The sequence below is a fragment of the Rhynchophorus ferrugineus genome, unplaced genomic scaffold (genome assembly GCF_030347505.1).
Source record: "Rhynchophorus ferrugineus isolate W39M unplaced genomic scaffold, kcgeb_rfMv2 rfM9, whole genome shotgun sequence".
Taxonomy (NCBI): domain Eukaryota; kingdom Metazoa; phylum Arthropoda; class Insecta; order Coleoptera; family Curculionidae; genus Rhynchophorus; species Rhynchophorus ferrugineus.
In genome coordinates, this window is record NW_027472588.1 from 25,344,931 (window position 1) to 25,417,019 (window position 72,089).

General features: G+C 32.6%; 4 protein-coding genes across 5 annotated transcripts in view; 3 read left to right on the forward strand and 1 right to left on the reverse strand.

Annotated features, from left to right (window-relative positions):
- Window positions 1-353, forward strand: part of LOC143202016 (uncharacterized) — an 18,843-nt gene extending 18,490 nt beyond the window's left edge. The window contains exon 6 of the mRNA XM_076413285.1: window positions 1-353. This exon is cut by the window's left edge and continues 23 nt beyond it. Coding sequence (XP_076269400.1) covers window positions 1-116 — 116 coding nt within the window. The 3' untranslated portion in view covers window positions 117-353.
- A 9,382-nt stretch (window positions 354-9,735) lies between these two features.
- LOC143202649 (uncharacterized) lies at window positions 9,736-52,361 on the reverse strand. Of its 2 annotated transcripts, none has more exons than XM_076414304.1 (5): window positions 52,235-52,361; window positions 43,636-43,741; window positions 15,976-16,127; window positions 11,907-12,229; window positions 9,736-10,324 (listed from the first exon to the last, which is right to left on the reverse strand). In XM_076414304.1, the coding sequence occupies exons 2-5, from the start codon at window positions 43,735-43,737 to the stop codon at window positions 10,020-10,022; spliced, it is 882 nt and encodes a 293-aa protein (XP_076270419.1). In that variant the 5' UTR covers window positions 43,738-43,741; window positions 52,235-52,361; the 3' UTR covers window positions 9,736-10,019. The 2 variants fall into 2 exon arrangements, with proteins under 2 accessions (XP_076270419.1, XP_076270420.1); XM_076414305.1 differs by having other exon boundaries at window positions 43,636-43,738; window positions 52,235-52,358.
- LOC143202647 (uncharacterized) lies at window positions 33,117-37,787 on the forward strand. The gene is made up of 5 exons (XM_076414302.1): window positions 33,117-33,621; window positions 33,682-33,800; window positions 34,085-34,580; window positions 34,670-37,436; window positions 37,670-37,787. The coding sequence occupies exons 1-4, from the start codon at window positions 33,300-33,302 to the stop codon at window positions 35,533-35,535; spliced, it is 1,803 nt and encodes a 600-aa protein (XP_076270417.1). The 5' UTR covers window positions 33,117-33,299; the 3' UTR covers window positions 35,536-37,436; window positions 37,670-37,787.
- LOC143202648 (uncharacterized) lies at window positions 38,078-42,514 on the forward strand. Its single transcript, XM_076414303.1, has 3 exons — window positions 38,078-38,761; window positions 39,046-39,541; window positions 39,644-42,514. Exons 1-3 carry the CDS (start codon window positions 38,261-38,263, stop codon window positions 40,507-40,509), a joined length of 1,863 nt encoding a protein of 620 aa, XP_076270418.1. The 5' UTR covers window positions 38,078-38,260; the 3' UTR covers window positions 40,510-42,514.
- Window positions 52,362-72,089: the final 19,728 nt, after the last annotated feature.

Consider the following 72,089-nt stretch of genomic DNA (forward strand, 5'->3'; position numbering starts at 1 on the left):
ATGCTAACGGTGATCTCAACTATACTGCCTGTATTTACAAAGACGACAATATCGACGAATCTGAAGCTGAAATAGACTCTGATTCCGAGTTACTCCCTGCCAAATTTTTTGAGTAACTGCATAGAATAATTTGTTTCTGTTAGAAAAGAAAGTATTTTTCATTTCGTCAATTATTCTTCTTTAGTGTAAAACTGAAATTAACTTTAAATCGGACATGTTGTTAATATTTATTGTTAATTTTTTTTGTATTGATATATTATTTGTTAATTATGCCGATTTTGTATCAGAGAGAACAGTCTGAATTTTGTGATTTGTTATTGAAGAATTTTTATGGAAATAAAATGTCAATGTAATTTACTATTTTATTTATTTTCATCACATGGTTTTTATATAATTGTATGTATAATATTCCTGTACGTGTGTATGTACTGTGAACTGTGTATGTACTATTGGACCAATTTAGAAATTTTTGTTTATTTCAGTTGATTTGATCCGAAGACGTTTTAGATTCATAACTAAACACGGAAGGAAATATATTTTATTTTATGGTCGTTTTTTTTTTATATCTATATCAACGCCTTTACCGTAATACTATACAGAGTAATTTACGACTCTGATTTGGTGCTGATTGACTTTCATGCCATAACAATATAGCTATTCCGTCGAAGTAATACTATCCCGTAATAACAATGCTGCTTCGGAGACTATAATTATTTATCCATAAATATTGTGACTAAATTTTTCTAAGTGCCCTAGATACAGTAACGAAGTTCTCTCGAGCTTTACCTACCGATTTTTTATGTACAATATAATCAATTATTGCCTGGTTAAGTTCCTAGACCCTGGAGAAAGGCTCCTTCAAGACACATTTAACAGTCTCCCTCCTGGTCCTCTCCCACCAGCTTTTTGAGCTCTTGTTCCAAGTTTTCTGTAATCCATTTCTGTCGTAGGCTAACTGTACCTGCGTCCATTTCCATCCCTCTCTCTGAATCGGATTCCTATCAAAACTGTTGACAGTATAAATTTCTTATTTTCAGCTGCTCTCTTGGAAGCATCACATCAATCTTAAGTTTACAAATTAGAACTCACTGATCCAGAGTCCTGTAAATGCTACTTTAGTCGTTTAAACGACACACAGGCGCCGACCGGAAAACCATAAAAAGTATATTCCTCTCTATTCCGCCCTAATCTAAACTATGGCTCGCTTCTTGTAGGCTGTTGTGGCCTAAATCCACCTCAAATCCGTTGATGGTATTCAGAATACTGCTCTTATATCGCCGGGTGCCTTCCGATACTCCACAATAATTAGCTTGTCCGGTTTTATATTCATCTCTCTCCTTACTTATCACAGGTACTTTCTTTTATTGATACGATTACGCTTGCTCTGTTATCCTCCTTAGACTTGACCTCCTTTCTGAAGTCAGTCACCTGTCCTGAGTCATCATATGCCTAACAACTCCATTCGAAACATATTATTGCGAGCCTTATTTGAAAAACAGGAATTAACCCTTTATAATTACATCCGTACGTTAATTCTCTAAGAGAATTCACTGTCCTTCTCTTGTCCAGTCTAATTTCTTGGAGCTTCTCTCCTGTTAAGGGTAACAACGGCCAGGGGGCCGCCAGCATATTTTATACGAATAGCTCTAAATCTCATAGCGGGCATTCCAATTCAAGCTCCCATGAAATTTCAAGCAAGTCCAACAGTGCCCTGTAGTAATCGCGATTTGCAATTTTCATAGACTGATCCCACATTTCAACCAAATCTTCCGGATAACCGCTCGTCCTTACCGACTTCCAAAATTCTCTTAAATGTCTCCTGGAGCATTCAATCATCCCCTATAACCATTAGTCACCGACTAACTATGAATGTTTCGCATTCTCTTCACATGGCTACAAGAGGACTTTAGTTTTTAATTTATGGATTCATTCTAATATTGGAATATGAGGAAACGGGCTAGTAGACAGTGGTGCAACCAAGGAGTGCTTTAAAGATAAGTATTAGAGGAAGAGTATTGTTGGTCTCAGAAGGACAACGACAATAAACTCCGACAATAAATGGAATTAGAACTGAATTTTTCTCCCCCTTTTGTTTTTTTCCTTCATCCTCAAACTCTCAATCGATTGATACTGCATGGTTTCTCGTACCTTGTCCTTTTGATCTTGGTCTACCGCATACTGGGCAACTGTCCACATCTCACCCAGGTCCTTGAATTTCTGGGAGAGATCAACTATCTTTAGGTTATAATATATGAAAGGGATTAGGAAACAAAAACTCTTAATTTACTGGAAAATATTATTTAATTGAATGGAAAGTAGAAGCGACTATGACGCTATGTGATCTTTTAATTTTCCTTGTTAGTCTTATTCATTTCATATTTCGAGTGGCAAGTAAAAAAATAAGGTTTCACAAATGTTTTTTCAATAATTTTTTCCTGATATATTTTTTATTGCAATAATTAAGTATACCATTTGAAAGCTTGTGCTTTAAACTATTTATCTAGTCACCAGTTTTTTCTATGCATTTTTCCTGACAAGTTATCTACTTCTGAAAATCCGCTTCGAAGAACCGCGCCGCTAGGCCGCCGATGCACTTGGCGACCGCATCCTTCACCTCTTCATCTTTACTGAATTGTAGTCCAACCAACCAAGTTCAATTTTGGAAACAAGTGGATGTCGCTGGGAGCAGAATCAGGGCATGATCAAGCAATTTCCAGACGAATTTGTTTAGTAGGGCGGTGGTCTGTCGAGAGACATGCGGGCGCGCGTTGTCGTGGTGGAACCTAAGGCCCTTGTTCAGTCTTCCTCTCCACCGATTTTGGATGGCTCTTTTGAGTTTCTCTCCATCGCGTTAATTTCTAGCAGTCTCTGTCCGATTTTATTGTGGTTCTTTTAGGCATAAATTCTGTAAGCAAAACGTCTTCTCGGTCCCAAAACACCGTAGCCATCACTTTTCCTGCGGACAGCGTTTTGTTCAATCTTCATCTCTCGTCCATTCATTTCATCAATTCATTTCATCTCCAGTAATAATGGAGTCCAAGAACTCTTCAGTATTCTCGGCGCATTCTCGAAGAAACCTCTCGGCACACTTGACGCGATAGTCTTTGTGGATTTTTGAAAGCATCTACGGAACCTACTGCGTACATACCTTGCGATAACCAAGTTTTTTTTCCGTCAAAATGTCCATGGTTGCTCCCGAAGCCTTACTCTTCGATCCTCGAGGAGAATCTTCGCCACGATTTTGGCGCCCTCCTGCACCTTTGCTGTTAGTGGACGTCTGTGTGTCCCTCAGAGAACTTCTTGCACAATTTGCGGACGTGTTGGACGCTGATGTAAGCTTTGCCATAAACTTCTTCCAACTGTCTATGAATTTCAATAGGTTTAAGATTCTTTGCGTTTAAAAATCACTAATCTTTGAACGAATTACGTACTTGGCGATGACGGCGATAGCGCTCTCTACTGCGAATGGCTGCTAGGCCGGCACTGGGCGAGACGACAATAAATAACCTATACATCCATGACTATACAAATTTCGATTGGCTGGAACTGCACATACGCACTTGATATAATTTAACCTGAGAGTTTTCACAACTACGCGTCCTTTTCTATATACTTCTTGTTGTTTACCACAGTTGTGGTTAGACGTCATTTTTAGGTTATCTTTGTATTTACATTTTGTTGAGGTAATATAATTATTTCATACGCAAAATTAGTAGATCGTACTAATTGTGTAGATTGTTATGGAACAAAGGATATATTTTTCTTTTAAATAATATGGAAACCCAACTTATTTCAAGATAATTGTAAAGGTAAGAATGAAATATGGTCACGTTTGTATACCTATAGGTATAGGTAAGAATGAAATATCATGTTTGTAAACGTTTTCTATCTATTTGCTATTATACTTGTATCTTTATATTTTACAGATATTTTAAGAGGAGAGAGAAGACACTTATTAAATTGCAACACAAGAAATTAGAAAATTCATACCAAAAAAACACAGTGTGAGAAGCAAGAACAAATAAGAAAAACGACATCGATAACAGAATAAACAATATATCTACACATTCGAAATCAGTCAATGAAGAATCTCAAATCGAAATTGTTAATAACATAGAGGTTGTGCTTATAAATTATACAATTTTAATAATATAGTGCTTATTATTTATATGGTGTGTGCGTGTGTGTGCCTCTAAATGTGTATTGTTTAGATTACATTTTCTTTGTTTATTTTATTCCATTTATTGCAATAAAATTTGTTAAATGATGTAATATTTCGTTATTATTTAGCTGCTCCGAAGAGTTATATAAACCGAAAGAAATAACAAATCACAAAGCTTCAAATATTACGTTATCAATTTATTCCAACCACTTTCTATTGAGCACATCTTATATTTACACTATGCTGAAAATTCATGACATTCGTTTAAACATTTAGCTTTTTTCTTTTGAAATACCTGTAAAGTCAGAAAGGTATAAGTATAATAACAAATAAGCAGAAAAGGTATACAAACGTGACTATATTTCATTTTTACCTTTACTATAATCTTCAAATAACTTCTGTTTCTATATCATTTAACATAAAAATATATCACTTGTTCCATAACAATCTACAAAATTAGCGCTATAAAATGATAATAGTTCACTAATAATTCATACCATATTTTCGCATTACCTGCCGCTAACATTGGCTATGAAATAATTATATTACCTCAACAAAATGTAAATACAAAGTTAACCTAAAAATATCTTCTAACCATAACTGTGGTAAACAACAAGGCGTATATAGAAAAGGGCGCGTAGTTGTAAGAACTCTCAGGTTAGATTAGATCAAGTGCTCATATGCAGTTCTAGTCAATCGAAACTTCTATAGGCATGGATGAATAGGTTTTTTAATGTCGTGGCACTGGGCGTCGCGGCTATCGCTCCCAGTAGTGGGAATGGAGTGGTAGAGACCAACAATCAAGGCGGTGTTGCCAGATTTCGCCTAACATCGAGGGGCGAGAGTACAGCGTTAGAAACCTTATTTTTGACCTGCCCTTCATATTTATGATTATACATGCAGTATAAGGTTTGTTCGCGTTTTTTTTTATATCAACACTAGTGCTAGTTCTATCAACACTTACGACGAAATGGGAGGGAATATATTTTTTGAACATATATTTTTCATTATCATCATCATCATCAGATAATTGTATAGTCAGACCGGAGTTATTGGTGAAACAATATCCGCATACACGTTTTTTTTTAAATTTTTTTAATCATACACTTCTCATATTTTAATGTAAAAATCTGTTAATAAAATACTGCTAAAACAGATGAACAATCAGGCTCACTATTTACTGCATAATTATCGCCAGTGTATTATTGTGCCAGTGTAATACTAGTACTACTGTTTCACTAGATTTAGCAACTCCTCCAATAATTGGTTTATCAGAAACTTCTGTGATTACACATCAGCAGTCCAATCTAAGGTAAGCACTAAGTATATCTGATGAGTAATAATAATAAAAGCAGGTGGCTAAACATTATTTTAACAGCAGCATAAAAAAGGCGAAAATTATTTTAATACTGAATATGTGGGTCAATAAATTTGGAAATATAACATGTTGAAAATGGTCGTCACATATTGAGTGCAAGTGTGTTTAAAATAACATTAAATCGATTTTTTACATTTGTACAAAGACTACAAAAGAAAAAATAGGGTCAAGTTAATACTACTAATACACTAATTTGTTACTAATACAAATAGAAAGTAGAAAGAAAATCTCCAATATCAAATAATTAAGACACGAGTAATACTTCAAGATTATCTTCAGTTTCGCCTCCGTCTGACCTCTCACACCTCAAAAATGAATCTGTAGAAAACGATTTTTATCAAGCGACGAGAAAATAGCTTCCATATGTTGAAAGACTTCTAGATTTATGGCGGATTGCTGAAATAATTGTATTGAAGTTGAAGGATATTAAGAAAATTAGTCATTTTGACAAACAAGCCAAATAAGGTTATTTTTTTAATTTCTGGAAGGTTTGCCATTAATTATCACGAACTTACGTCTTACCTCGTACAGTTTCTGCAAATTGAAATTCATAAAGATAGAATTTATCTCCAGGATTCTATGCAATAGATACTTAATATCATAGACATTTTAGTTTAAAGTGAGTAGAAATTCTTGTTTTATTTATTACGGAAACGTCCAAGTAAGAGCTCTACTTTCTAACTTGTTTGAGATCATGTCAAGTACGGTTTCTCCTTCAGACAAAGTATGATGTTTGAATATGAAAGCTTTTATTTGTTCAGTTTTTAACCGTCAATCAATCTTAGTTGGAGGAACAGTTTGTTATATTTATTTTTTACTATTATTTGTTTTCTAACATTTTGTACTTAATTTGATTGTGTACCGTAACAACGTTATAGTTTTTCTTTTTATACCATTCTTACTTTTTTATAGCGAAATAAAATATGCTTATATATTAAATAGTCAATCGATCGATATTGGTAACATTATTCTAATACACTTTTAGAAAACTTTTGTCTCGAAATGAAATATAAATTGTCTTATTGCCTATGGATAAAAAGTTTGAATTTTTATACGATCTATGATATTTGTTATTATAAGATACTTGGAGGGATGGTAATATAGGGAAGAAGACAAAAAATTATTCTTTTACCTATTTTATTTCTTTTCTATTTTTATATTTACTATCAAAATGTGTGTAAAATAGCCATTTAACATTCTATTGAATCTTCTCTGCAAACAAAACAAAAAAAAACTTAATTATTATTATTCTATCTGTTGAAATATTTTACTGAGGATGCTTTAGAAAACTGATAATGTAAAAATACTGGCATTTTCTGTTGTACATAGCTTTGGCAAAATAAAAATTAAACGCCAAAATGTATGTATACGCATAATTTCAGATCCTGTGTAGCAAATCGGATAATTATTTTTCAGTTGTGTTAGTTATTTTCAGGACAATGTTTGAACAAGAAAAAAAATTAAAAGATTTACGGAAAAGTGTGGAAAAGGTCACAAAGAAGACAGGTGACGATATATTGAAAATTAATCGTCCTAAAACGGTCACTATTTATAATATGGTATATAATATAGAATTTTCATTAAAAATTTGGTTTTTTACATTCTTTTTTCATGTCAGAACATTTATGTAATATAACATTTATATATACACTTAGTTTTTTTGATCTTATACTATCTAGTTTTTATCAAATATGAAGGCACATATTCGTCTCTTTCAAAAGCACCTGCGGAGAAACAATTTTCAGTTTTCAAACCTCGCAATTTGTATCCTTTTAAAAATATTATATTTCTACTCACATCTAATTCTTTTTAAAGATCCTGATATGGGTAGGGCAACTTCTGATTTCAATATTTAACTTCATATTTTCCTTTTTGATATCTGTATTTTCCTATGATAATTTGAAAAACAATCGAAGATTCATGTTAGAAATAGGTATTTAATTCCTGCTACTTCCAAACTTGGATTCATGATCATCTGGTTGGTCTGAAATGAAAAGAATACATCCTGTTCGGAAACTTAATGTAGGAGATCATTGAATGTTTCCTGAAGTTTATTATTGTTTATTTCTAAAAACCGTTTATGTCAGAAAGTGGAATCCTTTGATGCTGATTTTTTCTTGAACATGTTAAGGTAAAATATTTTTTAATAATATTTATATTATAAAAAATAATAAATAATTTTATAAATCTTTGTATTTAAACAGATAATATTTACCTTAACTGCTGTAAAAAAATTACAAAAATTGTACACAAAATTAGAAAATAAAAAGATATATAACTTACGATTCAAAATTTCAAATTAAAAAAAGTAATCTTTTTACCTCTGGCTCTCTGGTGACGGATGTGTCCATTCAAATTCCTAATCTACGAGCGTGGTTCAAATATGATGGAGACAAACGCTGTAGATGGCGCGCATGTATATTTTGAAGGTCGTCGATTAAGTGTGTGATAGCTGGGTCCCTTACGAACATTGTGGCATATTTTTCATCGGGAGCGCATGTTTCACGCGCGTGCTACGACCATGAGTGAACGTCAAGTGCCGACCGCCGTAGTGCGTTTTTTTTGAGTGTGGGAAGGCCCAGGAAATTTTTCTGCGTTTGCGAAATCAGCTCAGTAGTGAGTGAAGGAGTAAGGCTATCAAGCTATTCAAGGATGGCCGCGAAACCGTCAAGAATGAGCCACATGTACTGCGAACCAGCATCATAACAGACCACATTCGCCGCGTAGAACAACTGATTTTGGAGAACCGTAAGATGAATGTTCGAGACATTTCGGCTGAATTCGGCATCAGTATTGGTAGTGTAGAGTCTATCATCCACGAACACCTTCAATATCCCAAAATAACGGCGCGACGGTTTCCTGAACTGTTGAACTTCGAGCAAAAATTTACGTAGTTGGAAGTTTGTCGCCGCTTGCTGACGCGATACGAGGCGGAGGGGGAGGGTTTTTTAACGCGAATCTTCATTACAGACGAGACATGGGTACTATGCTATTACACTCCCGAAAGCAAGATGTTGTCTAAAGAGTGAAGGAAGAATTAGGAAGGGACGCCAGGCTGAGCGAAGACAACCAGGTACGAGGATAGGGTGTATGATGTTCTGGGACCGGCGGGGCGTGCTGTACGTCGATTTCCTGAGCACCCAACCTACCATTAATGTTGCATACTACACTAGCCTACTGAAAACAGCCGTGAAACCCGCTTATCGCTCGAAACGGAGGAGCATTCCAGCATGAAGTGCGATTCTTCTCCAGGATAACGCGCGCAATCATACCGCGCGTCTCACGCTCGATAGAATATCGGAATTAGCGTGGGAGGTACTGGAACACCCCCCTACAGTCCGGATTTATCACCCTGCCACTACCACATGTTTGGACCACTGAAAGGAGCCCTCGGATGTTATAGATTCAACACCGACGACGAGGTAGAGGAGTTCGTGCGCACCTGGCTGTCCGAGTTGCCCAAGGAATTCTTCGATATCGGCATAAAAAAAACTCCGAAAAAAATGGAGAAAATACGTAACTAGTGAGGGGAAATACCTAGAAAAACTGTACGTTTTTGTAATTTTTTTCAATAGTAAATAGATGTGTCAGAGTATTTGTCTCGATAATATTTAGAATACAGTAATTATAAATAGTATCACAACACAATTCTAATCATATCCCAGTTGATTCAAAATAGTAATATAAAATGCATTGTAATGAAATGCGCATAATCATTTTTAACTAATTTCAATTTAGGTCAAGTTTTTATGTTGTCTGTAAAATAGACTTAGGTCGGGATCCTGATTGGCACGTATAGTCGTTGCCTGTTTATGTGTACTTTTTATTTTATTTAATTTTATGTAATTGTGATATATACCATAGTTTTAATATTTAATGTTTAGCTCTACGCACTTCCTCTCCATATAAACTTCAAATACACTACATTTTAAACTTATTCGTAAGGGCAATATTCTTAAAAAGGAGACAAAGCCTTAAGAGCCGTAAATTATCAAATCAAAGAATAAAGAATATTATAATGACATTAATTGGGATTATTATTTGGTTGAGGATGTTAAGTACAGTTTCTCCTAGCATTTATTTATTCAAAATCTGGTGTTATTAATCGTTATTGATATATCCAAATATCAAATTTAAAAAAATTCTCAATGTAAATTACAAAGAACGAAACAGTTAAAAACAAATAGAGCACAAGTATTTTAAAAATATTTTATGAACTAAAATATAGCAATATTAAACTATTTCTGTAGGCATACTACTACAGCAAGACAAAAAAAACTATTACATTGAGAAATGTAAACCGTTATGGTATAATTAATTGTCCATTTTATCGAAATTAGCTCCAATTAGGATTAAGTTTTTAGAGAACTCCATAGAACAGTTCAGCATTGATGGTCCTCATTTTCTACTCAGCAACTGCTATGTGTATATAAAATATTTTGAAAAAATATTGATTGATGTTATTTAGAAATATTTTGTCTATACATGATCTTTAGGAGGATTACGATGTATTGAAACTGTATACGTCAGGGTATTGTTCTTCTTGGAAAAAGTGTAAAGTAGTTCCGATAAAAGAGCATTAAACTCTCTTGTTTCATTGTCAGCAATAGAGGGTATATCGCCGGCCATCCTGATTGATTTCAAACGTCTTAGACTATTGTTAGTGAATTTTACTTCGTATGTGTAGTTAGATATATCGCTCTGTCGACAGCCTAGATTTCTTATGGTGAATTTTACCACTGGTTTCAGTAAACTGTATTCCCATTTAAATCGGAATATGTTACCTGAAAATAATAATTGCAGTTGTATAACTTGTTTTACTAAAAAATCAATAAGGTTTAATTTTGTTACATTTTCTTCCAGTTGGTAATGTTTTCTAGAACAAGAACATTTTTCAACATTTACATTATTTTCAGAGATATAGTAGTTTTAGTGATATTGCATCTAAATTCTTCGCCCATCAGCGACCGTGTTGATTCGTTATATTACAAAACCGATTTTGCGAAAGGTCTGAAACCTTGCTGAGTCGATGCGTCGGTTCAGAACTCCAGAATAGTATACATAGAAGACATCTCTAAATTCATTGATATGGAACTTTGTACCTAGCACATAATGACCGGAACTAACACGGTTGAAACTGTAAAAGTGATTTTTCGAACAACTAACTTAATTTGGCGAAAAACATTTTGCTTAATATTTTTTTGCCTACAGAATTTCTCTAGATTAAACATTCTTTATTTAATTGGGTTTGAGGTTACTAGACACCACTATACTATAATTTAACTTATTATTGTTAGTTTTTTTCTTTAAATATTTAGAAATACCTGGATGATAAAGAGGTTGTTTGTTAATATTATTTTGCCTGAAAAACTACTTAAAATTCATGAATCTGGACTAGAACACACCCTTAAGATTTTATTTGAAAGAGAATTATTTCTCATTTGTCTTTTGGAATTTTGAAAGCAATTTATTTGTAATATTCTTGAAGTTACATATAACATCTTACGTAGGATTATTGACAAAAATGCTATAGAGAGGACGGCTTCGAATAGTATCCAATCGTGTCTTGAATAGCCTGAAAGTTTGAAGATGATAAGCTGCAAGTTTTTCTTTTTTTTTCTTATTTTGGTTTTTATTTTCAATAAAGACTTAACAAGAGGGCAAAAAGAATTTGTATTTCAACTAGGAGTCACCTTAGGTAAGTGCAATATATGTTGATTGACCATATCATCATAATCAATTAATAACCAGTATTCAGGGAGAGTCAACAAAGACACTGCTATGGATACGGCATAAATTCAAATATTATTTGGCAGATCTAACAACAGTTGGAGATTGATAGCAGTCATTCTAGTCTTGGTCAATGTTTTGGCTAACACGTACTATTTTTCAGATCGATTTCCATTTGCTTCTAACCTTCTGCATCCAAAAGGTCGGCCTTCCTAGAGAACTCAAACCGTTCGTTTGATAAATATATGCAAACAATGTTAAACGGCCTCCTTAGACTAAAAATATAGCTTTATTATATAATATTTCTTTGTATTCTTGTCATAGGCGCTGATGAAGTTGTGCGATGATGGTCGAATTTTAGAAGCATGCATTCGTTTACTTCAACCAGATATTACCATTTTGGCAGACATACATAGAAAATTATACAAGACAATGTTTTGTTTTAAATTATACTAATTATCCTCAACAAATAGCCTTCTGGTGTGAAAAAAATACCTAATACAAGGAGGATTCGCGTTCTTTAAATCCAACAAGGATGTAATAGAAACAATGGCGCCGCAGCCAACTATTACTATTTATTATTGTTTCTGTTGTATCAGTGTATAGTTTCTTTCCATTTCAGCAAAACATACTAACCGTAAGCGTAAAAAACCATCAAGAATCTGTTTTCTACCGATTCTCTGAAACGTCGATTGACCAAAGTAGCCGAACTGTCGAAGTACACGTTATCGGAATGATGCTTGGCCAAGTGGTCTTTCGCTTCTCTGTACGGCCCTAACCAGTGACAGTTAAAGTTCTCATCGAACGGACATCTCAACGGCATGTAGTCGCAGTTTAGTTGGTGTTCAACCGTAGTACCATCCTTGCCGACGAACGGGCAGCTGTTGTACTTACAGGGGAATGTCAGCAGCGGGTAGATTTTCTCCAAAGCAAAAGCCCGCGAAGGCGACTTTTCAGTCCTGAAAGAGATATAATTTGTATGAGAAAAAAATAGATTTGACTAATGATATCGATTTCAGAGTTTTTACAATTGCCCTAGGCTAGATTTACTTTTAGATCAACCATGCAATTTAAAAATTAAAGAAGAATCTTATTTCTAATATATCTTAGAATCTCTGTTTTCCTAACGAAATTTTATCTGGAGTAAACCTATAGTCTAACGTGAGCTCTGAACCACAGTGTCAGTATTAAGCCTGCCGACTGGCCAGCGACCAATTTAGAGATTATCCCAGAAGACATCCGGACTTTCCCAGTATGATAGTAATCGCCAGTAGCGTGACTGGAATCGTTATTCCTTTTCAGATTTTGCACTGTTGTCTATTAGGCCATTTAGAATTACAATTATAAACAGAAATTACCATCCATGACCTAAGAGCAAGCGACACTAATCGCCTTGACCACCGCACCAACCAAGTCACAGCAAGAGTCTTAACAATTTTAGTATCATATGTTGTACGAAACTAATATTAAATATTGTGTAAAGATTGGGTGTAAAGACTTTCTTATTATTTATAATGAATGCATCCATCGATTGATTATATTTCTATCTCTCATGGTTTTAAATTAGTTCAAAGCTTTTGATATAATTGTTAGTGAGATTTGACATGTTTTTAAAAAAGAGGTTAGATTAAAACAAAATCAAGAAATATATGAAGGTACAGGCAGCGTGTACAGATATAAGACATCTAGTATAGTGTATCGTTTTAAATTAATGTAAATGAAATCCGTAAACACTTAAAACATTCTTTAACATTTTGTGACCCAATATCGCGAATTAAAAGCTCCAACATATATCGTAGCGATTATATGTTATGAATCATATGTTAAATGAAACTGATAGGTTAATATTTTTTGGCTCCATAATTTTAATATAGTGAAATGTGTTCTCATAAAGAACTTACAATATAGAAATTTAACGAGTTGAATATATTCTAGTTCAACGTTCTATTCAATACTAGAATAATGAAAATTGGACAGACCTGTTAAACCTCAAAGTATACTAAATTAATTTAATTATTAGACTTAGACTAAGTTTGTCGAAGTACTCATTGCCATTATAAATTGTATTTTATAAACGGCGAAGTTCAGTAAATCAGATTCTAGCTTGTATAATATAAAATTGAAGCATAGACGGTGTTTCTGGCTAAAATTTCTTAAATAAATAACATTGTGGTTATTTGCCTCTTCTTTTAGTTCACCAACTAAAAGAAGGAGTAGAACTATCAATAAATATTGGCTAAAATATACATTAAAAAAAAGAACTAAAATTGGTACCCCTAGCCTAGAAGTCACTTCCAAATTAATTTACGTTTAAGTGACATTGAAGTCACAAAGAAATGCTTCGTGGGTATGAGTGTATTTAACAAAACTTATTTGTGTCTAATTTTCTTAGTTCTCTTAATTTTTCGTATATCTAATAGAAGTGAGTTAAGTTTTTACAAGTGAAACTTGAGTGAATCAATTCCTATAATAATAATAATAAATTACTCACTATTTATCATTTCTATAATTTGAGATATAATAAGTCAAATGAAAAGTCCCCGGCCTTACATATAGATGGCGCGACTAGAATTAAATCCAAATGTTTTTTAGTTAGCCCTAACCCTCAAAGATGCGTGTATAAATTTCACAGCTGTGGGATCATTAGTTTCTGAGTTATAGCATTTTGAGTGAAGCAACTATTGTTATTGTGATAATTGGATAAAAAGGAATTTCGCGTGTTGATAAAATATTGCCTTTTGAAAGAAAAAAATACAGTTGTAGCAAAACCTTGGCTAGGTGCCAAGTTTCTGGACACAGGACAAGGATTAGTACGCTAAGTTTAGATGTGGTGAAATGAGCACCGGATATGGTGAACGCAGTGGACGCCGAAAAGAGGTTGTTACAAACCAGAAGAATATAAAAAGTCTTTTAATATAAAAATACAAAATAAGAATTAAAAAAATTATATTCTTATCCAAAATATTCTTGTCTAGCTCAGAAATGGCTTTTGACTGATTTAATGATAAAATTGTTGACATCAAGCTCCCCGACAAAAAGATTTATTATTTGCATTTCAGATTAGATCATTTTACATATAAGTGCCGGAGGATTGCTTAATCAAGATGCAATTCATAATTGTAAATATTATCGTTAATTAAATTGAAATACATATTCACATATATTTTGCCTCAATCTATCGAAAAGAAAAATTTCGTTGATTTTAGAATCTTCCAAAAGAATTGGAATTATAATCAAATATAACAAATAAAATGTATTTATCAAAGGAAGTAAATGGCATAATCTTTAGAAACAGACGAATTTATACTATAACTTCATGCAGATAGCAATCAGACAGCATTTAGCAAAACAGGTTCGCAAACCTTGGTTACAACTTTTCGTATGAGAGATCGCATTCTATGCCTCTTCATTTTATGGGTTCAACTTACGTCAAGAATGTACATCAACAAGGAAAAAATACGCAACGATTTACTATTATACTTGTATAAAGATTAAAACGTAAATGCAACAACTAACAGGATAATTGAAAAGTCCCCGGCCTAGCACATAGATGGCACTAATAGAATTAAAAAAAAGATTAAAAGGAATTTCGCGTGTTTATAAAATATTTGCTTTTTGAAATTATATTTTATTGGGAAAAACATAGTTGAAGCAAAAACTTGGCTTGATGCCGAGTTTTCGGATACTGCCCCAGGAAAATCAACCATCAAGTATTGGTATGCTAAGTTTAGACGTGGTGAAATGAACACCGAAGAGGAATAACGCAGTGGACGCCCAAAAGAGGTTGTTACCGACCAAAACATTTACAATATTCACAAAATGATTTTGAATGACCTTAAATTGAAATTGAATGAAATTGCAGACCCTCTAAAAATATTAACTGAACGTGTACATTATATAATTTACAAATATTTAGGTATGAGAAAGCTCGGTGCAAAGTGGGTGCTGCTTGAGCTCACTTTTAACCAAAAACAACGACGAGTTGATGATTCGGATCAGTGTTTGAAGATGATCAAGCGTAATAAACCCGAGCTTTTGCGTCTATATATGACAATGGATTCCATTATTTCACTTCGAAGTCCACTCGACAGTCATCCGAGTGAACTGCACACGACGAACCCGCTCCAAAACGTGGGAAAACGCAACACTACGTTGGTAAGCTCATGACCTCTGTATTTAGGCATGGAATAATTTTCATTGACTACCTTGAAAAAGGGAGGACCATCAACAGTGACTATTACATAGCGTTATTGAACCGTTTGAAGGACGAAATCGACGAAAAACGACCGCATTTGAAGTAAAAGAAAGTGCTGCTTCAACAAGACACTGCACCGTATCACAAGTCAGTGCATGGCATCGTGCAAACGATGGCAAGAATCCGTCAGTTGCAATTTTAGAGAAATACCATTATTTTATTGTACAATAGCTTATAAAAATTGTGTTGAAAAATGTTATTTTTCAAGTACTTTTGAATCATTTTTAATATAATAAAATATAAGCTATATGTTGTAAACAAGACTTTAATATCAGGATATAATAGCCCTTGAAAAAATGTATATTATTTTCGAACGCTATACTTTAGAACTTTTATATCCATATATTAAATATTTGTAATATGTTTATATTAAGATCCATTTTTAACTAAATATAAGGATTTTATAAGTAATCTAAATATTAATCAATAATAAATAAGCAGAATATTTACCTGCAAGTTGGACAAGTTGGGCATTTTTGCCAGCAAGTGACACATATGATGTGACTGCATATACACATGAATATTGGAGGCACTGCATAATTTATGCAAACGGGACATTCGTATTCTCTCAATAAGAACTGTTCGAAATCGTCTGCATCCACCTTAAAATTGTAATGAAAAATTGTTAAAATATAGACTAAAATAAGTAATATAGTGTCCATGTTAAAGACATCCACAAATCAACTGGAATTTCTAAGGGTTATTTCAAGCCCTAATCTATTTAAAAAACAAGGAACTGTTATGATATTTACATGATACAAGTCTAATAAATTAAAACTTAATAATAAATTCTAATTTATCTTAATCATTGGAATTACATATACGTTGTTCTAAGCAATTATAATATATTATCTATAACCCTGTACATAACAGGTCAATTGAAAAGTCCCCGGCCTGACACATAGATGACACTATGTGAATAGCATTAGATCAATATTTATGAACCCGCTCCAAAGCGTGGGAAAACGCAACAGTCGGTTGGCATGTTTATGGCATCTGTATTTTGGGATGCGCATGGAATAATAATCATTAACTACCTTGAAAAAGAAGGACCATTAACAGCGACTATTACAAATTATTATAGGGTAGTTTGAAGGACGAAATCGCCGAAAAACGGCCACATTTGAAGAAAAAGAAAGTGCCGCTTCACCAAGACAATGCATCGTGTTAAAAATCCGCGAAAAGGGCTTCGAATTGCTTCCTCATCAACCGTATTCTCCAGATCTGGCTCCCAGCGACTATTTCCTGATCTCAAAACTGCCAGCTGGGTAGAAATTTTCGTCGAATGAAGACGTGATCACCGAAAGTGAGGTCCATTTTGAAGCAAAGGACAAATCGTAGTACAAAAATGGTATCGAAAAGTTGGAGGGTCGCTATAATCAGAATATCACACTTGATGGATATTTTCTTGAATAAAAAAATAATTTTGCCAAGAAAATTTGTTTTATTATGATAGGCCGGGGACTTTTCAATTGACCTGTTATATATGCTTCGTTATGAGGTTATAACATTATTTTCGCATTTGAAAAATGCGTTTACTGAGATACAGATTTATTGAGGTACAAAATTCAAATTATCATCATAAAAATTTTCGGTAACTTAGCTACTGATTCTATTTTATTTTTTGTTGGCCAATATAGGGCACTTTCTTTCAATAATACCACTCGCACTGTCTACCAAACAATTGCGGTACTAGAGGATACTCCTGTTATTACTGAGTTATTACATGCACTTATTAGTTTTCTTGTCAAGTTTTATACGGATGGTATTTTTACTTTAATTATGGTTACTATGTCTAAAATACTAACTCATTTCAATTCTATAAAATTCGTGTTATTCTTTCCAAAATTATTATTTCTGTTACAGTTACCATTGACGAATCGATTAATGTGGCTATATTTAGGTTATTTGCCACATTAAATCCTATACATTTTTTTTTCGTTTATCCTATATATCGGTTGGTAGCATAAAACCAAATCCTTAAAAGCTGAAACGTTGGAATGCGGATGTGACGATTAGAAAACAGCAAGTGACGTCATTGTTTCGTAGCGCTTGACTAATATTTAGCTTAACATGGCGAATCTTGAATTTTGTGTTTTAATTTCTGTTAAAAACTTAGTAAACCCTTTTTTAATTTTATAATATATGTTTTTTAAAAATCCCTCTATAGATATTATTATTTATTATATGTTATTCCTTATTACAGATATCTATCCTATTCCGAATAATGAGTTTAAGCAAAGTTCTGACAATAATATCACTGCTCGAATAAGTTTATTATTTCAAAAGTGATCTATTATGATGCGTATATAATAATTTTTTTGACCATTTTGAATGTTGTTAACCAATTCTAGATAAATTTGCCAGAATGTACTATTATGTAATGTAAAATATTTATAGGAGGTTCATGTAAATATGCAGATTTGTTGCTAGTGAAGTGCAACTAATTTAAAACGCAATCATCAAAAACTTTTCAAGCAGTCTTTGCAAATGATCGGCACCGTTACATATTAACACAATATTTTCTACTGCTAATTGAAATTATTTAATTAGTTTATGTATTTAGTATAATTTTTTAATACGATACGGTGAAGAATTAGTATGCAGCCAGAAAATGAATCGTGGGTTAACCGCATATCCAACGATATTGCGGTCTGTACAGGTATGGTGGCGATTCTAATTCAATTTTCTGCTATTTGGCGACAAAACCATTGCAGTTAGATGTAATATAATTCAAGGGTTATGATTTCCAACGTCAAATTAAGCAGTTTCTGTCATGTAAGAATAATGCTCGAAACCCAATACAACGATTAAGCAAAAAATATATTGGAAATAACTAAATATAGGAAATGATTATACAGCACCTTATTTAATATTATCAATTAAGGACAATTATGAATAAAACGAGTGATATAATATTGGATGTCAATAATCTAATATCAATTTTCGCTAACCTATATAGTCCATTCAAAATAAGAATGAACTCATGCCATTAAGATATTTAATGTATTGCCTGTCGCAATTTGTAAATTCGTTTTACGATCAGATAATATTTTCTTTCTCACTTTATTCCAGTTATAAATGCTATCTGATAAGTTTGAAGATGTAACCGAGATAGCCTACAAAAAATAACTTTTGATAATTTTGAAATTGTTGTTTATTAATCTGGTTGAAAATGTCGAAACCATTAGTTATCAGACTCAGAAATACATTACGTCTTTAATCAGTTACTTTGAACAGGAACAAGGTAGTGGCGGTATCTCTTGCCAACATAATGCGTTAGAAGGTTAAGCATTCATGCTGTTAAGTACTAAGTTGCTGCGGTTTTTATTAAAAATAATATTAGCGTTCTGCAGCTCCTCTGTATATTAGTATGGTCACAGTCACTAAAATATCCCTAAAATGAAAAACAATATAATCTTCGATTCACTGAAAAGAAGTCGTCCTCGTACGAGGCGGTGGACGGATTAAGATCACCTTAATATTAGCAACATCAGATATAAAATATATGAAATGTATATAAACAGTGAGCAGTTTTCCAACATACATTATTTAGCACAGTTATTTCTTTACTGTTATTCAGGGAAGTATCCATAGAAAACTTTGATATATGCAGCTCGTTAGACTTGTAGAACATCTCATAATACAGTGTTGGATAACATAGGTTTTAGATACTGTAAAGAAAACTCATCATAATAAAATAAGCATATAGTAAAATCAAAGAAGACTTGCTTCGAATTTATGTACTTAGATGAGATATGTTTATTTTAGAAAGTGACATTGGTCACTCACGGTATTATGATGCATTCATGAAATGATAAATGATGAATTCCTTGCAGATATATTGTTCTGAATTCTGGCAACAGGAATTATTTAATACCTGGCACACTTTATTTCTCTAAGTTCAAGGGTAACTACCATGGAGATATGAACCTTAATATGTTCTGCGGTTGTTTGAAAACATAGTACATTAGTACAATATTATAGGGCTACTAGAATTGCTTGTAATACATAAAGTTGTTTTGCAGTAGATTGAACTATCGTTAATTGTTACTCGATAAATATAAATGTTTAGTTGAGTTTTATGTTATTTGCTTTTTTAGAAATAGACCTAAAAAAATATATGTGGTAGATCAGATGGCTGAACAATATAATAGTCAGGTTAGTATTATCAGAGTCTTACGTCTTTTTCCGTATCACTGTATATTAAATCCAATTGAATTAATATGGGATGTACTCTCTCCTATACTACTAGTAGTACTGCAACACTTTGGGTTTGGATGAGCTCGATCAGACAAACTGAAGAAGAAATTGACAAATGATGGAATCGTGAACTAATGTTAGATTTAAAATTAACAGCTTATTTATTCACTTAAGTAACTATTCCGAAAGTGTCAGTAATTTAATGAAATTCTCCGTATTCGAGATTATGATCTAATTATTACAGTTACTGAGTCGCTCTAATTACGGGTGAAGAGAGTAGAAACAAATAAAGGTAATCATTATTATAAAAATATATAATTTATACAGGATAACTTTATGATAACCGTGGGCATAGATATATATGCAATATTGCATTAGATCAAAATATATGAGGAGAGAAGGAATGCTAAGTAATTTGCAATTGTTTTATTAAGAAATATGTATACAGGTAGTGATAGAACAAACTAAGAAAAATATACTGATATCAATGATTGACCTTGAAACAAGATGTAAATGTAAAAGGGAAATATACTAAATAATGAAATTAACATAAATCACTTTGATGTACAATTGTTAGTGGATTAACCCTCCAGCAGATACTACTACATAATAAAATGCGCCCATAATTCTTTAAGGTGTTGTATAAGATAGTTCAATATAAATATAATAAAATATAACCCTAACCTACAAACAATTATGATTGTAAAATTAATTGTAGTTTAAATCCATTGATACAATATGCATTAGATTTAAACATATAAACTATATTTGATGATATTATCTTTGTTTTATTATTTTATTTAGATTAGAATTTAGTTATGTTGTATGTATGTTAACTAGTCATACAACGCTGTCAAAACAACGTTCTTCGATTGATTACCAATGCCTATCGCTATGTAACCAATGAAGAACTGCACGATGACCTGGAAATCAAATGGATTTGCGAAGTTATCCAAGGTTTCGCCTTGAAACATGAAAGAAGATTACTAAATCATACTAACGTGGAAGCAATACAACTGCTGGATAGCGCGCAGGATATCAGGAGATTGAAGCGAACAAAACCATACGAACTTATATAAAGTGTAAACATTTAGTGTAAACTATAGCTATAAGTTAATAGTTAATAAATAATTATAATTTTATAATTGGGGAATACATACTGATGTATTTTCTCGTACTCGTCTTGCTTGTTAATTTATCCAAGTACATAGGAAAAGTAGTAATAAATTAATTGTAAATTAAGATTGTACTAAGCGTATCTAATCAACTAACTATAACTAATGTTATAAAAAAATGTAACATATTTATGCCGGCTTAGAACATCTCGTCCAAGCAGATTATGTGAGTGTAGGGAAGCCATTACACCCAGTAGATTTAAATCAGATGGTTGTGGAGTAATATAAAGCTGAATTTGAGATGAAAATGTTCTGAAGAATGATTTTTTGTAGATGATATATTATTGCAAATAAAACCAAGAGCTCGTGACAAAAGGTTCCTGTTCCTTGAGTTGAATTAATGGTTTAACGTGTTATAAGAATAGTTAGTGTTGAGGAATAGTTTAATGACGCAAAACATTTAAATATTATTCATTCTTTGATGGTTTAAGCCGACAGCAGATATACAATACTACTTCAGAGTGTTTAAAATAACGTTTTTATTTTTTCAATTTGGTTTATATTAGCTTAGCGTTATGTGGACGCACCAAATCCAATTGGAATAGCGGGCTTTCAATTGGTAACAAGTCAATTGAAGTCCTTCCGTTGTTCATTCAACAGTTTTAACAAATGAAGATTCTGCAATATTTCATGCTTTCCTAAAAAGTAAAGTAAAAGGCCAGTTATTTCTATTATTTCAAAATAAATTAAAACATTTGAAGTTATTTCGGAATATTGATAAAATTTTTTAATTTAATATTTTTAATAATAATCTAATTTTTTGCACTTTGCGGAAATAATTAAAACTTAAAAACATTTACTTAATGGACGATTTTAATATTATAGATATTTTGAGTGATTATCAACCTCGTTTTTCTTCGTATGAAAGTCATTTCTATCTTAGTACATAGGTACATAATCTGAGCCAGCGTGGAAGTAGCTTAAAGGAGCAGTATATGTCAGCGATATCATTTATGAACCATTGGATGATATTATTTACAAACAAATTCGTAAATTATATTCTCTTTATAAGTAGTAAATATTTTATTGATAAGTGGCTATTAAAATGAGATATTTACATTATTGGTTGAATTTTACAATGAAGTGATAAGGTTATGATAAATAGGGCTCTTGAAAAGCTAAGTTTAGAACTAAAACAATCGAAACGGAAGATTAACACGTCCATGAAGAGTTTTTCTTTTTTTGGCTTTGATCTTTCTATTTTGGGTCTTAAAAATCCATTGAAAATACGAATATTTTCGAGATACACTGTAGTTTTAAACCAATCACATAATAACAAGTCTATGCGAGTTAAATAAGTTCTCGTAGTAGAAGATTTTTTCTATTTCTTATTATTAGATGAACCGTAATTGGTAAAATTGTGACTAAACAAACAAAATTACTTTTCTAAAGGATTCATTTTGTCATTTATTTTATATATGGTATAATTTGGCTGAGATAAACGTGACAGTTTATAACATGTAAAATAATTGATTTAATAGTGTTTATTAATATTTTATTAAACAATTTAAGAGTTACACAATCGTGAAAATTTAGTGCTGGAATATTTTGAATAGTTTATATTAGTGCTAACACAATAATACGTTGAAAATTATTCTGCTGCTGTTTTTCTATATTCATCAAAATGAAAACCTTTTGTTCTCGAAGGTTTTTATATTTCAGCGGCTGGCAGGATGGGGGACGAGTGGGGCGGAGGGAAATTTGAGATGAGAGAGTTGGTATCCTCGGACGGACCATTTCAGGATTAATTACGTTCAACTGTTTTAACAGAATTAATTTCGCAGATACAATACGAAATTTCCACGGGACAATGGAGGCGAATCCATTTTTTCTGTCGTCTGATGATGAATGCAGTATGAGGACGTCGCACGAACCCTGCGATATAATTATGAATTTCGTCGGTGTTGGATTTATTCCGTCTGCAGAAGCATATTTTACTGAGGCGTTTTGATTCGTTCGTCGGTGATTAGAATGGATTCGTTCGTTTTTATGTTGGCTCATTCTTGTTTCGAGCTCTTTCCTTTTCTCTTTCAGCAGAGTTTATTGTTTTAATGAGTTATTATTCCATATTACATTTTATTTATAGTTCCTGTTATATAGCTTATTTCAATAGAGTTGGGTCAATGTTGAAATGGAAGGAACTTGGTGTGAGATATTACCAAAATTATTTTATTATATATAACATATAACATATAATGTATATTCAACAACAATATGTTGTTTTAACGGTTTGTTTTAATAAATTTCAAATCGCGGCGGTTTTTATTGAAAATATTTTTTGCGCGTTGCAGCTGCACTGAGTATTAATACGGGCGCTGTCACTAAAATATCTCAAAACATAAAAAACAATATAAGTTTAAATTGATCAAAAAGAAACCGTCTTGATGCGAAACGGATGACGAATCAATATCAGCTTGATGCTAGCTGTATCAGAGATAAAATATACGAAATGTATAAAATTATTTATTTAATACAATTATTTTAGAGAAAATTATTAGTCTGCAATCTATCCATACAAGTCTGAAAGATATGCAGCTATTTGAGAGATGTAGAACATCCCGTCTTACACCGTTGGGTAATATAGAATTTAAGTGGAGTAAAGATAACCCAATAAAGGGTTTAATGGAAGTCTCGAACATTGTTTTTAAAATAATACAATTTTTAAAAACATACAACAAAATCAAGTAATTAATCATTAAATTATTATATCAATTTGTATATTTAGAGGAGATATAGATATTTTAGAATTGTACATTGGATCACTCACGGCAAGATGATAATAAATATATTGTAAAGACGACAAAAGTTGATGGAAAACGATAAATGTTGAAATAACTATCGAGTAGGTTTGGTAGGTCATCACATTTATTAATAAATCATCGCAGATATATTGTTCCTCATGCTGGGCACAGGAATGGTTTTATTCTTGGAGCAGAATTAATGATTTCCTCTAAGTCTAAAAGTGAATACCATGGAGTGATACCATGAACCATAACTTATATTTTCAGTGTTTTTAAAATCGGTTTTTAATGCACTTGTACGAACCATCAGTTAGTCCTATGGACTATTCACCCTATCATAGTGCACTGATAGAGAAGATCCCAACAAGTGCATCAACAAAGGCTGTAATTAAGGAAATACCTAAAGTACATAAAATAATTTTTGGAGAAATCACGTAAAGAATGAGCTATTTCAAATTGTTACTCGGTAAATATAAATGACATATTTAATTGCATTTTATGTAATTTACTTTTTTAAAAATAAGCCTGAGGAAAGATGCGGGGTAGATCAGATTGCTGAAAGTTATGACCACAGAGTCTTCCTCCCTATCGCCGCATAATTAATATTTAATTCAATTGAATTGGTATGGGGTATTGCAAAGATTTATTACAATAGACGTTCAGGTCGAGAAGAATATTCAAACCAGAACTGTTTGGATATATGGCAATAAGCATTGTCGACAATAACACCTTCGATTTGGATGACAAATGATGAACGTGAGCAAGTTTTTGATAGTTTGGAAATAAACGGCTTAGTTATTCACTAGAGTAGTGATTCTGAAAGTGACATTGATTGAATAAAACATTATGAATATTGATTTAGGATTCAATACTGACAATTACCAAGACAGGGTGATGAAAAAGGACAGAACTAAAGATCACTATATAATTAATATACTTTAACTGTAGGCAATTATATTATAAAATGTCAAAGCTTTATATGTATGTGTGCTATTGTTCAGAATATACATGAACATTTGGTTAAAATGTATGAGGAGGGAAATAATACTAACTTTTTGCAGATAGGGCAAATGCATCAAGGAGAATACTGTGATTAAATCTTGTATTATCAAGAAAGATAGTAGTAATAGAGCAAACTGAGGAAAAATACAGCAATACAGGAAACATTGTATCGAAGGAAACAAGTAACAACAAAATAAATTATATTAGATAATATTTTTTTGAACTATTTTATTTAGATTAGAATTTTGTTATATGTCAAAGTCAAAATGTGTTAAAACTCAATGTTAGTGCGGCAACATTGCGTCATCAATTGAGATGATGTGGGTTCACTGCTGTTTTGAATAAACTATAGATACAAGGTTGGTACATATTTGTACAGGGGATAGACAATAGATACTAGTATCATGCTAGTATCATATTATTATCTTGTTGCATGCGACATATATATGTTGTTCAGTTTACATGCCAAGTTTTGCAAGTTGTATTGCATAAAACACATAAAACTACGTCGACATAGGTAACAGCACGATGCAACACTTACTTGGGTAATACCATTTTAAGAAAAAGAGTATCGCAGGAGCTACATAAAGCTAACATTTATAGAAGGACTGCTATTGGTAAACGACCAGTTTTAGTTCAAGAAACATTATAATATCGTCAAACATCTTTCTTGGCCAGCAAAATCGCTAGACTTCAACATAATAGAAACGTATTGGGAGTTTCACATCATAGAATGAGGAGCAGATTATTATCTGCAATATCACGGAAGCAATTGGCAGATGTTTCGGAACAAGAATGAGATAACATACTGTTGAAAACTAATTGAACACTACAAATTTATTTCGCGAAAATTATCTTTATACGTCAGGTGGTCATCCCCTATATATTCAATGTGTGGAGATACCTGCTGTGGATTATTACTGTGGTGAGGATATTGTTAGCTTAAATTTCAGAGACTTTGACACGTAGATTCGAATAATTTTGAATTAGAGACAGTATTGCGTTCAACACAAAGATACGTGTGCATATCTTTGCTAGGTTGTATTCGATACAGATGAAACCATCAATCGCAGATATGAATATACCATGTTTTATTTTTATTATTTAATTAATACATTGTTACTAATCGTTTCCGTCTAATCTACAATTTGTCTTTATGATAACTTAAAACTAGGAACATAACTAGGAGGATCCATCGGCCCTACCAGTCTCTGGTGAAATAATGTTTATACATGTCACTGCAGTATTTTTTAATATATGCACCTTACTATACAACACTATACAATATCAGATGGTTTGATTCTTTTTAGTATGTGACCTGTTCTAGTGGTATCCAAAAGCTGCAATATTTCAACATTATCATGAGAATGGAGTCTTTCCTCATGCCCCCTTGCAATTCTCTTGATTTCTTGACTGATTGTGGGTATCTGAAGGTCTCGATGTAGGTAATCAGTCCTATAGTATTTAGATGCACGCACAATACTTCTCAGGGCCTTGTTCTGGGAAAATTTGTATTTTATTTATGTTACTCTTTACAGAACATCCCCATAATTGAACACGGTATGTCCATATAGGTTTCAATATTTGCTTATATAATAGCACTTTATCATGTACTGATAATTGTGATTTTCTTCCAATTAGCCAGTACATTTTCCTATATTTCAATTCCAGTTATTTTCTCTATAGGTTCCTTCCAGCGAAGCTTTGCATCGAGATTTATTCCGAGATATTTAGCGTTGTTGCTATATGGAATGATAATATTATTTAATGTTGTTGGTGCTTGAACAGTCTGCTTATAAGTGAACTCCACATATGCAGATTTACTTTCATTAATTCTTATTTTCCAAGCTTGTGTCCAATTATTAATATTATCACTTGCCTGTTGTAATTTTCGTGAGGCTTCTTCACTATTGTCTCCGACAGCTATTATCGCAGTATCATCAGCAAATGTAGCCATTGTGATATTTTCCATTTCTATATATATCACAATTGCAATGTAGATAAAGCATTGATCCCATTACACTTCCTTGTCGTACACCTGCTTTATCTTCTTTTATTGTAGAGTAAGCTTCTTCTTATTTAACTCTAATCATTCTGGTTGAAATGTATGATTTCAATAGTTCGGTGTGTTGTTTTGGTAGCATTTTTTATAGTTTATGAACAAGGCCTTCATGCCAAAGCTTATTGAAAGCTTGTGCTACATCTATGAATATAGCTGAGCATATTTTTTTTTACTTTCGTTGGCATTTTCAATAACATCTGTTGTTGACCTGATCAATTGTTGAGTGCTTGTTAATAAAGCCAAACTGGTGTGTTGGTATTAGGTTTTTTCTCTCTATGATCGGTATTATTTTTTTCAACAGGAATTTTTTAAAAATCTTAGATATTACTGGCAGCAGTTATATAGGTCTATAAGCTTTTAATTCGTTTGGTGACTTCCCAGGTTTGGGGATCAATATAATTTCCGCCATCTTCTAAATGTCTGGAACCTGTTTTAATCTAAATGCTGTATTGATCAAATTAATGAGTTTTATAATTCCCTTTCTTGGTAGCTTTTGCAGTAATTCTCCAGTTATTAAATCGTAGCCTGGTGATTTGCTGGGGTTAATGTCAGTTTTAATAACTTTGGTTAACTCTTTCTGGGTGAGATTCAGTCATCGAATTTTCAGCTTCTATGGCCGGCAAACTATGTTCAATATCAGTTTCGTTTGGTTTGAAAGTTTCTTCTAGATATTCAGCAAATGCTTCTGTTTTTTGGTGATTGTCACGTGCCCAATTCACACACAGGTCTCTTATAGGTGGACTGTGTAGACATGAGCGCTTTAGATATTTTGTGGTTTTCCAGAATGAGCAATCAATTTCTTTATAATTTGTTAAAATTCTCAGATAGTCATTTATGGTTTTATTTTTAATATCCAGTATTTCCCTTTTCAGGCTTTGTCTTATATTGTTTAGATTATTTTTATTTACAGGTGTTCTGTTTTGTTGCCACTTTTTTCGTAATTTACTATTTTCAGCTACCTTCAGCTTCCTTCACTTCTTTGGGATAATTAATTCCTTTAGTTGTACTCTTAATTTCTGGAGTATTATTCCAGGCAGCTTGTTGAATATCTACTACGAATTTTTCTGCTTCAAAATTTAATTGTTCTGTTGTCTTGGTACGTACATTTAGTTGAATTCTTTTGTTCAATTCTTCAGCAAATCCTTCCCAGTCTGTTCTTTTGTTTGTTAACGTTGGGTTTCTTTCTTTTCTTGTTATATTTTCGCTCAACATCAGAATTACTGGCGTATGATCTCTACTTGGTTTTCGAGTTGACATGTAACTACATCTTAGTTCAGCAGCTGCTTTGTGCAGTTCATTGCCTTTAGTTGTTGTCATTCTGGACCCCATCTTTTATTTTTTTCATTGTAATCACCTCCAATTATAAATTTTTCTCCGAGGTTGCTTAGGACATCAAATAATTTTCCTTTTTTTGATTGTATATTGGGGTACAATATATTGCGGCTATTGTAACCTTGTATCTTGATTTAATAGTTACTGCTGTTACCTGATTTTCTGCTGTACTAAGCCCTGATTCTTGATAGTGAGAAATGTTCTTTATTATTATTATTGTATTTCCTCCTCTTGCAGTGGATATATAGTATGATAGAATGTATATCCTCTAAATTTAATAAAGGATTATTTTGTTAAATGGGTTTCTGATATTAGGCAAATATCTATTTTTTGTATATCTAGTAATACTTGTAGGGTAGCGTGATGTTGCTGGCTTCCATTAGCTTTCCAAATGGTTTTTGAGTCCGTATCATTTTCAAAGGCTAACATAAATAGAGGTAATGACTTCTTGTGGACTAAAATGTCTCCTTTTTTATTTTTGGTCTTTTCTTTTTTCAAAATATTTATCGCCTTTAAGCCCATTTTGGTTGAGTTCTGCGATAATTTTTGCACTTTTAGCTGTTGATAGAAGCCCTTTTGCCATAATTTTGATGTCTCTGGTTTATTTATCTTCATAAGTGTGCCATTGCAGTTTAAGCAATTCTAAGCAATTTATTTTTGTGAATTTTGTACGACATTCGGCGTTCAATTTTATTTTTGTTTAGTATCGTTGCTTTGAATATTATATAGTTGGACCTCAGTGTTTCGTAAAGCAAGTCAAAGTTGAAAACATTACCTACGATAATTGTAGGTGGCCTGGCCATTCGAATTTCTTTATTCTGTTCATTGTTTTGTTTCATTTTTATTTGCTCTGGTGAAGATCCTGGGGAATGATATGCTTTTCTTTTTTTATTTTGAAACGTTATCCAGCCTACTTCTTTCTGCAATGCTTCTTCATCTGTGTCATAAACATTGTAACAATAATTGAAGGAATTGGACTTTATTTGTTGGCTTGGTGGTTTATCGTTATTTTGTTCTTGCCCTCAAAGCTCTGTTTATTTAGTTGCAGCTGGAGGGCATTTATTTGTTTTTGCATATTGGCTAGTGCAATTTCAAAACTCTCCCGCGCCGACTTTTCGTTCATCCACGCATTGTAGAGTTCTGGTTTCTAGTTATGTTCTCTAAATTCAAAACTGCAGTATGTGATACGCCTGATGTCGATATTTCCATTTTATCTGTTATTTGTGCAGTGTTTTTCTCCATATTTATTTATGTATGGTTGAAATAATACTGTTATTTTTATGTTTCAAGTTATCCTACGCTGTATTTGTGGTCCAGATGTTGAGTTTTCGACCCTTAACATTTTATAGCATTTTTCATTTATTTTCTACTGTACTGACCTTTTTCCGATCGCACTTTCACTTTTTCACCAGTATTTAAAATGTTATTGTTAGAATTTTTTTAATGCCGCATTTGTGACACTTTTGTTTCATTTCACTGACCGTCTCTCCGAACTCATCTTTACTCTGGGAAAGTCCAACGTCGACTATGCCATGTTTGATGTTAAAATTTGGTTGGTCTTTGTGGTTTGGTTAATTTTGTGGTTTCTCTGATTGTTTAGAGCTGCAAGAGAATGGGGAAATATATTTACTTTATAAATAATTTTAAGCAGTCGTATGTACAAAAAGTGAACGTCCCCGTCGGGAACCGTACCTGAGACCTCCGTTTGGGACCTAAAATTTTTAACCATTACAACATATAAACAGTTATCTAGAACATTTCTAAGAGGTCTAATATGCTATAATTCGTACTTAAAAAGTAAACTGAATTGCTTTTGCACTGAGCTAATTCCGATTTTCCAATACCTCAACTCAGCAATATCATTATATAGAAATATCTGATTATTTCAGATAATAAATATGTGAAAACTTTTTACGCGCCTTCTAAGTTTGAACTTTTCCTTCGATTTAAAGATCCTGATTTAGTTTCAATGAGACCACCTGGAAGTGTACGGTTTCGAATAATTTTTTTTTAAATTGGCATATAATTAACGGAGAAATCGACAAACATACTTAAAAATATATATACACCCGAAAATAGAACTTCCTCCTTTTTCTAAGTCGGTTAAAATGTCGTTATATCTGATTCGTATGCTTCGTGCGGCAGAAACTGCCATTCGAGCTGGAACAGCGTAGCCCTCACAAGTGTAGCAACGCAGGTTCGAACGTTGTCATTAATGACGACGACTTTGCCTCATGTGAAGAACAATACCTCCTTCATTTGTCCAACTGGCCTTTTTAGATATATGCAGTAATAGATTCGGTGGATTTTAGCAGATTGTAATACACGATATTTTGTTGATCCCACAATATGAAAGCTCTTCTTTCCCTAATCAGCAAGCAGTATGACCACTATGTTGAAACGGTTCGAAAAAGAATTTTCACTCAATTCGTGTGGTGGCCATTTTTCCTCATTTAGCTCTTTATGATCGCATTTCACATGTGAAACAGTTGTATCGTTAACAGCTAACTTACCCTGTCTCAGTGCTAAGTTAAAACAATTTTCAAATAATGGAAATTAATATTAGCAGTTTTAATATGACGGCATAGCGTTGCGTTAAGATTCTGAAAGTTTTCGAGCGATTTCTCTAGCAGGAATTTTCACATAAAATAACATAAGTAGTGAATGACAAAAATTAATTTTTGAGCATTTGGAGAGATTAGCCTAGTAGCCAAAAATTCTAATAATATATTTTTGTTACGTAAAAATTCAAAGAGAGTACATACATTTCCAGGAGTTTGCTCTAGCCTAGAAATAAAATAAATGGACCGTCTTATGAGCTCCTACACCTAGTTTCCAGTTAGGAAGTTTTGTTATTTCTATTTTTACTTATAGGTTCATGTATGGAAAAAAATGCTTAACGAAGTTGCAATTCCTAACTGTATTTAAATAGTAAGTTGCTTAGTAGTAGTACTAAATTTTCAGGTTAGATAAAGTTTATGTTATATTTTTAAAAATTTATTATTTAAGTGCCAATTAATATTCAAACAAATCATTTTATAAAAATCCTTTTATTTAATTCTAGCTATAAATATTCAAGTTTGGCCGAGCCTCTGGTGACTTAGACGCGCAAAACTTTTATATATGCGTAATTTCATTTTATGTTTCGTTATTTTATTCTTTCGCACTTTTACCAGTAGATACCGCTGATCAAAATACCTGCAAATCCCTTATAAATCACCCATTATAAAGTATGTTTATGTCGTTATATGACCATCAAAAATTATGATAAGAGAACAGATCAGAAGGGTTGTTGGTTAGAGATGTATGCATAATTTCGGGTACATCTGCATTAAACCCTTTATTAGACATTTGAGAAAGGATTATATTTAATGATACCGTTTTGAAACCACTGAGCGCCATTAAAATTAATCTTATAAAAATTATCATGAAAATACACTTTAAGAATTTTTACCGTTATGATACCATTGTTAAATTGATTACAATTAATATTAACATGTGGAGTTTTTGATATAAAGATCGTATCCAATGACTCATCGTTCAGGGGACTTGTTTCATTCATTCATTAAAACCTCCAGGGTAATTTTAATTATAAAAGGCAATTTGGATATGTACTTTTAACACATCCATTCATTGCTATTTAAGTTCGTTAAATTTTCGCTTATCATCTCGTTTCAATTCAATATAATTCTGACAAATTTTCTTTTAGTCGACAGTAACCAGAACCCTCCGATTCGCCACAAGAATAGATTCAAAAGTGGCAAATATCCAGCAGAATCCGGACTATTTGCCGCCCCTGATAAGTACGCCCAAACTATATTTTCTCTTTTTTGAAAATAGCGAGGCTTCAGCTTCTTTAATGAAATTCTGCGGTTTCGGTAATTCTGTTGCATCAGAGATTTTGGAATAAAATAGGTTTAAAATGGCTTGTTTGCAGTGATAATAGCTGATTTATTTACTATCGATCTTCGAGTACCGATATGATAATAAACTAGTAATTTAATCGTATATAAAGTGTGCTACTAAATTGTCGTATATATTCCCCAGCATATTTCATGCATGTAAAAATACAATAGCTAAGCTAATCTAGGAAACATTGTATTTTATTTTCCATTTCGTTATCTTCCATTATTTGAAAGTAGCGTACGAGTCATATTGTCCAGCTATAACGTTACGTTGACCACAACAAATAGTAATATGCTAAGATTGAACCAACTATTGTGAATATATTGCTGATGAGATAATTTCCTATCTCAGGGTTATGTTATAAGAGGAATTCCTGAGTCACAAGAGCAACTTGAGGTCAGTGGTTATCATTCAGCATTTTGTGCTTCGTAGTATTTCGCAGTTTTCTTCGCCCAGGTTGATCATTTATTGGTTTCAGTATTCAGGAGATAATATGACTAGTTTCCAGAAGATAATGAACTCAGTTTATGAAGGTTAACATAAATCATCATCATCATCAGAATTTTAGAGTATATGTTCGTCGGTGTTTTATATTATTATGAAATTAAGCGTGAAATGATAGATATTTCTAACATATATAAGCTGTCTAAAACAAGATGTAACAATGAATAACCCTATGGCATTTTCTTCAGAAGGATGGTAATTTAGTGGTGCGACGGGTACGCCCTATTAAGTGTAGTTTTTAGGTTGCGACATATGCTTATATATCATGATTTAGAACGTTAATCTTATATATAAAAATGAATCGCAAAATATGTTCCTAAGCGCATAACTCAACAACGCCTGGACCAATTTGGCCAAATCTTTTTTTAAAATGTTCGTTGAAGTTCAGGGATGGTTTTTACGGCGAGAAAAATTAGAATTATTGCTGGAAAAACCCTAAAAATAGCCCTTTTTGTTTGAATTTGTTTCGTGTATCAGTTGACAATTCATCTGTCATCTGTCAAAAGTCATCTGTAACAGACAACTTTTTTTTTTTAAATTTGATATGACTTGAACTCAAATCCTTTTAATCCGTACGAATTGTTTTATTTATTTAAAATTTTTTATTTGTTTAAAATTTAATTCAAATTTTAAATAAATAAAACAATTCGTACGGCTTAAAAGGATTTGAGTTCAAGTCATATCAAATTTAAAAAAAAAAGTTGTCTGTTACAGATGACTTTTGACAGATGACAGATGAATTGTCAAGTGATACACGAAACAAATTCGTATATCGTGTTTTGTGCAGAGTGTTTAGTTAGTTAGTGTTTGTTTAGTTCGTGATTAGTGAAAAAATAATTTATATTTGATATGCCTCCTATAAGACGAAGCAATTTAGGTAGAAGAACCAGAAATGCTATAAACCAAGCTAATTACCGATCTAATCGTACTGCACAAGAACGTGACGACGGAAATGAACGTGAAAGAATTCGGATATCACAAACGCGTGAAGCGCGAGCGCGACATTCAACTAATAATCGCGCAAGTTTGAATCCAGCTGCTTTCAGTTACGATGTGTCAATTGACTACAGTAACTACCAATGTGTTGTTATTGGTTCTATGAACTTGGTTTGCTCACACTGTAAGGCATTAAAATACAAAAACGATGCCAATGGATTGTGTTGCGCAAATGGTAAAGTGAAATTGATACAATTGGATCCACCACCAGAACCATTGTACTCATTGGTTTCAGGAATAGGAACAGATTCTATACACTTTTTGACACATATTCAACAATATAACAATTGCTTTCAAATGACTTCATTTGGGGCAACAAATGCAGTTCGGGAAAATTTTATGCCAACTTTCAAGGTATGTATTATAGCAGTTACTCATAATTATTTTAGCGAACAAAATTTTCTGTCACCAAAGTTAAGATGTGTTACTAATCTTCAATTTCTTAATCATTACGAAATATATCACTTAGTCATCATATTATATGGTGATTCAGTTTCAGTGACACTTTTATTATATTTTATATTTGATAGATATTAGTTAAAACTAAATATATACTTTTTAAGATCAAATATTATTTAAGTTTGATCATTGACAATCCATTAATTTATAACACACCATAATATTTTTTTTATTTACAGATACAAGGGCAAATATATCACAGAGCAGGTTCACTGTTACCAGTGTCAGATAGCGACAACAAATTCCTGCAAATTTATTTTATGGGCAATTCACCACAAGAAATTGATCTGCGTTGTGCACATAACAATTTAGTAAAAAGGTCTATTGTAGAACAATTACAAACTTTATTTCATCAACACAATCAATTGATTATATTGTTTAAAACTGCCCTGGATCTGATGCCATCCGATAATCACAAAATTGTAATCAGAGCTGATAAAACACCTGCAGGTCAACATACAAGATGTTTTAATGCACCAACTATTGATGAAGTTGCTATCGTTGTAGTTGGAGAAAACTTGGAATCCCGTGATATTGTTTTACATCGTCGGAATTTTCAATTACAACCTATAAAGGAAACACACCGCTCATATGATGCACTGCAATATCCCATTATATTTTGGCAAGGTGAAGATGGCTACGATTTATCAATAAAAATGATAAATCCCATTACAGGTAACTAAAATATTAGTTTAGCTATGGCGATAATATCTCAGTCACTATATTATGTATTTGAATGTTATTAAAACAAAATCTGTTTACAGGTTCTGAAACCAACAAAAAAGTCAGTTCAATGAACTATTATTCATACCGCCTAATGATTCGGGAAAATGCAGATAATCACATATTGAAATGTCGGCGATTATATCACAAATATGTTGATGACATGTATGTTAAAATTGAAACGGAGAGATTAACATTCATCAGGTTGAATCAAACCAAACTCCGATCTGAAGAGTATATTCACCTTCGAGATGCGATTAATACTGATGGAAATGCACAGAATGTCGGTCGGATGACTATTCTTCCAGCAACATACATCGGAAGCCCTCGGCATATGCACGAATATGCTCAAGATGCCATGTCGTATGTTCGTCATTATGGTACAGCAGATTTGTTCATCACATTTACATTCAATCCGCAATGGATAGAAATTAAGCAGGAGTTATTACCTGGGAAATCATCCATTGATCGTCATGATATTACAGCCAGAGTCTTTAGACAAAAGTTGAAATCTTTAATGAATTTCATCGTAAAACATAATGTGTTTGGTGAGACACGCTGCTGGATGTATTCTGTGGAGTGGCAGAAACGAGGATTGCCACATGCACACATTTTGATTTGGTTGGTTGAAAAGATAAGGCCAAATGAAGTTGATGCAGTGATATCAGCTGAAATCCCTAATGTACAAGTAGATCCTGGATTGCATGAGGTAGTTATCAAAAACATGATACATGGTCCCTGTGGAACTCTTAATCAAAATTCACCGTGTATGATGGATGGTAAATGTTCAAAACGATATCCACGGACATTAATATCGGAAACAATTACTGGTAATGACGGTTATCCATTGTATCGTCGCAGATCGACAGCAGACAATGGAAAATCAACAATTGTCAAATTAAATTAACAAGATATTGAAATAGATAATCGTTGGATTGTTCCATATTCACCCATTTTATCAAAGACATTCAAAGCACACATCAACGTTGAATCTTGCCATTCAGTGAAATCGATTAAATACATTTGCAAATATGTAACCAAAGGGAGTGATATGGCTGTGATTGGAATTGGTGCAGAGAATTCTAATGATGAAGTTACCCAATACCAAATGGGCCGCTATGTCAGTAGTAATGAAGCAGTTTGGCGAATATTTTCTTTTCCTATTCATGAGAGACACCCTTCTGTTGTTCACTTAGCTGTGCATTTAGAAAATGGACAAAGAGTGTATTTTACAGCACAGAACGCAGTACAAAGAGCTGCTCAGCCACCATCTACTACATTAACCAGTTTTTTTGAGACATGCCAAAACGATGATTTCGCACAAACATTGCTATATTCTGAAATGCCAAAATATTATACCTGGAATCAATCCTCAAGGAGATTTATACGACGGAAACAAGGAAAACCAGTTCCAGGATATACAGATGTATATTCCACCGATGCGATTGGCCGGATTTATTCAGTACATCCAAGCAATGATGAATGTTTTTATTTACGACTGCTATTAGTCAATGTACGTGGCCCAACATCATTCCAACAGTTACGAACTGTTGATGGTGAATTGTGTGGATCCTACAGAGAAGCCTGTCAACGTTTGCAATTGCTTGAAAATGACGCTCATTGGGATCAAACTCTCAATGATGCTGTAATATCATCACACACTCATCAAATACGAACATTGTTTTCTATAATCATATCTACATGCTTCCCATCAAACCCAATTGATTTGTGGATGAAGTACAAAGATTATATGTGTGATGATATTTTGTATCAAATACGGAATAGAATGGGAAATCCAAATATACAAATCAGTGAAGAAATTTACAATGAAGCATTGATTTCAATTGAGGACATGTGCTTGATAATGTCAAACAAACTATTAATTCAATTAGGCCTGACCGCGCCCAATCGTCCAATGCATGACGCTTTTAACCAAGAGTTGCATCGAGAAAGACTGTATGATCTCAACGCTTTGAAAGAATAAATTCAAACAAATCTTCCACTGTTAAATGAACAACAGAAGTATGTATTTGAAACTCTTATGAAAGTAACAAATGATGAAACTGGAGGGATTTATTTCTTAGATGCACCTGGTGGTACAGGAAAAACTTTTTTTATTTCATTAATATTAGCAACAATTCGCTCACAAAATAAAATTGCACTTGCACTCGCTTCGTCGGGAATCGCAGCAACTTTGCTTGAAGGTGGTCGAACAGCCCATTCAGCACTAAAATTGCCATTAAATATGCAAAGCAATGAAACTCCAACCTGCAACGTTTCGAAGAACTCTGCAATGGCAAAGGTTTTGCAGCAATGTAAATTGATTGTTTGGGATGAATGCACGATGGCACATAAAAAATCTTTGGAGGCTTTAGACAGAACCTTAAAAGATCTACGTAGCAATAATAACCGATTTGGTGGTGCAATGATTTTATTAGCAGGAGATTTTCGTCAAACATTGCCAGTGATTCCACGATCAACGCCAGCTGATGAACTCAATGCATGTCTAAAGTCCTCCAATTTGTGGAAACATGTTAAAGTACTTCATTTAAGCAAGAATATGCGTGTCGAGTTGCAAAATGACCAATCTGGAAACATATTCTCTAAACAACTCATTGACATTGGTAATGGCAAATTTCCTATAGACATGTTGACGGCTTGCTTTTGCTATGACTATAAACAAGTCCCAGGGGCAATCATTAAGTGTTTGTGGTACTAATCTAGAAAACCCATGTTTCTCACATGGTCAATTGTATGTTGCCTGTTCCCGTGTTGGAAAACCATCAGATTTGTTTATCTATGCGCCAGGTAATCAAACAAAAAACATCGTATACCACAAAGCAATATAATGATAATAATAATAATAATTATGATTCACATGATTAACAATAAAGCGATTACTTACTTTTCAATCCTTATATATGTTTTATTTAATTATTTTTTATTCACAACGCCCTATCACCAGGGTGATGGTTCTGTTCAGGAGAATTTTTTAAAATACGTAGGCACAAAAACTGCCACATTACAAATCTTTTTGACAGGACGAAGTCTGTCGGGTCAGCTAGTCTTATATATAAAAATGAATCGCAAAATATGTTCCTAAGCGCATAACTCAACAACGCCTGGACCAATTTGGCCAAATCTTTTTTTAAAATGTTCTTTGAAGTTCAGGGATGGTTTCTACGGCGAGAAAAATTAGAATTATTGCTGGAAAAACCCTAAAAATAGCCCTATTTGTTTGAATTTGTTTCGTGTATCAGTTGACAATTCATCTGTCATCTGTCAAAAGTCATCTGTAACAGACAACTTTTTTTTTTTAAATTTGATATGACTTGAACTCAAATCCTTTTAATCCGTACGAATTGTTTTATTTATTTAAAATTTTTTATTTGTTTAAAATTTAATTCAAATTTTAAATAAATAAAACAATTCGTACGGCTTAAAAGGATTTGAGTTCAAGTCATATCAAATTTAAAAAAAAAAGTTGTCTGTTACAGATGACTTTTGACAGATGACAGATGAATTGTCAAGTGATACACGAAACAAATTCGTATATCGTGTTTTGTGCAGAGTGTTTAGTTAGTTAGTGTTTGTTTAGTTCGTGATTAGTGAAAAAATAATTTATATTTGATATGCCTCCTATAAGACGAAGCAATTTAGGTAGAAGAACCAGAAATGCTATAAACCAAGCTAATTACCGATCTAATCGTACTGCACAAGAACGTGACGACGGAAATGAACGTGAAAGAATTCGGATATCACAAACGCGTGAAGCGCGAGCGCGACATTCAACTAATAATCGCGCAAGTTTGAATCCAGCTGCTTTCAGTTACGATGTGTCAATTGACTACAGTAACTACCAATGTGTTGTTATTGGTTCTATGAACTTGGTTTGCTCACACTGTAAGGCATTAAAATACAAAAACGATGCCAATGGATTGTGTTGCGCAAATGGTAAAGTGAAATTGATACAATTGGATCCACCACCAGAACCATTGTACTCATTGGTTTCAGGAATAGGAACAGATTCTATACACTTTTTGACACATATTCAACAATATAACAATTGCTTTCAAATGACTTCATTTGGGGCAACAAATGCAGTTCGGGAAAATTTTATGCCAACTTTCAAGGTATGTATTATAGCAGTTACTCATAATTATTTTAGCGAACAAAATTTTCTGTCACCAAAGTTAAGATGTGTTACTAATCTTCAATTTCTTAATCATTACGAAATATATCACTTAGTCATCATATTATATGGTGATTCAGTTTCAGTGACACTTTTATTATATTTTATATTTGATAGATATTAGTTAAAACTAAATATATACTTTTTAAGATCAAATATTATTTAAGTTTGATCATTGACAATCCATTAATTTATACCACACCATAATATTTTTTTTATTTACAGATACAAGGGCAAATATATCACAGAGCAGGTTCACTGTTACCAGTGTCAGATAGCGACAACAAATTCCTGCAAATTTATTTTATGGGCAATTCAACACAAGAAATTGATCTGCGTTGTGCACATAACAATTTAGTAAAAAGGTCTATTGTAGAACAATTACAAACTTTATTTCATCAACACAATCAATTGATTATATTGTTTAAAACTGCCCTGGATCTGATGCCATCCGATAATCACAAAATTGTAATCAGAGCTGATAAAACACCTGCAGGTCAACATACAAGACGTTTTAATGCACCAACTATTGATGAAGTTGCTATCGTTGTAGTTGGAGAAAACTTGGAATCCCGTGATATTGTTTTACATCGTCGGAATTTTCAATTACAACCTATAAAGGAAACACACCGCTCATATGATGCACTGCAATATCCCATTATATTTTGGCAAGGTGAAGATGGCTACGATTTATCAATAAAAATGATAAATCCCATTACAGGTAACTAAAATATTAGTTTAGCTATGGCGATAATATCTCAGTCACTATATTATGTATTTTAATTTTATATTTGAATGTTATTAAAACAAAATCTGTTTACAGGTTCTGAAACCAACAAAAAAGTCAGTTCAATGAACTATTATTCATACCGCCTAATGATTCGGGAAAATGCAGATAATCACATATTGAAATGTCGGCGATTATATCACAAATATGTTGATGACATGTATGTTAAAATTGAAACGGAGAGATTAACATTCATCAGGTTGAATCAAACCAAACTCCGATCTGAAGAGTATATTCACCTTCGAGATGCGATTAATACTGATGGAAATGCACAGAATGTCGGTCGGATGACTATTCTTCCAGCAACATACATCGGAAGCCCTCGGCATATGCACGAATATGCTCAAGATGCCATGTCGTATGTTCGTCATTATGGTACAGCAGATTTGTTCATCACATTTACATTCAATCCGCAATGGATAGAAATTAAGCAGGAGTTATTACCTGGGAAATCATCCATTGATCGTCATGATATTACAGCCAGAGTCTTTAGACAAAAGTTGAAATCTTTAATGAATTTCATCGTAAAACATAATGTGTTTGGTGAGACACGCTGCTGGATGTATTCTGTGGAGTGGCAGAAACGAGGATTGCCACATGCACACATTTTGATTTGGTTGGTTGAAAAGATAAGGCCAAATGAAGTTGATGCAGTGATATCAGCTGAAATCCCTAATGTACAAGTAGATCCTGGATTGCATGAGGTAGTTATCAAAAACATGATACATGGTCCCTGTGGAACTCTTAATCAAAATTCACCGTGTATGATGGATGGTAAATGTTCAAAACGATATCCACGGACATTAATATCGGAAACAATTACTGGTAATGACGGTTATCCATTGTATCGTCGCAGATCGACAGCAGACAATGGAAAATCAACAATTGTCAAATTAAATTAACAAGATATTGAAATAGATAATCGTTGGATTGTTCCATATTCACCCATTTTATCAAAGACATTCAAAGCACACATCAACGTTGAATCTTGCCATTCAGTGAAATCGATTAAATACATTTGCAAATATGTAACCAAAGGGAGTGATATGGCTGTGATTGGAATTGGTGCAGAGAATTCTAATGATGAAGTTACCCAATACCAAATGGGCCGCTATGTCAGTAGTAATGAAGCAGTTTGGCGAATATTTTCTTTTCCTATTCATGAGAGACACCCTTCTGTTGTTCACTTAGCTGTGCATTTAGAAAATGGACAAAGAGTGTATTTTACAGCACAGAACGCAGTACAAAGAGCTGCTCAGCCACCATCTACTACATTAACCAGTTTTTTTGAGACATGCCAAAACGATGATTTCGCACAAACATTGCTATATTCTGAAATGCCAAAATATTATACCTGGAATCAATCCTCAAGGAGATTTATACGACGGAAACAAGGAAAACCAGTTCCAGGATATACAGATGTATATTCCACCGATGCGATTGGCCGGATTTATTCAGTACATCCAAGCAATGATGAATGTTTTTATTTACGACTGCTATTAGTCAATGTACGTGGCCCAACATCATTCTAATAGTTACGAACTGTTGATGGTGAATTGTGTGGATCCTACAGAGAAGCCTGTCAACGTTTGCAATTGCTTGAAAATGACGCTCATTGGGATCAAACTCTCAATGATGCTGTAATATCATCACACACTCATCAAATACGAACATTGTTTTCTATAATCATATCTACATGCTTCCCATCAAACCCAATTGATTTGTGGATCAAGTACAAAGATTATATGTATGATGATATTTTGTATCAAATACGGAATAGAATGGGAAATCCAAATATACAAATCAGTGAAGAAATTTACAATGAAGCATTGATTTCAATTGAGGACATGTGCTTGATAATGTCAAACAAACTATTAATTCAATTAGGCCTGACCGCGCCCAATCGTCCAATGCATGACGCTTTTAACCAAGAGTTGCATCGAGAAAGACTGTATGATCTCAACGCTTTGAAAGAATAAATTCAAACAAATCTTCCACTGTTAAATGAACAACAGAAGTATGTATTTGAAACTCTTATGAAAGTAACAAATGATGAAACTGGAGGGATTTATTTCTTAGATGCACCTGGTGGTACAGGAAAAACTTTTTTTATTTCATTAATATTAGCAACAATTCGCTCACAAAATAAAATTGCACTTGCACTCGCTTCGTCGGGAATCGCAGCAACTTTGCTTGAAGGTGGTCGAACAGCCCATTCAGCACTAAAATTGCCATTAAATATGCAAAGCAATGAAACTCCAACCTGCAACGTTTCGAAGAACTCTGCAATGGCAAAGGTTTTGCAGCAATGTAAATTGATTGTTTGGGATGAATGCACGATGGCACATAAAAAATCTTTGGAGGCTTTAGACAGAACCTTAAAAGATCTACGTAGCAATAATAACCGATTTGGTGGTGCAATGATTTTATTAGCAGGAGATTTTCGTCAAACATTGCCAGTGATTCCACGATCAACGCCAGCTGATGAACTCAATGCATGTCTAAAGTCCTCCAATTTGTGGAAACATGTTAAAGTACTTCATTTAAGCAAGAATATGCGTGTCGAGTTGCAAAATGACCAATCTGGAAACATATTCTCTAAACAACTCATTGACATTGGTAATGGCAAATTTCCTATAGACATGTTGACGGCTTGCTTTTGCTATGACTATAAACAAGTCCCAGGGGCAATCATTAAGTGTTTGTGGTACTAATCTAGAAAACCCATGTTTCTCACATGGTCAATTGTATGTTGCCTGTTCCCGTGTTGGAAAACCATCAGATTTGTTTATCTATGCGCCAGGTAATCAAACAAAAAACATCGTATACCACAAAGCAATATAATGATAATAATAATAATAATTATGATTCACATGATTAACAATAAAGCGATTACTTACTTTTCAATCCTTATATATGTTTTATTTAATTATTTTTTATTCACAACGCCCTATCACCAGGGTGATGGTTCTGTTCAGGAGAATTTTTTAAAATACGTAGGCACAAAAACTGCCACATTACAAATCTTTTTGACAGGACGAAGTCTGTCGGGTCAGCTAGTCTTAAAATAAAAAACAATTGTATTTTTATTCATCCAAAATTCAAATCTTGTGTCAACTTAAAAGTAATATTCCTTTTGAGTGGCTAACCTATAACGGTTAATTTTAACATTTGAACTGAGATTTCCGAAACTTAACATTACATTTATTCTCGGAGTGCTAATAATGAACTTAACTTTTGTATTAGCTGTAAGCAGCTGTATGTCCGCTCAGATACAGAAGAGCAGTTTCCTATTGTACCGATTTATATGGAGTCTAAACTAGGTTGTTGTTGTCGTATTTGTGGTATTCTTTTCTCTTGTTGAAAATGCTTGGAAATAGCAGAAAGTGTTGCACCTTGCTAAACTTTAGGCTCTTAAAGCATGTTTGCTAGATTTTAATTCAATACGCCTTAAAATACCATATTTACAACACTTTTAGATCGCCCCCTTCGAAAATGAGGCAACTAGTAGTATTTTAGTTAGCTAACTTAATATGTTGACACGTCAATATTGTTAATTTACAGAAGCAAGCAAATATACTAAAAAATTGAATTCAATAAAAATAGAAAAAGAACATCGTGCATTATGGATATTATACCATTTCTGACCGAAGGCGATTTTTACCATTCCAACAATAGTAGTAGTAAATAATATATTTCGCTGAAATTTATTATTTGTTCATAAATTTCAATTTTCCATTGAATATCGTGAATCCGAACAATAATAAAATTCAAATTAATCAACAGAACTGCTTGCGGCTAAATAAAATTGGTCAATATTTGAGAATTGTTTTGCTGCCGATATACGACTATCATAGATATTATTTATTCAGCTAATTTATATGTTAAATTTAGTGAATAATAGATATATTTGTTGAAATAACTTGAACTAGTTCTTTGTAATCAATTTGTTATTGTACGTACTATTTGTGAAGTCTCTTAACATGATACTAATAATTTGTTAACATTAGAAATTAATTAATACTTACACTTTTTATAGCCTGTTCATTTTGGCACTTTTTTGTTTCTTCCTTTCTATTAAAATTACAAAAGAACTTTCCAACAGTTGCTGTAAAACTGCTCTTTTCCATTCTACTTCAGGATATGAAAATAAAAAACAACTTCATTAAATATTTTGTAACATTAATACTATATATAAAAATAATTAAAAAAGCAATAAATTATTATATTACTATTTACATTTTTACTTTAATTGTTCTGTATATCCATATCTTATACCAGGAAGGTAAACTAATTATGAAAATGATTCATGCTGTTACTAAATTTATATAAAAGTTTTAACAAGATTTGTTTGTTTTTGTATGTATTTACGTTTTCTTACGGAAAGCTTGATCTGTTTAACTGAATTATTGACTGTTGATCAATGTAATAAATTGATGAAAAAAGGGTGTTCAGTACACTTAGTAATAAGTATTAAGATAGTTCGTCATTAATCTACCTTTGATGATGTAATTCCCAAACAAAAAAAAATATAGGAAGAAAAGTATTTGCAAGAGCAATTTGGATCAAATAGGTAGGGCAAACTGTTTCAAAATATTTCAAATTCAACTTGAACTACATGGAGAAATTGTTAGAAAATCCTAGTGTAAAATGAAGAGCAGACAAAAAATAAGTTTAATCTAACAGGTCAAGTTAAAAGTCCCCGGCCTGGCACGTAGATGACGCTACTATAATTAAATCCATACGTTTTTAGTTAGCCCTAACACTCAAAAGATGCGTGTATAAATTTGACAGCCGTCCGATAATTTCTTTGTGAATTATAGCATTTTTAGTGAAGCAACTTTTATTATTGTAAAAAATGGATAAAAAGGAATTTCGAGGGTTGATAAAATATTGCTTTTTGAAGGGAAAAAATACAGTTGAAGTAAAACTTGGATTGATACCGACTTTCCCGATACAGCCTCAGGAAAATCAACCATCCAGGATTGGTATGCTAAGTTTGGACGTGGTGAAATGAGCACCGAAGACGATGAACGCAGTAGATGCACAAAAGAGGTTGTTAGCGATAAAAACATTAAAAAGATACACAAAATGATTTTGAATGACCGTAAATAGAAATTGAATAAAATAGCAGACACTCCAAATATATCAACTGAACGTGTACGTCATATCATTTGAATATTTGGATATGAGAAAGCTCTGCGCAAAGTGGGTGCCGCGCGAGCTCACTTTTGAACAAAACAATGACGAGTTGATGATTCGGAGCAGAGTTTGAAGATTATCAAACGTAATAAACCCGAGTTTTTGCGTCGATATGTGACAATGGATAAAACATGGCTCCATTGTTTCACTCCGACAAGTCCAATCAACAGTCATCCGAGTAGACTGCACCCGATGAACCCGCCTCAAAGCGTGGCAAAATGCAACAGTCGGCTGGCAAGGTTATGGCGTTTGTATTTTGGGATGCGCATGAAATAATTTTTATTAACTACCTTAAAATAGGAAGGACCATCAACAACGACTGTTGCATAGGGTTAGTGTCGCCGAAAAACGGCCATATTTGAAGAAATAGAAAGTGCTAGTTCACCAATAAAATCACCGTGTCACAAATCAGTGAAAACAATAGCAAAAATCCATGAATTGACCTTCGAGTAGCTTCCTCAGCTACCGTATTCCCCAGACCTGGCCCCCAGTGACTATTTCCTGTTCTCAGATCTCAAAAGAATGCTCGCTGGGAAGAAATTTTCGTCTAATGTGTGTGTGTAAATAAATTTGAGGTGATCGACGAGAGTGAGGCCTATTTTGAAGCAAAGGACAAATCGTACTTGATGGGTGTGACGACCCTGGGGCCCCAGTTGTGTGCTGTATTTGTGGTGCCTCCTATGTGTTCTTTGTTTCTCCTTCACAAATATGGATATACATAATTTGGAGAATGGATTTACGGTGCAAGGACTCGAAACCCAAGTACTAGTCGAGACCGTGGGTGGTCGCGCTGGACCCGCTCGACCGTTGGCCTTTGACTGCGCAGCAATTCCGGTACGTGTCCAAGCCGAGATGCAGGTAATGAATACTAGCACCTAGAACACTGGTCTGAAGAGACCCAGGAGTGTGAACGACCTAATTAATAAACAAACGCAGAATTATGATAGATATTCTGTGATATCTTCAGAAAATAACATGTTGGCGGCCCTTTCGTCATTTGTGATATACAGAGAACAATACTGGTGGTAGTGGCAGACCCTAGACAGTCGGAAAAAGTCTTGAAACTAAAAAAGATTCATAATATAGAAGTGACAGTAATCCCACATGCGACGCTAAATTTCTGTAAGGGAGTTATATCTAGCAGAGAATTGCCTGTATGCACGGAGGAGGAGACCCTTGAGAACTTGACATCGCAGGGGGTCACATCAGTTAAACGAATTAATACGAGGAAAGAAGGAGAAAGTATTGCAACCCATAGTTTTATACTATCATTAAAAAAGTAACATATCCCTGAAAGGATTAAGGCAGGATATCTCAGCCTAAAGGTGAGGCAGTATATTCCGAACCCCATGAGGTGTCACCAGTGCCAAATGTTAGGACGTGTGTCCATGAGCTGTACCTATGCGTCCGCTTGCCCATTCTGTGGAAAGACGGCACATGGAGATGCTGAATGCTCTCCACCACCTCATTGCATCAACTGCGGTCAGGGGCACTTTCCAAGATACAGTGGATGCCCTATATACAAAGAAGAATTACTAATACAAAAAGTAAAACCGATGAGAACATATCGTAGTTCATGATCAGAAATATAGCCAGATAGCAGTTGGGTAATATCTAAATAAATTATGCTAAACTTGCCAAAAAGGATTATGTCACCACAGACATTCAGTGTAACTTAGATAATCGTGAAACAAAGGAGACAATTAAATCGGCAGCATTCACATCCACTCGGAAGACTCCTCAGACTAGAAAGAAAACGACCACACCAAATCTCACCGCTACATCCCGAGGGGCGATGGTTCCTCCACCTCCACACCGAAGGTCTTCACCATCCCGAGTAATTTCGGGTGAGAGGGATGGATCCCTTCCTCGTCCTCCTCTTATTCTCCATTCCCATTCATCCCAATCTACGTCCCGGCCAAGGGGAGACGCGTCCTCCGTTTTTGCAGGAAACAATTTTATCCCTTGAAGACTCATTCCATATGCGGGGTTACAATATCATAAGAAAGGACAGGACAAACAGTGTAAGTCCATCTGAAGGCGTAGTTATTTTAATCCAAAGAGATATGCATGAAGAAAAGCTTAACATTATAACATAGCTTGAAGCAGTAGCGGTTAGAGCATATTTATTTGGCAGAAATGTCTCAATATGTAACTTGTATCTATCTCCCTTTGCGAGTATTGAAAGAACCAGTATGGAAGCTCTCTTTTCCAACACATCATCCAAATCCCAAAATCATCATGGGGGATCTCAATGCTCATGCGCCTGAATGGGGCTCGCCTAAATACAATCATATGGGTCGATGGATTGTTGAGGTGGTTGATGATAATGATCTACTTTGTCAGATACTTTATCACATTTGGACTTGAGCCTGTACTCTTCCTCATTGGTTGGACAGGCGAGATGGACAACCATAGTCGATATGCATCACAGCGATCACTTTTTTACACTGGTTGAATTCACTGTCTCATTTGGCATATCACCTACAGCGATTAGAATTAATATTGGAAGCATTGATTGGGACCAGTATAGGTCGCTGATTGAAACCACCCCAATTAGTGATGATTTGGATTCAGTTGTAAAAGAATTCACTGACTACATTCTCAGTGCAAATAGAAGATCCACTCCCATGAACACCAAAAAGATAAACAAATTACCTGTATCGCAGTAGAATGAAGACTGCGCTATGATGATAAAGGATAGGAAAAGAGCTCTCAACAGATTCAAATTAAACCCAAAAAACTATTAAAAAGCTACAAAAGATTAAAGGCAATTACGAGAAGAACTATTCGGCAAGCAAGATTAAGATCCTAGAAAAAAAATACTAGTAACCTTATCCTACAAATCTCATCACATATTATATGGAGAAAAGTAAGCATACTGAAAGGCGCCCCACAATCCAAAATACCAGTAATGGTAATGACGGAAGTCGACGTATTGAGGACCCATGTGAAATGAGTGAAATTTTCGCAGCACACTATCACTCAATACTACATAAACATAAGGAGAAAGAGATTAAAAGCAATTATGGGACAAGCAAGAATGCAGATGATTTTATGGACACTCCATTCACAATGGAAGAGCTTAATAAGGTCATGGGTAGGGACAGGAACACATCTCCCGGACAAGGCAATATTAGTTTCCCATTAATCAAAAATCTAACCCAACCACAACTTCTCCATTTGCTTGATATCTACAACAAAGTTTAGATGAAGGGATGTTTGCCTTTATCGTGGAAGCAGTCGCTATTGGTCCCTATATATAAGCCTAGTAAACCACGGCATTAGTATCCAGCTACAGACCCATTGGGTTAACCAGTCACCTATGTAAAGTATTTGAGCGCATGGTCTGCCATAGGCTAATATATGTGATCGAAAATCAGATATTACTAAATAATCATCAGAAGGGTGAAGCCCTTAGAGGATACTCTACACTTTATCACTCGATCGGGTTTCAGAAAGACCTTTGTGAGGCCTTTAATACGGGACAATATGTGACTGCAATTTTTCTTGTTTTAGAAAAGGCCTTTGATTCCATCAATACTAACAGCATCCTGAAACAACTATCTAACTGGGAAAGTAGGGGCAAAATGCTCGACTTTATAACATACTTCTTGACTAACAGAAGCTTTCAGGTCAGGGTTTATGGAGTAATATCAACATCATCAACAACATCACCAAACCAACGGTGTACCTCAGGGCTCCTGTATTAGCCCATTACTATTCATAATTGCTATGAACTCCATTAACAAAGTCATTCCCACTTATATCAACGCCCGAATCTATGCAGATTATGTGGTTATCTACCTAAAACATACTAACCATAAGTACAGCCAATCCCTATTATAGAATTGCCTCGATGAACTGCCTGCGTGGGCCGAACGGAATAGGTTGAAGTTCTCAGCAAAGATGACCGTGAGTGTTCACTTCTGTAGACGGAGAAACTGTTCACGAATAGCAACATTAGTGATGGAGGATAAGAATCTGATAAACAAATCAGAACACAAATTCCTTGGTTTGCTGTTCGATCACAAGCTCAACTGGCTCCCACACATAAATTATCTCAAGAATAAATATTTGGCAGACAGGGATTAAGGCAGGATATCTCAGAGGTCTACTGAATACCCTTTCCAACATCAATTGGGGAGCACACAGAACATCGTTGAGCAATATATATCAGGCGCTGATAAGAAGCAAATTAGATTATGGAAGCCAGTGTTATATTACAGCACCACCTTCATACGTGAAGAAATTGGATCCCATACAAAACTAGTCCAGTTGAAAGTTTACAGTGCGAAGCATAGATTTCATCACTCAAGTCACGGCGAGAGCTCCTGCTACTGAACTATGCAAGTCAAATTCCGTCTAGAGTTGGACCAGTTCAATTCAATACGAATATCCCAAGAGGCTAATGGGTTTAAATAAAATAATAATAATAATAATAATAATAAATATTGTAAAGTTAGAAAAATATCACAAGTTATGTTAAAGCATTGTACTTCTAATGCTGGTTTTAAAGACAATATTAATGTTAATTATACATATTATTAGATCAAGTGATATCCGCATTGTTGGTATCGTGCATTAAAATGAATGGATGAATCCTCTTGAATATACCGTATTGGTGCTTAAGTCTTTCAAGTGCTCAAATTATATCTACCAAATAGAATAGAGATAGCGAGAAGATGGAATTATTTAATAAGTACTTATTACTACGTACTATTTGAGAACTTATTGTTTGCATATACTTTTTAACCTCACCCTACTAATAGATTTCATATGCAAATGAGGATGAATTATAAAGCCAATAACTCTAGCAAAATTCGGAAAACTTTCTATAAAAAAAATGTCTCCAGGGTATGATCTAGTAAATGGCCAAGTATGCGCAAACTGCTAAGCACATCTGTTTTGCGCTACACCTACTCTGATATGTTCTTATGGAGTGAAAAATTGTGGAAATCATTTCGAGAGTTTTAGTGAGATAACTGTAAATAGAAGCATAATTATGTAGTATTTAAAAACCACGTGGAATGCCTTAACTGAAACCTTAGATATAGACTTTAAGAATAATATGAAAGAAATATTACTAGATAGTCCTAGTTAATAACCAGTTTTTATATACATGCCATTAGCTTTCTCTATTAAAAAAGGTGAATTATATACATGTTTCATTCTAATCTTGCTATATTTTCTTTTTATAACATTCAATAGTAACAATTAGCCCATACTTATTTCATCCATGCTCCTTCAAACCTTTGAGTTTCTTTCTAAATATACTCTTACACTCTTTTTTACAATTACCTTTCTTCTATTACCCTCAACTGATGAATGCTCTTCTTCTTTTACTGGTTTTGCAATTGTTTGAAACTACTGCTGTTATCTAGCATTTAACGTTTAATATAATTGGTATACAAAACAAGTTAATTTTACTGGAAGCATTAATATGTATTTGATATAACATATATATCTTTCAAAAGTGATAGTAGAAACCTTGAAAATCCAACACCAGAAATTGTTATTAAAATACAGTGGAGAGTTTTCGAGAGATGACGCCTGGGATTAATTTCTAACTTGGTTTAGCATTTACGAACATTTTAGCCTTACGATTGGCTAATATTCTCAAGGACATTTGTCGACATTCGCGTTTTCGACATTATATCTCATGACTGTAGGTTTTGAATCATACAAAACAAAATATATTGGAACATGCTATTTGTTCTTTAGATTACCTAACAACCTTGTCCTTGTCTCTGGTATTTCAGTTTAGTGACAATTATTTAGCAAAATACGTGTTTGGGAATAGCATGTGGGAATATGGTGCCATTATAATTTAGGCTCGATTCAAGAAAATAAATGATAAAAAGTAGTTGTTGTATGTATTTAGGGTATGTTTCAAACTCACGATCAATTTATTAAGTCAATCATACGATCAGTTATGCCTTTCTCCAAACACATATTAATGCTTCGATAAACATATATAAATTAACTTGTTTTGTATAGCAATTATATTAAACGTTAAATGCCAGATGACAGCAGTAGTTTCAAACAATTGCATAACAAATATGTAAATTACATAAGTAAAAAAAGAAGAGCGTTCATCAGGTGAGAGTAAAAAAAGAACGGCAACTAAAGAGTATGAGAATATATTTAGAAAGAAACTCAAAAGATGGAAGGAGCATGGATGAAATAAGGATGGGCTCGTTGCTGCTAGTGAATGTTATGAAAATACTATATAGCGAGAGTTTAATGAAAAAGGGGATGAACAAACATAATATAGAGAAGAGGTTATGAACAAGGTAAGAGAGAAACATAAGAATAGTAATACTAAGAATAATGAAATTAAGAATTAAATAAAGTTAATGAAAATGTATTACATGGATAGAAAAAAATTACATTGCCAAATTTAGTTACACAGGGATTTGCTACAAAACAATAATGACTTAACAAATAAAGAATAAAAAAATAAAAAATAAATAATATAAAATAATTAAAAATGGAAGGAAACTAGGAGAAAATACATGTCTAAGATAACTATAAACTAGAATAACAAGAAATCAAGAACAAACTTTTAAAATTAAAAGAACAAATAAAATAATAAATTAATTACGATAAGTCGAACGTGGATAGATAAATATGGGAAAAACAGAAGCAAATCGATGTAAGAGAGAGGAAAGGGTAAAACAGTAAAATATAATATCATAAATTAATAATTAGTAGTAAATATGGTTATGCACATTAAGAAGGTAGCACAAAAGAAAAAATAATAAAAATAAGCTGAACGGGATGAAGATAGGAAATATATGAATTTACCATACCAACCATATTTAGGCTTTATAACCGGTAAATATAGCACGTAAAAGTATAATTAAAATATTCCCTGCACTCTTATTATTATAAGTTAATTTAAACTGATATTGGACATTTAATATTCACAAGAATAGTTACCTTTAAGTAGATATTTATATACTAAACTACCATCAATATAGTTTATAACAGAACAATTTAATGGTCAATATCGTCTTGAAATCTATATAAAGTTTTATAGTTTAATAATAACAGTAAACGAAAAGTACTTTGGAAAGTATAAAACATAAATTTCACATAATTATTTAATTCTATTTCATAATTTAATTTTATTGTATAATAATCAATTACAGATATTTTTAAAATTATAAGTCAAAATAACTAATAGATTTCAATATATAAATGAGTTCTAACCTCACTTAACACTATCATTTACAAAATATATATTAGAAACAATACAAATATTCCCAATATATTTAATACAATATTTTACTTAGTGTGACTAAAGCCTAAAAATGAATGTTTAGTTCATTATGTAATTTAAATATATTTTGATCGTATTTATATAACGGGTTAAACTGGACTCGTTTTATTAGTGCATTCCAAAAATATTTTATTTACCTAATTATCAGCAATTTGAATACCTCGTCACACTATTTAAAAATATATACAGGAACAATAAAACTATGTACAAGAAAATACATATATAGACACACACACTCCTGCTTTCACACTAACGGAAACTAAATTCTGTTTATCTATATTACATTTTTTTCAAATACCGGTCCATCGGTTTTACAGTGTTTTAATAATAAAATGATATTATATTTCGTGGCGGTTCCGGCATTTTTTATTGTTTTCTTTGGTTATTTTACTGATTTTATCGATTATTATCGGTCATTAGGAACTCATTTAGAAAGTTATTCGGCTCTGTAAATAGGATGTGGTAGATAGGGAGAGAAGTAATTAATTTTATTTAACCTTGTTGAATATTTATGTATTTTTCGGTGGATTTATTGGGTTTTCTAAATCTATTAGCTTGATTTTTTCTCTAATCGCTCTGACTAAACCAGTAGTTTTAAAATTAATGGAATACCGGTCGTGATTGATGTAATGGATTTAATGGTTTAAAATATTAGGCCCCCTATTTAATTTTAAATAAATATTGTTTTAGTTTAAAAATATATATTACTGTTCTGTCGCACTAAAATAAAGTATGAAGACATAAAAATATTCGCTTCATACTTCGGCATCCTTAGAAGCCTATTTCTGCTACTTATGCAAAATTTAAAATTTAGGAGTAATATCTGATCAATAGAGTTGGTTAATTGAGACACATTTGGATTATGAATTCTTTTGGAGGTTTAAATCATCTGCGATTTTTGATATCAACATTTCATAACAGTAATAATATTTAGCATACACCCAAGTTCATATATGTATTGTATCTTAGTTTCATATATGAAATGAATGTTATATTACGAAAATTTGTTTAAATTACAGATGTCTCAAAATAACTTTGTTTTTCGATTAGCATAAAAACCCTTTTTCTTTATTATTCGACTTAAAATCGACAAAAAACTATTAACATTTACGGAATATCTACAAATATTTTTGTTTGGATTGAATTTTCAATTTATAATAATTGATAATTTAATTGACCTAAGGGCTTTAATTTTCAATCATATTTCAATTACAATTTTTAAAACAGTTACACAAAAAAAAAGGGTTTGCTATAATTTTCAAACAGTACTAAATTGTCTTTTTTCAGACGATTAATATCTATATCTACATCATCAGAACTAAGTTAAATTAAATTTTATCAAAATGATATATAATGATGAATACAAATCATAATGAAAGAAAGTTGTCACGAATATGATATATTGACAAAAATATCCGATTGAAAATAGTTCCACTGGCAACCTATTTTGAGTCTTAAATATTAATTAATTAATTAGTTAACTTAAATTAATTTCCAATTTTAGTAATATTTTTGTGAAACTTATTGTTTGGACTTCCCTCTTCTTCCTTGATGTATTTATTTTTTTCAGACATATTATGTATCTATACAGCTACTGCTGTCATCTGGCATTAAATGTTTAATGCTTAATATAATTGCTATACAAAACAAGTTAATTTTACTCGATGCATTAATATGTGTTTGGAGAGAGGCATAACTGATAGTATGAATGACTTAATAATTTTATCGTGAGTTTGGAACATACCCTAGATACATACAACAGCTACTTTTTATCATTTATGTCCTTGTATAGAGCTTAAATTATAATGGCGCCATATTCCCACATACGTTTTCTAAACACGTATTTTGCTAAATCATTGTTACTAAACTGAAATACCAGAGAAAAGGACAAGGCTATTAGGTAGGCTAAAGAAAAAATAGCATGTTCCAAGATATTTTGTTTCATAGCATTCAAAACCTGCAGTCATGAGGTACAAGGTCGAAAAGAACGCTGAACGTCCTTGAGCATATTAGTGGAAGAATTTCACAAGGTTTCTATGTCGTTAAATATTTAGATATTTAATAGAAAAGATCGTAAATGCTAAACCAAGTTAGAAATTAATTCCAGGCTTCAGTCACACTGCGCAGATAGTTCTCCATTGTATTTTGATAACAATTTCTGGTGCTGGAACTTCAGAGTTTCTACTATCACTTTTGAAAGATATATAATAATTTATATATATAATTCACCTTTCTTAATATAGGAAGCTTATGACATATATATTAAAACTTGTTATTAACTAGAACTATTTAGTAATATTTCTTTCATATTATTCTTAAAGTCTATATCTAAAGTTTTAGTTATGGGACTCCACATGGTTTTTAAATATTACATAATTATGCTCCTATTTACAGTTATCTATCTAAATCTCTCGTAATGATTTCCACAATTTTTCACGGCACAAGTACATATCAAAGTAGGTGTAGCACAAAACAGATGTGCTTAGCAGTTGTTTGCGTGCACTTGGCCATTTACTAGATCATACCCTGGAGACATTTTTTTTATAGAAAGTCTTCTGAATACTGAATACTTCTTCTTACCACTTCGGTTTGGATGCTAGTGAGTTTGGATTCGACCAACATCACTAGCATCCAAACCCAAGTGGTAATGGAGATTTGGCCATCGACATTTATTTCAGCATAGGCAGAAGTTATGTTTTTTCTTGTGTCCACTGCGTTCACCGTCTTCGGTGCTCATTTCACCACGTCTTAACTTAGCATACCAATCCTTGATGGTTGATTTTCCTGGGAAACTTGGCATCAAGCCAAGTTTATTGCTTCTACTGTATTTTTTCCCTTTAAAGAGCAATATTTTATCAACACACGAAATTGCTTTTTGTCCATTTTTGTCACAGTAACAAAAGTTGCTTAACTCAAAATGCTACTGTTCACCATAGAAAAAATAGAAATTTCACGGTATAGGCGACCTTGGGGAAATGTTTTGTTTAGTTCAATCAACTGTAGCGCTACGATCGCAAATTGTGATTGGCTAGTTTAAATTCCTGGTGCCGCCACTAACATGAAATGTGATTGGTCGATCAAATTGTGTGAAATCAGCATTTTCTATGGGCGTCCATTCTTATGTTTCTTGTTTGTAGGTTATGGTTTTTGTTTAGATCACGAAATTTTCCTTTTACGTTGTGCATATTTTCTATTTTACATTAATTATTATGGAGTAATAATATAAAAATGTATGACAATGCGTCAGTGTAGTGAAAGATGTAGTGTACCGGCGTAAAATCCTACTACGGAAATTAGACATCGTTTCCCAAAGAATGATCTCGCTCCTTTCCAAAAATGGGTTGATCAAGTAAATAGCAGTAAGTTACCTGGATAAATCACAATGCAAATAAATCAACGTCATGGTGTTTGTTATGGACATTTTAGTGAAACATTTAGAATTATCCTTCCTTCACGAACAGGTATTAGGGTAAATGCATATCCATCATTGGTTTTATCAGATACATATAAAATTATCTAACTACTACATGTCTGTTTATATATTGTTTGTTTACAGAAAATCAAAACCTTATGAAGATGTTAGTAGTAATAAAATTCAATTAATCTACCAAGTTGTTCATATGCTGTCAGTCAGTGTGATGTCTCTACATAAAAAAGTCTTACAAGAAGGTAATAATTAATATAACTGCATAATTAGTAGTAATAAATACTACTTTTAATTGTAAAATATCCCTAAAATATTTGCAATACTTTAACTTTTTAGAAGTTTAATCATTTCATAGTAGAGGAATTATATATTTAAGTTTGATTGCCTTGTTAAGAAAATATTTGTTATAGTGCCATCAATTAAAAATTTAATTTCTCCTTTTAGGGGATTTATTACCTTAAAGAAATGTATTTTGTATAAATTTACAAATAACTACATCTGTTTAACAAATCTTAACCAAGATTGCTTAAAGAATTTTGTTGGATCTATTAGAGGTCATGGAGGTAGAAACAGCATCCTTCCCCTAGTATGTTCGAAAAATTTTTAAAATGGCTCATCACTTCAAGTTTTTCACATCATTCCCGGAGAAAATTGGGAAGAAGATGAACATGTTAGATAACTTATATTCTTTTTTAACGGGAGATCTAGTACCACTTGAGGTTGTTAAATCACCAGTTGAGTCTATATTTTCAGTTCCATAGAATTTTGCTCTGAGGAAAACAAGAGTCTAATATTGTATTTTAGTCTTATTACAGGCTATTTAACAAAACTTCTGAGAAAGCGACAACATGCAATATTTGTCTATATTAAGTAGTTCCACAGATTAAATACTATAAAATCTATATATCTTTAAAAAACACATAAATTTTTAGCGTTTCAACTGTCCAATCCATAATGATTTTCAAGACCAAATTTTAAGTTATTATGAGGTGCGATTGTATTTTTGGTTTAATGAAGTTAATGCAATATCAACAGGGAAGAATTTAAAGTTTACCTTCAATATATCAAGATAAGTTAGAACTCTAATAGATCCCATAAAATTGATGGCATTAAGCATATATGGGAAGGCGTTATAGAAGAATTATAGATATTTTAATATTGCCTAGAATAGAGTTCGTAATTGTTTTTTTGCTTTTTGTTTATATATATTTATATTATTTACACTTATGTATATTTGTATAGGATTTTATTTTAATAAATTAATTTTAAAATTTAAATTTGATTTTTATTTAAATACTATTGGCCAATAAATGTGACGTCACAAAATAATGAGGGGAAATGGCAGACCAATCAAAGCAAAGTATTTTCCTTACAGGTTTCTACATAACCATTTTAAACTAACCAATCAAATTCACGTTGTCAGCGCCGCCAATGATTGGACTAAGCGAAACTTTGCCCCTCTATTTACCATTGCAGTTGCACACCCCTGCTGTTCACAAACTAATGATCCGACAGCTGTCAAATTTATACACACATTTTGTGGCGGTTAGGGCTAACTAATAAAATATGGATTTATTTTTAGTAGCGCCATCTAGTGTCAGGCCAGAGACTTTTCAATTGACCTGTTATATTAAAAGTAGTAAAAAGTAGACTTCCAAATATATCTAAAAGGTTTAATATTTGGCTATTTTCAGGCAATGTATATTATAACCTGTTAAACAACAACAAAGTTCAGAGCGTTATTTTATTATCATGGTGTGGAATAAGAAAACAAAACGAGGAATATGTCGAATAACATTACTCCAGTTTTATGACAATATTAAGCCATTAGGGAAGTTACAGCGCGTGTCAAAACCATGCTTAAATATTTTATTGCAGGCAAATGGAGTGTTTGCGGCCCCTTTTGCCAGTTCGCTTCTCCCCCGCACCATCTAGCATCGTAAATAATTAAACTCCAGAGAGTGATTTGCGTGCGTCTTTTTTTACACCTTTTAATCTTCTTGCACGGATTTATCGTTGTGCCGTTTAGGTGTCCGTTCCTGTATTTTCAGCTCCCTTGACATTTATGAGCTGTTATTTATACATATCAGTTTAGAGATATTTTAAGAATTTTTCGTGTAAAAATAACGCTATAAACGTCAACCTTACAAGCAAAAAAAAGCAAATTGCAGTATGTCAGATTTTGTTATAAGTTCACAGCTCTATCTATTCATCAATAGTTAAATCAAATTAAATAAACAAATTTATTTTTTGATCTCTCAATTGTAAATCTAAATGTAATAAATTTGATCTCAAAAATTGTAATTATGAAGTATTCATATACCGAAATGATATACAAATGTTGCGTTCAATGACGCATTATTGGTACTCAGGTAACTTCGAAAGTTCGCGTTTCGATTGTGAGATAAAATAAAATCATTTCAAGGCCTCCAATTTTGTCAAGGTGCTGAAACTGGTTAGATATCTAGTATCACTTATATTGTTATTTGTATTCTTTAGTTGAATTACATGTAATTGTCATTTATTCGTTATTTTATTTACAGGATTTTATTCGAATTTATTAACTAATTTTAATTTTTACAAGTGCATTGGACCTGTTAATGGATGGATTTGTTTATGTTGATATTTGTATTGTTTTTGTTCACTTATCCTATATATTGAGTTAGGTATTATTTTATTTTTTGTTCGTCTACTGTTCAAGTTTTAGAACCGAACAGATATTTTACCCGGAAGCTTCATCCAGGTTAATATGAGTTCTTTTATTTATTTTAATTTTGCAAATTGAATTCTATAGTAAATTAACTATATTTGAAACAATTCACAGAGATATTCCAGAATTGAGCCTGTGAAGTTTACCTGTAGATAAATATCATTCGGTGTGGTATCAAACTAAGAATAAAAAATTAACATAAAAACTATAAAATCCAACATTTGAAGTATCTTAGTAAAAATGGAGCAGAATTTTCAACTTAAATTCATTTAAATTAATATTAACAAGACTTGGGGGTTCAACAATTTCCATTCATTATCACGAACTTATTGAACACCTTAGTTAAATACTAGATAAAGTTTTAACTTAGTGTCCTTGGAGAATGATTTCCCAGACTTTAGAATTATAATGATACAGCATCGCCTTTTCAAGCCGTTTTATTGGATTGGTTGAAGCATTATGTTACGAAGGCATTTGATTGGTTAATTTCAATCCTAAGATTCTTTCGTTTGTTTATTTGGACGCTGTTTCATAAGTGCGAGATAGATAGTTTATTTACGCTAGCATTCTTCTACGTTTTGTATACTGTGTGTAACTCAAGAGCATACGAAAGAACTAAAGTACTTTACGACTTATCAGTATCTGGTTAACTGGGTGTATATCAGTATCTTATTAAATAGTAATTTATTTCGCTCGAAAATATATGTATTAGAGACATTAACCAAAAAAAATTTTTTTTAGAAGTTTAATTATTTGGGGTTCGAAATATATATCCTCAGCAAGCATGCTTCAGATAAAAGAAACTAAATACTATTTCTGTCTGCTTTCTGTTATTACGCACCTTCCAGACCAAGATAATACAGATTTTGTAGAAGTAAGGCAATATCTCAGGCCTGAATTAGCATCTCCCTGAAAATTGCTTTATTATACTGTTAGTATAATAGCTTTTTAAGATCCATATTTTTATATATTTATATATTGTAGCACACATAATTGGATAACCTTCAGTTGCCTTGTTCTTCAAGTTAAGGCACAAACGTAAAACTTCCCACAAATGCGATTTACTTGGTACAAATCCAAATATTACCAAAGCATTGAAAAAAAATTGTTGTTACATAATAACACAATCCATCAAAACAGTTATAAATAATGCAAATTTAAAGAGTTTTTCAACGTAAAGTGGATAATGGTTTTCGGGATAAAAGGTGAAAAATAATGATAAGATGCAGATTGCAAAATACATTTCCCGATTAAACAATTTAATAGAATTTTAACAAGGGAATACTCTAAGTTTGCTTTCTAAATAAAATATACATATATTTATATATTTTATTAAGTTGGCGGCACGATGACATGTTTAAAATATTTATTCTCATTTCTGTCAATAGGCAATTAGTCTACACTATATTGCCTCTAGTACAATTGCAGCTTTATCACAAACAACGAAACAAACGCAAACACAAATTTACAACAACGTCCCAGAGAGATTCAAACCCGCTGCTAATGTAAGAGCAGGAAGACCATTATAATATTAGATTTATATGCTATAGACATATATTTACATACCAATTTTTAATGTATATTTATTTATACTTTTAAAAAGCTCATTTTCTATATGTTTATTTTAGTTTTTAATGTTTCTATTTATCAGATCATATATTTCACATACAATGTTTACGTTTTTATTGAAATTTATTTAATAAATTCTAATAATTTTAATTTGGAAATTAATAAATTAGAAAACTAAATATGTTTTATTTAAATTTTATTGGTAAATAAAATGCGACGTTAGGTATTGTCACAGGCTACAGTTACATCTCTGCATGACTGACTCTGTTTAAAAACAATTAAATTCATTCATTTTCTTTTCATGTGCCTATAGTGCAAGTTTAGCCTAAATAATTAAAATGAATTAAATGGCGAGCGAAGTGCCATCTATAGTCTGTTCAAAATAGCAGTGAGATCATATCATCAATACGTGCCTGTGGAAAAGTGCATATTTGTTTTAGAGACAGACAATAATTTCGTTCTTATTTTATTCTATTTAAAAACAGATGACTTCGAACATCTAAACGAATCATCGTACCAAGGTCGTTGGTTGTCAAACGTCTGCAAAATTCATCAAAATATTAATTATAATAACCAGAACAGTTTTACTCTTAAATATTAAGTTGCTGAGGTTTTTATTGAACATATTTTTAGCGTGTTGCAGAGATCAAACATATAACATGTACAGAAACAGTGAGTAGTTTTTTGAATATAAACTTAATTTAATACAATTATTTCAGAGGAAACTGTTAACCCCAAAAGTATCCATAGAGAGCTTGCAGATATGTAGCTCTTTGAGGGATGTAGTGCATTCTTTCATGGAGTGTCAGGTAATATAGAATTTAAATTGTATAAAGTTAACATACGAAGCGGTCAAATGAAACTTCCAGACTTTTTTCAATATCTAAAAGCATATAATAAATTCAAGGCAGACTTATTATTTCAATATGTGCCTTTAGGTGAGACAAAATTTCAGAAGAGGACCAATATACCCAATGGTCACTCTACACAAGACGATAATAATAATAGTGTTAAGACAACAAAACAACAAAATTTGATGGAAAAAAGTAAACGTTGGATTAAAAATTAATTAGGTTGTATTAATGATAATATTTTTTATAAATTTTAATAAGAGAATTTCCAAGACAGGGTAATGAGAGTGGAATGAACTAAAGGTGAGATATAATTAATATAGGATAACGGTAGGAAATTTTATTGTAGAACGCGAATGTTTTGTGTGCACAGATATGTGTGTATATACATGAACATTTGCTTAAAATGTGCGAGGGGAAAAATAATACTAACTGTTTTATAGATATGGCAAAAGTATTAAAGACAATGCAGTGATTAACTTTAGTTCTATTAAGAAATACGTATACAGTTAATAACATAACAAACTAAGGAGAAATAGTATGATACCAAAGAGACTTTAGAAGAATACACTGTACCGAAGGAAATAAGAACTAAGCATAAAAAGTAAATATGCTCTCTAACGAATATAAAACATTTTACTTGAATATATAATGGTTAATTAGGTAGATTAGGCCTCCAGATGACACCACTATACAAAAAAAAATGTAATTGGAATTCTAACTCAAAGGCCGTATAGAAAAAATAATGGAAATATATTGAAGCACAAACCTTAACTCCGAGCTATTATAACTGTAACCACGTTTTAATGTCATGAATTCAGAAGAAGTGACTTCACTGCTATCTCGAACTGACTTTAATTTCTGGCCATAGGAAAGTCTTTCTCGGATACTCCTATTGAGTTGTCTTTCTTTTACCTTGTGGTTAAAATATAAATTCATATTTTTATAGTAAAACATGAGTTTTCAATGACGATATCATTACTTCATATGAAAACAATAATAGCACTGTGATAAGCAAAGATAAAAGTTATTGCGAATTAAACTATTACGACATATTGCAATATACCAGACCGTGACCGTTCACCAACGATGTCATGTGTAATAAATGACTAAAAGTATCGACTAATGCCAGAGCAATCGAAACACAAGCAACCGAAATTTCGGGTTTAAGGAAACACACACATATAATATACAGTTAAGTCTATTATATGCAGCTAAATATCCTGATTGACGGTTCGGTGAACAATCATATAAAAATAATAACCGAGCTTTTCGGGTAGCAGGAAGAAAATGAGAAGAGCATGCAGTTTAAAGCCGTGAAAGTTATGCGGCTTCATTTTGCGTCCGAACTCGAATCTCCACGTTTCGACTAAGAGCGAAACAATTTCATTCAAGTTTCGTTTAGTTTGAAAATTAACTTAGTACGTAGCCGGAGTGGCGACTATTTGAAATGTTCCATTTCGACCAACAAAACGACCGAACAACTGACCCGGATTTCTTTATATTTCAGACAGAGATTGGAAGCCGCAATGTAAAGAATTGGCTTAATATTTCTTGCAGTTTATTTTATAATAGAATTTTTTTTTAATGTTATTTAATTATTACACGGTTACTAGTCGTTTATGACTAACCTACAATTTGTCTCTATGATAACTTAAATCTAGGTATATAACTAGGAGGACCCATCTGCCCTCTGGTAAATTAATGTTTATAAATGTCACTGCTGTATATTTTGTTATATGCACCTCACTACACAATATCAGATGGTTTGATTCTTTTGAGTCTGTGTTCTTCCCTGGTGCTATCCGAAAATTGCAATACTTCAATATTATCGAAATAATGAAGTTTTTCCTCATGCCCTCTTGCAATCCTCTTAATTTCTTGACTGACTGTGGGTTTCTGAAGGTCGCGATGCAGGTAGTCCTGTAGTATTTGGGTGCGCCCACAATACTTCTCAGGACTTTGTTCTGAAAAATTTGTATTTAGTTTATGTTACTTTTTGTAGAACATCCCCATAATTGAACTCCGTGTGTCCATATAGGTTTCAGTAGTTGCTTATATAATAGCAATTATGTACTGATAATTGTGATTTTCTTCCAATTGGCAAGTAAATTTTCCTCTATTTCAATTCCAGTTGTCTTATTTTCTTCTTTATATGTTCCTTCCAGTTCAGTTCCAACCTTCGTAGGGTGAAGACGTATTTTCAATACGGTCCAAGCTATAAAAAGATACCTTTCTTTAAAAAAACCCAGTATTTTATTACGGTTATTTAATTGAGTGTTAAAAACGCATAACAGATGCGGCTATCCGTCTCTCAGTGGACCTAAAGTGTAGTGAATACATGTTTACGTGACCAGACAAAAGGACTGCATCTCATTTTTATTAGTGTTTAAAATTATTTCATCTTATTTTACAACAGTCCTTTTGAAATTCATTTATAGTATTATAGTAAAAAACTAGTGATAAAATAACGTAAGTGAAAAATGAAATGCGTGAAATAAACAATGTATTTATTTTATTTTTTTTATCCTCTGGAAGTAAATTAAATAAAATATTAAAAATTAAAAAATGGCAAACCATAGCGATTCAACCAAAACACCTGCACACTTTGATATAAGACTAGAACAAACAGCAATAACGCAAACTCCACCATCAGAATGGACTACAGTCATTAACAAAAAACGATTGAGAAGTCCAGAAGAAGAAATCGCGAGGAAACAAACAAGAATCAGTGAATATTGGTTGCAGAAACCGATAGAGACAAAAAACAGTTTTAGCAACCTGTCGGAAGAAATTGAAGAGAACATACAACCAAGCCCTGAAAAGGTTGTTCCCAAACCACCACCAATAACAGTCTATAAGGTAGGAATAATAAAAAATATCCATGACTTATTGAAAACCATTACTACGAACTACACAATTAAAACAGTGAGCTATGAAACAATTAAAATCCAATTGTTCGAAGCGGATCACTTTAAAGTTCTTATAAAAGAATTAGATGAAAGAAACACCCAATACCATACATTCAGGCCAAAATCCGAGAGAACATTTAAATTCGTATTAAAAGGATTACATCACGGGACGGACTTTAACACCATCAAGGTAGCACTAGCTGAAAAAGGCCACGAGGTCGTAAATATTCACAATATACGACATCACACGACAAAAAAACATCTGCCTATGTTTTATATAGACATAAAACCTAATGGAAATAATAAGGCGGTGTATGAAATCACCAAATTGGAAAATAATATTATTAAATGCGAACCACCACATATAAAAAGAATTATACCACAATGCACAAGGTGTCAAGCGCACGGGCACACAAAGACTTACTGTCGCAAATCATATAGATGCGTAAAATGTGCAGGAGAACATAAGACAGGAGATTGTACTCGTAAAGTTCGCGATGAAAAAGTGAAATGTGTTAACTGTAACGGAAATCATCCAGCGAACTACAAGGGTTGCGCAGTTCACAAGCAACTACAGCAGAAACTCTATCCTGCCTTAAGGGAAAAAAGGCATCAACAAAAACAATCCACTACCCACCAGAACAAGACATAACTTATGCCCAAATTGTTGAAAATGGTTCAGCACAAAAACGAGAGACAATATCTCAACCTACTGAAACTAGCAACATCTCAAGATTAGAAAATATGATGGCCAAACTAATGGATCAAATGAGTACGATGCTTGGTCTACTCACAATCGTCGTAAGCAAACTTGCCTAATGCCTGAAACCAATAGCTACAAAATCGCCGTCTGGAATGCCAATGGGCTCCAACAACACGCCAGGGAACTAAAAATGTTCGTAAATGAACAAAATATTGACGTTATGATGGTTTCCGAAACACACTTTACGGACAAGAATTATCTGAAAGTTCCTAAATATAAGATTTATCATACAAATCACCCTGATGATAAAGCACATGGAGGTACAGCCATAATAATTCGAGATGATATAAAGCATTTCGAAAAAGAAAAATTCCGCAAAGACTACCTGCAAGCCACCAGTATAACCATAGAGGAAGCCCATGGACCATTAACAATTTCTGCGATTTATTGCCCACCCAAACATAACAACAAGGCAGAACAATTTCAAGAATTCTTCAGTACGCTAGGTAATAGATTTATAGCAGGAGGAGATTATAATGCAAAACATTTAATATGGGGTTCAAGAATAATAACCTCAAAAGGTAGAGAACTGATCAAAGCCATAAGGAAAGATAACTTACAACATATCTCTACTGGTGAACCAACATATTGGCCTTCAGACAGAAATAAAAAACCAGATACAATAGATTTCTGTATTACAAAAAATATTGATCCAAAAAAGTGTCAGGCAGAATCATGCTTCGACCTGTCTTCTGATCATTCACCAATAATAGTAACAATTTCTTCAAAAATTACCATCAAAGATAAACCCCCTTCTGTGTGCAATAATAGAACTAACTGGCCCTCATTTAGAGAAAACTTAGACCAAAATATCTCTCTAAACTTACCGTTACAAACTGAAATGGATATAGAAATAGCAGCAATAAATCTTACAAAAAATATACAGGAGGCAGCATATTCCGCGACTCCCAACAGTGAAACATTTCCAAGAAAAAATACACATATATCATGTACAATACAGAAAAAGATAGCAGAAAAAAGAAATTTACGACGAAATTGGCAACAGCAAAGGACTGAAGAGAATAGAAGAAAATTTAATAGGGCCATAAAAGAGCTGAGAGATCTAATCCAAATTGAACAAAACCAAGGCATTCAAGAATACCTAGAAAACTTGACATCAACTGAGGCTACAGACTATTCGTTGTGGAAAGCAACAAAAAAGCTTAGGAGATCCCAGCAGCATAACCCACCTATTAAAACAAGCGAAAATAATTGGGCGAGAAGCAATAAAGAGAAGGCCGACATTTTCTCAAAACACTTAAAAATGTTTTTAAACCTTTCCAGTCTCAGCTACATAAAGATGACGAAAATAAAATTACTAGCTTTCTAGATTCGCCATTTCAAATGGATTTACCGCACGAGAAATTAACGGTCAAAAAAGTTAAACATACAATAATGAGAGAGATTAATATTAAAAAAGCTCCCGGTTATGACTTAATTACTGGCAAAATTTTAAAAGAACTATCAGAAAAGGGTATAAAACTATTAACATTTATATTTAATGCTATGCTACGAATTAATTACTTCCCTAGTATCTGGAAAGTAGCTAAAATATTAATGATTCTTAAACCAGGAAAAATACCAGAAGATGTGACCTCCTACCGACCTATAAGTTTATTACCGATAATCTCGAAAGTTTTCGAGAAATTATACATAAAAAAGCTAAACTATATAATAGAAAAAAGAAAAATTATTCCAGAACATCAGTTTGGCTTTCGCAATAAGCATGGGACTATAGAACAAGTGAATAGACTTGTAAACCAAATAAACGCCGACCTAAATGCCAAAAGATATTGTTCGGCTGCTTTCCTAGACATATCTCAGGCTTTTGACAAAGTATGGCATACGGGCTTGCAGGTTAAACTAAAGAAACTTCTCCCTCATCCGGACTATCAGCTACTAAAATCGTATCTCACTGACAGACATTTTATTGTAAATCAAGGCGATGAACATACCGAATTAAATCCCATATATTCAGGAGTCCCGCAAGGTAGTGTACTGGGTCCAGTACTGTATCTTCTGTATACGGCTGATCTGCCCACCACAAAAATAACTACTGTGGCAACATATGCAGACGATACAGCAATCTTAGCATCCCATGAAGATCCAGTCACAGCATCAATAAACCTACAAACCCACCTGGAGCAAATACAATTATGGTTGAAGACATGGCGCATTAAAGCCAATGAATCAAAATCCACGCATATAACGTTTACCCTGCGTAGAAGAACATGTCCACCAGTAAATATCAATCATCGTCAACTCCCCCAAGCAGAGCATGTTAAATATCTTGGTATGCATTTAGATCGACGCCTAACTTGGAAGAATCAAATGTATTGGCTCATCGGGCGCAAATCCAAGTTATCATTAGATAACAAGGTATTGCTGTATGAGTCTATACTCAAGCCCATTTGGACATATGGAATTCAACTATGGGGTACCGCTAGCAAATCTAATATATCCATCATTCAACGGTTCCAAAATAAGGTGTTGCGTGCCATTGTTGATGCTCCGTACTATATTTCAAATAAAGTGATACAACGCGATATTCCTCTAGAACCTATAACGAGTGTAATCCAACGTGTCTGTGTGAAGTACTTCGAAAGAGTGTCAGTGCATCCCAATGTACTCGCTAATCAGCTAAATATGCGACGTGATAGTGAAGTGCGTAGACTAAAACGTTTAACACCACCTGATCTGATTACTGGACATATGTAGAGTTTAGAATAAGCATTAGAATAAGACTAATTAATTAAGATAATATTTTATACAGAAGATTGCTTAATGAAGTGATTTTCTACATGCCATGTATATATAATATAGACATAAGAAATACTTATTGCCAATAGGGCAGATTGTGGACTCACGAAGAGTAATAAAAAAAAAATGTTCCTTCCAGAGAAGATTTACATCAAGATTCATTACAGCAATGTTGTTGCTATATGGACTAATAGTATTATTTAATATTATTGGTGCTTGTACGGTCTGATTGTAGCTGAACTACACATGCAAGATTTACTTTCCTTAATTTTTAATTTCCAAGCTTGTGTCCAATTATTTATATTATCACTTGCCTGTTGTAATTTTCGTGTGGGTTAAATTAGAAAATTAGTCCAAAAATACTCCCTGCTATTCATAGACCATAGACCATAGTATTTGTCGCTACTGGTTGTCTACTTTAATCTGTATTTTTATTCTGTAAATTTTGCATGTTATTTCAATTTATTTGTTAGATTATTTCTTAACAAGTTTTGAACCAATCTTGTTCATATAACAATATTATCTTGCACATAACAATATTATCTATTGTTTGAGTGTAGGATTGTATTATCGCATCTTATTTTATGATATTTTATAATACGTGCTGAAAATTTAACCAAAAATTGAACTTTTTGTTCACAACTTCACCAAAAATCCAAATTTGAGTACGAATTATGATGATATTATTATGATGATTAAGTACGGACTTTATACATCTGCTAATGAAAAATATTTTTTGTTGGGACTTTTTTTGTTGCTAGCCAAGTTGAGGGATTATTTTCTGTGTGATCAAAGGATGGATATTAAAAAAAAACTTATAATAAATTAAAAAATACATATTTAATTTCATATATTAAAGAAGGTAAATATATGTATTTTTGGTCTTTGATCTAATTCTCTAACTATTTTTAGAAATATTTTTTGAATTAAAATTCTATTAGGTCTTGCTGAAAATTATGTTTTAAATTGATTACCTGATATTTTCAGTTTTTGAATGAAAAAGAAGTTGCCTGGAACCATATCAGGTGAATACGGAGGTCGATCGCAAGTATTTGTTGATTTTTGGCTAAAATAATAGTTCCTTAGTTTATTCGTACACAAAAATAGTTCACACCTTGTTAAATAGGGCGTTGTTAAAGTTTATTTTTAGAAACATAGAAAATCTGTCTCCTACCCTAATTACATCATCTACCCTAATTACCTAAATTACCTACCCTAATTTATTATTTTTCGACTCCTCGTATATTCCCCGTAATTATTAAATTATGTCAAATCAAAGATAATAATTTTATGGTTGCAACTCTAAATATAAATTATAACTATTTTATAATCTGGAAACTGACGTCAAGAAAAGTAGCTGAAGTTACTAATGCATAGTTACGATCTATGTATAACTTAAGACATACATAAACCCAACGGAAAGTTTTTTTTGCTGGTTCTTTTTAGCAGCGTATCTAGCTTGTGGCTTTTAGCTTTATTTCTTGTACTCATTGCACGCCCATCACGGCTGGAGCTGGAGAAGTCAGTGCTCTAGTAACAGTAATATTCGTTTGTTTATTTATCTGAGAATATAGCTTAATATTAGCGAGGCCTACTAACATTAGTGGCAGAAAATTTCGCGCGTTGATTTCTTGCAAGTAATTATTGTTAGTGTTAGGACATTTTGTTGAATTATTGTTACCGTGTACACATGTCATACTTCACCCAAGCACAGTTTATCATTGCTATCAATTATCGCTATTATCGTTATTATCCATTATATGTTTTTTGTTGGCTATATGCATCCATTATATATGGTTTATTGACTATCTGAAACATATATAAACGCCCTTTAGTGGCAGCGTATTTACTGTGTTTGCTTTAGGCTTTTTACCTTGTACGCATTGCACGTGCATCATTGTCGGCGTTCAACGAAGAGAGCGCACGATAGCGACGAAGTTGCTTATTTGTTAATTTACATATATACTTATATAAATTGAACATTTTCGCTTTATCCTAGCGAGTACTACTAATGTTAATAGCGGGATCTTGTGCGAATGCTTCCCTTAATCTTATTGCACATCCATTATTATTATGTTATCTTATTTTGTTAGTGTATAAATTGGTACCTGGAGCGTTACTTTCCCTTCGTACAGTGAGCATTTACTATACTTTACCAAAGCATAGTTTATCATTGTTATCAGTTACTATTATTGTCTGTTTTATAATGATTGCCCATCAAATATTGACTACTATAGGTTAAGATTATTGCTAACTATCCTGGTTACTCTATTATTTTATTGCCTACCATTGTATTCGTCTTGTATTTAGATTGTCAATACCATCCACTACCAGTATTTGTATCAATCTGTATAAATAACTATCCACGTAATATTCCAATTTTGTTTGAATTTCATTTTTGTCATTGAAAATTGGTTGTTCAGGTACGATTTAATTATGTTTGCAGAACTATCAGCCGACCACTTCAACATCAAGATATCGCACGCTTATTTGCATTATTTATCTTGCCATTTATTGAGCAAGCAGTTGTTATATCATTTATTTTGATCTCTGCTTTTATTTATTTAAGATGTTTAAATATTTATTATTGACTTATTAAATATAATAATCTTTATTTTATGCCCTGGGTTTAAAAATAAACCTACAGTAGGTTATAGTAATTTAGTATGTAAAAAATAATTCATATTTTTGACTAAACCCGTTTACTGTTATTATTAATTAATATTTAGTAAGATTAGATATTGTAATTTAATGCCAAAGCAGAATTAACCTAGACGACTAGATCTACGTTTCGTTTTTGTTCGTTTTGCCGAATCTAGAATAATAAGGCTAGAAAAAAAGGAAACCCTGTATATCAGACCCATTTCACGTTAATCCTGGAAATATAGTTATTATTATTATTATAATGCTTATCCATATACGTTGTTCGAGCTAAAAGAGAATGTTCTACATCCCGCAACGCAGAAAGGGTCCATTGTTCTTCGACAAAAGGCCGTTTTCACACAACAGTTTAAATATCCAACCGAAATATTTCAGCTATGTCGTCCGGCCCTTCCATAAAGTGATATTTCGAACGAGTTAAAATATGTAACCAGGCTTGGCGATCTGCTTTGAAAGAATATAGATATGCGTATGAGCATGCCAACGCTAATATTTAACGATTTATCGGGATCAGACATCATATACTGTTTCCAAATTATTAATAAAAAATAATGATAAAATAATGTATGACGAGATAATTTTGTTAAAAAATGAAATAGTGTATTTTACTTTCTTTGGCTCATAATTATAATTGTAACAATATCTTGTCAATATAAGAACATTGTGAGTAGTTCACGTAACTTTAATATCAACAAATATATTATATTAATATCGCAACCAATATTTTTAAAGAACTTTTATTGCCACTGTTAATGGAGTTTTAAAGGTTAATATAACAATTTGCGCTACCAGCTGTCAGATACATTGTAAAGTTATTTTGTTTAAATTTTATTATTTAATATTGTTTTTCAAGAACACAATACATTAATTGACTCTAAAAACACTTCAAAACCTAGTTCAAGTTAAGTAAGTAGTTAAGGTAGTCAATAGTAGGTAACACATAGTCAGTAGTCAGGTGTAGATTTCGACGAAAGCGTAAGTAAAACATATTATATAGAGCGACAAACACTACTCTCGATATTATAATAAATAGTGGTGGTTTCTGTTTATATATAGTTAGTTTAGTATAAAATATAACATAATATAAAAGGTATTGTCAAGCTTAAAAATTTCAAGAGCAATATCATAGAATAGACAGGCATAGAAGGCAACCCCAATACTAAAATTATATCTTTAAAGCAAGTGTTGTTCATCTAGACCATCTCCGGAAATAGGGTCTGTACGGTGGAATTATTTACTATAGAGATAAATTAAAGATATGATAAAATATTTATATTACAGGAAAAAATTGAAATATGGATTTCTGATAAAATATTCTACTTAAATACTAGTAAACATTTATATAGAACGTCTTCAAAATACATATAAATTAATATCTAATCTGAGAACTGTTTTATTTTTCATTTTTGCCCATTGCTATCATAGTTAGTTTTTCATCCAGCAGAACACCAAACTATAACATTTCTTATTACAATGCTTTTGCTCAAGAGCCTTTACCCAATTATAAAACTATTAATTAAAAAGGATTACAATTAATAAATTAGCTAATTTGTCTAGCCTAGAAAATATTTCGCCTCGCACACACAAGAATTAAGATAGGTTTCTGGTGTCGCTAAATAATATTTACATTATATGAAACAATAACAAAATTAAAGAAATTTTTATAACATTTAATGCTTGCAATAATACCACACACATATTTGGTTTTTAGTCCTTTTGGTGTTACACTATATTGTTCTTAACACCACGAATTTAAAGGTATAGTTCTGTTTCAAAAACATCTGCTGACGCCATATAATTTTCAGTTCTCAAACCCCAACTTGCTACCTTTGAAATATATTATACTTGAACTTAGTTCTAATTCTTTCTAATGATTCTAATATTTAACTTGTTAGAATTTTATACATATTATGTATTTCAATTCAATTTTGGAAATATATTTTAATGAAAGATTTAGTATTGAAATTACATTTACTATAATTACACGTTGGCTGAGCAATGATCTTCCAGATTTGGGTCTCTGATATTCTGTGCGCTTCGATATGCAAAGAATAACATTTTCTCTCCGGGAGCTTGGAGTACATCATCAGAGCTTTCCTGAAAATTATAAGTTGTTTCTGTGCTAGAGCAGAATCCTTCCGATAATCTAATTTAAACCTTCTGGAAAACGTAATTCTTGTTATGTTTTTGCATTTGACCCAATGATATTTTCCATAGATTTTATAAAAATAATACCATAACAATATATTTCCTACAAATTATACAGAAAAATAGAGAAAGAAACAAATAATAACATAAGATGTATTACAAAATTTCAAATATAAAAAAAGAAAAAAGGA

What these genes read in the sequence shown, in the direction of transcription:
- LOC143202649 (XM_076414304.1), bottom strand. Translation starts at nt 43,737, where the DNA reads ATGGAAAAGAGCAGTTTTACAGCAACTGTTGGAAAGTTCTTTTGTAAT. An exon ending in ATGAACAGGCTATAAAAAGT is followed by an intron (nt 16,128 to 43,635) that starts GTAAGTATTAAT and finishes TACAATTTTAAG; the next exon opens with GTGGATGCAGACGATTTCGA. An exon ending in GATGGTTTTTTACGCTTACG is followed by an intron (nt 10,325 to 11,906) that starts GTTAGTATGTTT and finishes TATTATTTTCAG; the next exon opens with GTAACATATTCCGATTTAAA.
- LOC143202648 (XM_076414303.1), top strand. Translation starts at nt 38,261, where the DNA reads ATGCCTCCTATAAGACGAAGCAATTTAGGTAGAAGAACCAGAAATGCT. An exon ending in ATTTTATGCCAACTTTCAAG is followed by an intron (nt 38,762 to 39,045) that starts GTATGTATTATA and finishes TTTTATTTACAG; the next exon opens with ATACAAGGGCAAATATATCA. An exon ending in AATGATAAATCCCATTACAG is followed by an intron (nt 39,542 to 39,643) that starts GTAACTAAAATA and finishes ATCTGTTTACAG; the next exon opens with GTTCTGAAACCAACAAAAAA.
- LOC143202647 (XM_076414302.1), top strand. Translation starts at nt 33,300, where the DNA reads ATGCCTCCTATAAGACGAAGCAATTTAGGTAGAAGAACCAGAAATGCT. An exon ending in ATTTTATGCCAACTTTCAAG is followed by an intron (nt 33,801 to 34,084) that starts GTATGTATTATA and finishes TTTTATTTACAG; the next exon opens with ATACAAGGGCAAATATATCA. An exon ending in AATGATAAATCCCATTACAG is followed by an intron (nt 34,581 to 34,669) that starts GTAACTAAAATA and finishes ATCTGTTTACAG; the next exon opens with GTTCTGAAACCAACAAAAAA.